The 72,089-nt window shown below is 45.9% G+C and overlaps 3 protein-coding genes and 1 long non-coding RNA gene across 7 annotated transcripts in view; 2 read left to right on the forward strand and 2 right to left on the reverse strand.

Annotated features, from left to right (window-relative positions):
• The window catches only part of LOC135822627 (uncharacterized), a 55,325-nt gene extending 51,440 nt beyond the window's left edge, over positions 1–3,885 (reverse strand). The window contains exons 1-2 of one of the 4 annotated variants that reach the window (XM_065335436.1): positions 3,748–3,885; positions 3,448–3,599 (exon numbers count right to left, since the gene is read on the reverse strand). The gene's annotated coding sequence lies outside the window, so the exon portion shown is untranslated. Of the gene's footprint in view, positions 1–3,161; positions 3,423–3,447; positions 3,600–3,694; positions 3,713–3,747 lie in introns of those variants that run through there. The other 3 variants (XM_065335437.1, XM_065335438.1, XM_065335435.1) reach the window with 3 other exon arrangements.
• Positions 3,886–8,671: 4,786 nt separating this feature from the next.
• LOC135822628 (uncharacterized) lies at positions 8,672–14,752 on the forward strand. Its single transcript, XM_065335439.1, has 6 exons — positions 8,672–8,775; positions 9,149–9,246; positions 10,834–10,858; positions 12,923–13,002; positions 13,683–13,915; positions 14,136–14,752. Exons 2-6 carry the CDS (start codon positions 9,219–9,221, stop codon positions 14,232–14,234), a joined length of 465 nt encoding a protein of 154 aa, XP_065191511.1. The 5' UTR covers positions 8,672–8,775; positions 9,149–9,218; the 3' UTR covers positions 14,235–14,752.
• A 195-nt stretch (positions 14,753–14,947) lies between these two features.
• Positions 14,948–20,794, forward strand: LOC135822629 (uncharacterized). Its single transcript, XR_010554522.1, has 4 exons — positions 14,948–14,959; positions 15,618–15,639; positions 19,331–19,481; positions 19,870–20,794. It is a non-coding gene; the product is annotated as an uncharacterized LOC135822629 (long non-coding RNA).
• A 1,609-nt stretch (positions 20,795–22,403) lies between these two features.
• On the reverse strand, positions 22,404–58,736 carry LOC135822632 (uncharacterized). The gene is made up of 14 exons (XM_065335440.1): positions 58,368–58,736; positions 55,092–55,290; positions 53,743–53,848; positions 52,536–52,581; positions 52,125–52,365; positions 51,406–51,670; positions 48,060–48,093; positions 47,505–47,622; positions 45,755–45,986; positions 45,246–45,288; positions 44,105–44,150; positions 36,312–36,585; positions 26,711–33,577; positions 22,404–23,679 (listed from the first exon to the last, which is right to left on the reverse strand). Exons 2-13 carry the CDS (start codon positions 55,146–55,148, stop codon positions 27,453–27,455), a joined length of 7,587 nt encoding a protein of 2,528 aa, XP_065191512.1. The 5' UTR covers positions 55,149–55,290; positions 58,368–58,736; the 3' UTR covers positions 22,404–23,679; positions 26,711–27,452.
• Between the last annotated feature and the right edge of the window lie 13,353 nt (positions 58,737–72,089).

Below are 72,089 nucleotides of genomic sequence, written 5' to 3' on the forward strand. Positions count from 1 at the left end.
CAGTGGACCGGAGAGCTACAATAATGGAAGCAGAAGAAAGCGCTTGCGGAATCTTCTCTGTCTTCGTGGAAACAGGACTTTAGTTTGCGAGAGACTTTCGTCCTGTCGTCGCGGACGAAATTCTTGTTGCTGCTACCAGAAAACTCGGGGAACGAAACGATCGTAAGTCGTTATAATATAGGTGAAGCGGGTCGTGTCGGTGAACAGCTGCAGAATATTCTGCCGCCGTGGAGCAGCAGTCCAAACACTTTTCCGCTTCGGAGAATGAAGCGCTTCCCTTTTCCGTTGACAAGCGCTGCGTTCGCGGGTGTAATGCATTTTCGAATCCGCTTGCAGTAGATCGTCAGGAGCCAGAGGTACTAGGTAGGTGTCGTTGTGGAAAGAATATAATTATTATGTTGTAGCTGACAAGTGACATACATGCAGTGTCTCTTGACGTGCTGATCGCCATTGTAACATGGTAGATCTTGGAAAATTTTAGTTCTGGACCCAGTGATCGCCGCCAGCTCAGCTCTGTTTCCGTCAAGTTTGCAGTGAATGCGTCCGTGAGGAATCCATCGTTTGGTTGTCTCTAACCGTGACTCCAACCGCCTATCGTAATGGATAGCCGCCTGGAGTCTTGGGCAATAGCTAGCTGCTAGTGCTAGGCATCAAGTCTGTATGCTCCTTGCAATGAAAGTAACAGTTGCGATGTTTTGTACAAGTCCGAAGATCCTTGAATTTTTTATTACTTTTTCGGATGAATTGGGTGGACCATCCTGGACGAAAAGTGGTACGAGCATGGTCGTAGTGGTCGTACCGTGTGTGACGCCCCTGTAGTATAGCTATGATTAGCAGGCCCGTAGCAGCCCCATTTGGGTTGGTCCGGCAAGATACGACTTCGATGCTTCCCCCCCCCCCGAGCCCATACTCATACATGTACATGTACATAGTACATACACGTACAATCATCATGATCATGTACAAAATGTACATGATTGTACGTGTATGTACTATGTACATGTACATGCATGTAATCGTGACCATGCAGAGTGACAAAGGACGAGAAAAGGAAGAAGGACGTTCGGCATGAGTCAGGAAAAAGGGCATCAGCATGTTGTATCCGTCCAAACAGAACTTGTTGAAGATTATGAAGGCAGAGCTACCGTATCTAAATGCATGTGATAAAAGAATCAAAATGGACCTTTGGAGGAGGAGAAAGGATATTGCAATGGAATATCTTTGGTACAAACCCTATCTAGAAAGAATTGGAGGAAGAAAGAATCAATACATTTCAGGAAGTACAGTGTAGAAACATTCACGGGCATGACTGTCCTCATGACCTTCAGCAGGGTCATACTCCTGATGACATGTAGGTCTACTACCGGCACTACTATTTCTACTCTAGCTACTACCTCTATACAACTTATTGCACACATCCCCTTCAATGGTACAGGGTGGACATCCTGAGCTGTACTGCATGCTCACATCTGTGAGCTCCTTTTTTTTTTCTTTTTTTTTTTTTTGGCCGAATATTGGTCCGGCAGCTGCCGGACCTGCCGGACCGCCTGCTACGGCCCTGAATAGGATGAAGGCCGCACACGTCGCGCAACTACGTTACTTGTTCGACATGTATGACTGTGTATTTTAATTTAAGAAGATCTAGTCTCAGCTATGGAGAAGGAACCAGGATACGGCAATAGGCACTGCAACATCATTACAAGCATAATCATGTACAGAAATAATAGAATGCTGAGTGTTCATTGTAAGCGTATCACACAAGTACTGCTGATGTACATAGAGTTGTTTACCTCTCTTTCTTTCTTATCTTTTCTTTTCCTTCTCTCTCTTTGTTTGCCACGGCGACCCCGTGTGCTGTCTGTGACTTTGAGCCTCATTTCACTTTGCTACTTTTTTTCTCTTTAACGTTACGTAATACTTTATACCAGGCGTGGGTCATCCACTGTACATACATGGTAACATGTAGGTGCTACCATTTTTCCTAGTTTCAATAAATAATAATAGAATAGAATCAGAGTCATTGCAGTGACTTATGCATGACACTGCATTGACAACATGACTTCAGATATGCATTTGGGAGAATAATGTGCAAGAAATTTGAAAACAATAACAGAAATACCAGCCGAACAGTGGCAGCTTTGGCTGCTGGAGAGACCACATCCTACAAAGGCTACATGCATGTACTGATCACTAATTCAAAAGCCAGAGGATTCCCCTGCCTTTGTAACAAACAACGAACTCTGGACGGTGAACGTTTGACCTTTGACGGCCTAAACATTACTTATCTGTTACATTTGCAGTCACTGAGTGTAGATCAGGCCCTTTCACGGAGCCGTGCCAGATATATACCGTGGTATGGTACGACTCCCTGCCGAGTCCCGGGTGTAGATCTATTTACATTGTATGAGGATTCCCTTGCCTTTGTAACAAACAACTGACTCTGGACGGTGAACTTTTGACCTTTGAGGCCCTAGGGGTTTCATGCAGCAGTTATGATGAAGGATCAACTAAATTATGCTCGGCAATGCTATTTTTCAGAAAGCCGTGATTATGCTCAAAATTATGCCGGCGCTATCCGCCGATGACTACCCACAGGATGTGGAACATATTCTTGGCACACATATGCACTGCATTAGTGAAAGTTAGTGACCATCATCATCGGGAATCGAACCCGCAACCTCCCAAGTGAAAATCACTGTACATACCACTGCACCATATGGGACACACACGTGGGTTCAAACAGGGACATGGACAAGGGTTCGCTATATCACGAAATTCGCTACATGCAAGTTCGTTATAAGTGGAGGCGACTGCAATCTGGACTGCAACCACCCACCCACCTGCTGACCAAGCAACAGGGTGCACTGCCCACTAGTAGACCTACTGACACTAGGCCGCGTAGATCTACAACCAGTACTGGCAGTAGGTGTTGATAGTAGTACAGTCAGATCTTGCTTATCCGCTCCTCTTTTATCCGGATCCCTCGCCATCCGGTAGATAATAGCTGGTTACATATTTACAGCACACGGGATGCATCTAACATAAACAGTGTTCAGTTAACCGGTTCCCTCGCCTATCCGGATATGTTTTGTGGAAAACGGACGTGTGCGGTTAAACGAGGTCTGACTGTAGTGTTACTGCGAAGTACATGCTGTGCTCACATCGGTCGCTTCCACTGACTTGTGTCGACTGGGCCGTGCTTCTTGCTTGCTTCTTACATTTGTCGGAAGTAACTATTACTTAGTTATGGTTGCACAAACGGAAGGTGACTGAGTCTGTGAAAACCTACATCACTTGCTTCCTCTCAGTCTCAGCGTCGCTGCGTGCGTTCCGTACTGCCTCAACTGCTAGTACATGTAACATGTATGACAAACATAATTGATTGTAGCACAAACGCCAGCTACATACTTCAGCACGACCCTGGGTCCCTGGCCTGGAGGTACTCACTTCGGTGATCCACGAAGGGCAAGGCACTACAAAAGCCTGGATCCACCCTGCACACGATTCCAGCGCACGTGTAGACTTCAGAGTTCAGACTGACTGTATACGCACACGGCACTTCAGAGTTCAGTCTTCGCTGCAGAGCTAGGATGTAGCTGCTAAACAAAAATAATAGAGATAGGAAGAACAAGTCCCGGAAGAAAATCTTGGCAAAGAACAACCTTGACGAAATGCAAGTTACTTTCCGCCTCACCGGATTCACACAGCCTCTGGCGCAACTGCAATAGAGTACGTGGACCTTCTTACCTTGGGAGTTGGGTTCAGCTGCGTTCCCTTTTATCGTGTTCGGACACGGAGGCACTGCGTTGAGGAGTCATCAGCGAACCTTGGCTTTGAGTCAGAGCTACGTTTCTTGGGCGCTTCTTTATACTAGTGCTAGTAGTGGGCGTGTAATCCGTTAGCTGTAGTAGTGCTGGCGTAGGCTGTTCACGCTCTAGCTCTCCTGAAGTTTTAGTTTGTCGAGTGCAAACCGTTTGCTAAACGGCTTGCTTTGCACTTTTTCCTACACAGGGGAATTTTCCCTGCCATTCCCTCATGAATACTTCATCAGCTGGCTGCTGAGGACTACTGTACTGTGGAATAATACAATCATGTACAAATGTAGTCTGCACAGGTCGCGTAAGGTGCACAGTCGTGTCAGTCTTGCATGTTCGCTGCAGCGTACTTTGACCTTTGCGACTGGGCCAGGGTAGGATCTCCTTCAGTCCTTGTCTTGGCGGCACTCATAATCATGAGATGTGCATGACTTGTACTCTAATAGTTACGGTAGTTTGGAGTCCAGTGAAGACTGAAGTGAAGAGTGAAGTGCGCGAAGACATGAAGTGAGGGTACTTCTGGCGGGGACTTCCCCTGAGTGGTACTAGTTCATGTAAAATACTACTTAGTGGCTGAAATGGAGTCTGCGAGAGCTTAGAAAAAACTTAGTACATGTATTATTGTTACTTATAAGTGGTATCCATGAGGCATGACGCGACGTGACATGATGGACTGGAGATAGGATCTATAGGAGTACTGAAACGCAACCTGATCTGAGCAAGACTGTGTCTAGTCTCCGACTCACTCAGCTCCTCTTCACACACCCAACGCGAAACACACGACTCGACTGTGCTACGATTATAATATTATTATTATAATAATTATGTATGTACATGCAGCTGTACAGTACTAGCACATGGTATTATAACCCAATCACGTGCCTAGTTCAAAACTAGTAATAATAGTAGTATTAGATAAACCTTGTTATAGTTCACGCATTATTGTTAGATTGACCGCATGAATTGAAACAAGGTGGAGCATAATGAGGGTCAGAACCGGGTTCAACACACACATGGTTCAAATGGTACGCAGGGACCGGGGCTCTGCCAACCGCGGAAGGTTGTAGTAAGGTCACTGACACTGTTTCCGAACACAATGTCCTCCACCTTGTTTCAATCTAACAGTACCGTATTTCCCCGTAAGTTAGTTCTCCCCAATGACTAGTACCCCCTATAAAAAATACACTCTCCACTGCCGAGTTTATCACCCCAAAAGACAGTTCCCCCGAAAGATAGTAAGTTCGTACCCGTCCTACATGTACAGACACCGTACAGTACATACATCATACGTACATCGTACACATCGTATGTACGGACACTAGAGTTGCGAAGGCTTCCCACTGCGTGTCATTTACCCCACAGCCCCCCCCCCCCCCCCCCCATAGAAAAGTACTCTCCGAAAGATAGTAGAGTCTACCACCCCCGAAAGTTCGTACTCATGTGGCTGCTAAGTTCGAAAGTACTTACTAACAGTTTTAATACAATGTATACGGGGAAATAGGGTACTACTACTTCTAGCACATGTATGAGAGGGTTTTCCCCTGCTCGACACGCTACATCCCCATGACGTATGCTTGAGTCATGACTACAGTCAGTAAAGACATGGGTCACATGGCATGGCAATGATGGCATGGCATGATCTGATGCATCGAGGGCACTGCCGCGCACGCGCGCTAGGCGCTAGGCCGCTACGCCTACGGCGCTAGTGCCAGTACGGCAGTAGTGGCAGTACTAGTATAGTAGTGCAGTAACCATGGTAACTGAGTAAGCGCTGTAAGCGCGCTTAGCGCAGTAAGCACACACTCGCAGTTCGGCACTCGACGCGTCCGTCCTATGGCCACTAGTACTACTACTACTAGTACTACTACTAGTAGTACCAAGAGTACATAAACTTTTTTTTTTTTTTTTTTTTCATGTCATGAAAATAAATCCGAGAAGAAAGAAAAGGCCCAACCCTGCCCTGCCAGTTATTTGGACTTACGGGGGTCGCCATGGCAAATAATAAACATAAAACTGCACACGTTCGGGCTCTCCGCCTTCTCCGTGAAATTATAATACCGTAAAAGAAAACTAGAGGGGAAAAAAGAAGCAACAATGGGGAATAGGAACTGATTTAGGAACCACTTGCAGTCAGTTACACAGGGCAGCGGGCCTCGGCAACGGCCAAGGTAGCAGATGCATCCGCCACATCGCTGACGCGCATGGGGCGTCGCCGAGCACCACGCAAACAAACCATGCTGGAGCGAACCAGAGCAAAGCCAAGTCGGCAGCGAATCCACGCCATTACACGGTTGTACGGCTCCTTCGTCTTGTCGGACAGGAGCCCGGCAATCCGCTTATAGCAGGCTGTTGCCGACTTGCCCATGCCGCCTGTTGAGGAGAGAACGAGAGGTGAAAAAGTTGCATGTTCGATCTCTCGAACACGCTCCTCATAGCAGCGGCGTTTCTCCCGTTCGTGGCGCTGGTAGCAGGAGGGTACTGAGGTGGAGCGATTTGAAGCCGCGAAAGGGTTAAAAACCCGTACGTCGAAGAAAGTGCGGTCAAAACGCCCACCCCAGACACCACTCGCTGCTATATCCAGCCTAGCCTGGGGGTCCGTTATGGCAGAGCGGTAGCGGAATGCTTCCCCAGTTACCGGCTGCAGGTGTGGTTCAGTGGTGACGTTGTTGGCGACCCGTTTGAGGAGACCAGCCGTAACATCTCGTACCTCGTTGTGCCTCAGTGAGGGAAACCCACCCAGAGAGCACGACAAGGCGTGGGCGACGGTGAACGATGCACCACACGGGCAGATCGATGGAAGGTGGGCTGGCGGCCAGCCATAGCGGAGCGCAAGGCCATCCCGGAACTCACCCTTCGAGAGGGCAAAGCCATGGGCCTTCAGGGGTCTACAGGTCAGCCAAGCCGACGCACCCTTCTCCGCCGCCAGACCGACACAGAGCTGGATATCAGTGTTCTGCGTCAGGATGAACTCTTTGGCTGCTTGGGCCGTTGAAGTGCGGGTACGACTTGCCACCTCCCTCTTAGTGGACCGTACCAGGTCCAGCACATGGCCAATCTGGGTGTCCTGGTCCAGAATCTTGCGGACGAGCGCCGAGGTTATCGCTGCCGATGCCCGGAACTGGTCGCCCAAGGTGGTGGGGTCGACTAAGCCGAGGCCTCCTTCACGGCATGGGAAAGCAAGGACCCTTCGCTCACGTGAGTTTACTGGCTTACCGCACAGGGCAGGAATAAGGACATTGGTGATGGTGTCTTCCAGAGGGCCAAGATTTTCAGCAGCACACTCCATGACTCTGCACAGGAAGGACCAGCGATGCTTCAGGCCTTGTGTGAATGCTGCATAGGCAGCCTGTGGCTGGGTTTCGGCAATCTTGGCCAAGGACACGATCTCGTCTTTCCACCCGTTTGCCTTCTGGGAAACATAGCTCTGGACGAACTCCGTCGATCCGAGTGCAGCACCTAGAAACCGGTGGCCGTCGGTGGTAATGTGCACACCGGTCCCTGCAAAGGCGTCCTCAGCTTCCGTCAGGTGACCGGCCTTGACAACCAGGACTGATTTCTCAGCATTTGCTGCGTACCCATATGCCGGTCCTTTCTGTCGCAGAATATCCCACCAAGCGCGTAGTCGTTGGACTCTGCCGCCCGCGGAGGAGTCGTCTGCAAACCACATCTGGATCGTTCCCTCAGCCGAGAGAGCACGAATGAGGGGTAGAATGCCCAGCGCATACATCAGCATCGCGATGGGATCGCCTTGGGTGGTGCCCTCTGCCGACATGATGACGCTGCCCCCAACAAACAGCTTTGCGGGTTGTCGGTAGCTGTTAATAACGACTGTCGCCAGGGATGGGCATAGGTGACGCATGTTGCGCAGGCATGCTTCCCTGTTCAGCGTGTTAAACGCATTCGTGGCATCTGCCATTAAGACCGCTTCGGTATCCTCCTGGTCGAACGCCTGCTGCATGGCATGTATCGCCGCCTCGATCCCGCAGTCCTGGCCTGCACAGAGTTGAAGGGTGCCAGCTGCCTCTTGAATATCCTCACCAATTACGTACAGGATGGCCTTGCCCACCACTCTCCGCATCACCTCGCCAATCCCAACGGGTCTAACCCCCGGGTTCTTGTTGAGGGGGATGAGTCGGGATGCCAGGTACGCTTCCAGCGATCGGGGGTCGACAAATTCATAAACCAGAGTGTGCAACTCGGGATGGTTCCTGTGGGAGCGTAATTCGTGCACTACGTCATTTCTGACGGCATGGTAAGCCACAGGTACGGTGAAAAGTTGCGTAACCAGTCGCGGTGGTGCAGGTCACTGAGTTTGTCCTGATTTCGGTTTTTTGAGACGGATAGCCTGGTGACTTTACTTGTCGGTGGATGTATGCAGCGTACACAGTCACACAAAACACCGAAATCCTGGAACAGGACGTCTAAAATCAAGCAAACTAACTTGGCTGATTTCCGGGCTATGAAACATGAAAATTTGAGCTGTACGCAAGTCGCGGCTTGGCTGACCTCATCAGGGTGACGTAGTGCACGAACTGCGCTGTTTCAGATCTGATATGCACAGTTGCACACTCTGGTTTATGTACTCTTGGTAGTACAAGTACATGTTTTTTGTCTAGTGTAGATCTACTACTAAGTACTAGTAGATCTACTAGCCCTGGCTCTAATACTTGTACTAGTAATAGTGCCATAACCAGGGAGTCGCCCCCGACTCCCTGCCATTACCATGATTACTTACTAGTGGCTAGGCTAAAAAAGTAAAAGTAGGCCTAGATCTACAACCTGCATGCATGCGCGCGCGCAGTCTAATAATATTAATATTCGCGGGATCCGCGTTATTAGCATCACTTGAATGTTCAGAAACACACAAGCTATAGCCTTCGCTTCCGCAGGCCACCACTATGCCTTTACACCTTAGTGGCGAATGCAGACCTCACGACACAAGTGAGTCAGGGGAGAGGAGGTGAGTCTCTGCAAGGTAAAAAATGAAAAATTCAATTATTATTATTTTCAAATCGAGGCGCGTTACTAGTAGTAGTACTGCACAGACAGTCAGTGCAAGTAAGTAATACTACTAATAGTATTACTTACTATTACTTATTAGTATTACTTAGTATTACTAATACTGTAGTGACTAGTGTAATACTAGTTACAGGGGTAAGTAGCCCATGTAGTCATGTAGAGAGATACACTTGACTGACGTGACGTGAAGGAGATCTGAGATCTCAGTACAGTACTAATACTAGTAGCTGGTTGTTTCGGGAGCGCTCTGGATCATAGGATAGGAGCGTTGAGCTTCATTCGTGGAAATTTTCTTCCGCTTACTGTGATGTTAGGCGTCATTTAGGGTGAGTGCATCGGAGTACAAGAGATGAAAGGAAAGTCTGCACTTTCGAGATTTCAGCAATGGATATCACGCCACAAAGTCCGAAAGGTTAGCCCAATGAGTGGATAGTCCTTTGGCTGTTTGAAGATTTGTTTTTCATGTCGATTTAAATCACCGCTGTCATTTTGCACGCAGCAGAATCTTACGCGCTTGCACCGCGGTGCCGGTGATGAGCTGTTTATCAATGACTATGTCTGAGGGGAGACAGTAGTATCTTTGCTGAGTTCATTTTAAAATTGTTTTGGGTTTTAGTTGCATTTCTATTATTGATCAAGGTGGTATTTTTGCCTGTACAAGATGCTTGAGTAAGACTTGTGAGTATCTTTGCTGCACCGCTCTTTTCGATAGACTATCGAAAAGAGCGGTGCAGCAAAGGCTATAGCAAAGCCTATAGCCGTATAGGCTAAAGGCTATATGCAATACTGACTGTGTGATACAGTCCCTTCGGGAACGGATACGATAAATTTATTTATTTATTTTTTTAATTGCATATTAGGCTTATAGCGTTGGTCTTTGATTTTGATCGTTTTATCACTATAAGGGGCCGTCCGTAAATACATGCATTTACTTAGAGACCTCTAACAGGCGTTTCTGGTGGGTGGGTTCGCCTGCAAGGCGTTTCTAAAAAATACATTTTGGAGTGCATGCATACCATGCCGTGCGTGCATGTACATGATGTAGCTCTGCTACAGCTAGTACAGGTAGGCGTTGAGACGCACTACACTGCACTGCACGCGTCACGGCAGATTAGACAGGGAGACAGGGACACATACAATGTAACTGTTCGCTATAAAGGGTCAATTTTGTATAGGTTCACACAGGGGCATGGAAAAGGGTTCGCTATAATTATCACGAAATTCGCTATAAGCGAGTTTGTTATAATTGAAGTCAACTGTACTGTATACAATAGTCGTGTACATGTACATGTGCATAGTGTGGTGTTCATTATGACTATGAGTGGTATTATCTGCATTTTGGGGGGGGGGGCGTTTCTGGGGGTGGGTGGGTCAAGAAAGAAACGCCTGTTATATGTCTCTAAGTAAATACATGTATTTAGGGACGGGCCCTGAGCGATACATTACTATGACCGATACTGCGTGTACTGTATGCACGTGGAGTATCAAAAGACTCAGCGTGCCGTACTTATGCACGCTGCATAGTTGGTTGCAGCATACGTCCTGTGTACTCATGCTTTGAGAAATGCACCCTATCATGCCTATGCAGCCAAGGCTCCTGACACACAACGTCAGCATATCCTCACAATGGAGGCATTTTGGACAACTCATACTACAAGAAGAAGTCACGAAAAAATACCTTGGGCCAAATAATGAATTGTTCAGAAAGAAGTAACTTCCTGTGCGCCTCTGACACCACTTGATTTCACATCAATTACTTTCACCGATGCAAAAATAATGTAGTAGAGGTCTTTTGAAAATTGAATTTGATCACTATAGGCGATATAATTATTACTATAGACGATTATTACTATACGCGTTAACTGTGTATACTTAGTTTTGGCAAATTAAAATGAATTTGAGAAGATAATCACTATAGCCGCCAACCTTATAGGCGATATGTACTGTATTAGTTAAATTACGCATGTTCTTTCATTGCATTTAACTTTGTACTTTACAGGTGGAGCAGCCAGATTTCGCAACAGGTAAGGGCTCTCTCACCTGATCTTTATCAGTGGTTACGATGACTTGTTTACACAGTATTTTGGCTGAATAGCTGTGGTGGTCATTGGTAACATGCTTGCAGGGTACAACTTACAGCCTGTTTGGGCGCGTTCCTGTCATTCGAGTTGAACCCGAGTTGAGCCATGGCGTGAAAGTTGTAGCCTGCAGGCACGGTGACCATGTGACTTGTGCCCGCATGAGCACGCGACCGCTTATTCAACTACAGTGCGTATCGGTTATAGCGTGGTCGTGTAAAAGAATATACTGCCTACAAGAATGAACCCTCATGTTTTCATAATCATAACATGGATTTCAAGTGCACATTTATTCTTCCAAGCAATTTTATCCCATAGTAGAATATATCGGTCCTAAGCTTGGACTTTGTGTAGCGAAACATGCCAGATTAGTACAACGTGTATCGCCTGTAGTAATAACATCTGTCCAATTCCGTTCTGATGTGACTCTCGTTGCGTCGTAGTGCTGCAGATTCAACTGTTGTGGCCATGTACCTCATTTTGCATAGCCACATGTAAGCTTATGGGACTATGACCACCCACATGGACAGAAGTACTGCGTTGCATTGAACGATGATTTTCCTGCCCCTGCGCACATGCATATGATATGCCACACTTGATTTATCGTGTGTAAGAAATATCGGAAATAAGAATAGAAAGTCGTTTTTCAAACACCCACGCTATAACCGATACCTACTGTATGTTCGATTGGGAATACGGGCCGAACCCTGCATCGCAGCTTTCTCGGACCAAAATCAGTCGTCTCAGCGTCCGAAAGACTACAACATACGGGCCAATCGCGGTTATACGTGCTTTTATGAGAACAGAATGGCGCCTTTAGTGACATTTTGCATACAAATCCCCATCTAGTATGGTGCAGTCAACCAGTTTCGGTGGAAGTACAGTAAATATCGGATATAACGTGCCCCTTTGATTTTCGAAAATTTATCACTATATCCGGTGCATCACTATAGCCGATTTGCATGTTTGACCGACACATGGCACATGACTGCACATGAAATGATGCGTACACGCTGGAAAAAGCATGCTGAAAGTGCATGCATGCTCCGCGGACTGTGTACCGGTGCATGACACAGAGCAGTGCATGGCAGTGCAGTACGAGTACAGACTGTACATGTACTAGAACTTCGATACATCATGTGGCATGGCTGCTTCTTCAGCGTGTTTCTACTCGGTGTCCAACGAGTTGCATAGAGCCAGAAATAGACATGAGTGGCTGTGTACGTGAGTTGGCAACATCATCGTGAGAGGCAACACAGCCAGAAACGGACAAGAGCATGCAGAAAGATACAGAAAAGGACAAGACCATACAAAGGGAGCGAGGGGTAGCGCAGCCAGAAAAGGACATGTGCATACAGAAACGTGTGATCATCACTCTTGATCATTATATGCGATATTTTCCTGTACATTTGATATGGTTTGCTTCCTGAAGTCCATCACAATAAGCGATATATCGGTATAGCCGATAATAGTGTATATAGTGATATTTTAGCTGTATTTTTTTCTGATTTGATTTTGATTTTGACGTGTTCTATCACTATAACCGGTATATCATTATATCCGGTCACTTTATAAACGATACTTACTGTACGCGAATTCGATTGGGTATAAAGGAGGAACGGAGCGTCGCAGCTTCCTCGGACCAAGACCATTCAGCTCTGCACTCCGAAGACTCCAACTTTTGAAAATTTGATTCTAGGCTTAACCTCCCCTTTAACTCTGCCTGAGGTTATGGGTGTGCTGATGCAGAAGAAGCACTCCGCTTGAATATCGAATGTCCTGGTTTCACATTTACACATGCATTTGCAACAATAGACGGAATTCCCAGACTGGTAGAGTGCTCAACGCCACAAGGATACAGCAATACCAGTTATACCACAAAGGTGAATCAGTTGTCAGAGCATTGCCTTAGCTTTGCTATGTGCATGAAACGCAGCGTTCCAACAGTTACAACTATAACTTGGCCGGCTGTCACGTCATTATGTTATTTCTGTGTTTTCGTCTCCGCAGTGGAGTAAGCTTGGTGAATCTGAAGGAATCGTGGCGCTTCTACGAGGAGCTGAAGAAGTATCTGTCTGAGGATGTGGAAGGTAATTTATATAGTATTGTTGTAACCAACCTTTCTCCACCTGCTCCCAGTCCCGTGTCATCTCCACACTCAGACAATTGGACGACGATAACTACATTTAGAAAGACTGTTCATTACAAGACGACGGCGGAAACACAACTAGACATGACGAACTCAAGACGAAGACTGCTTTTCACACCACAGCAACACGCGCATGCACCAACATCATGTACACACCATGTACACACCATGTACACACGATGTACACACAACGTACACAAAATAACGTACTACAAAAGTGTTAGTGACGTGGAAGTCGGAAATATAACCAATTATGTACGAGACTGAATGCTAGTAGGCCGTTGGTCAGCACTTGACAGTTGCAGACATTTTAAAGATTATCAAGCATTGAGTTTTCTCACTTTTCTGGTCTCTTCACGATCACTAATACTCTGGAGACCAGCTCTAGATCACTGAGTATCTATAGATTACTGACCAGCCATAGATCCTTAAAACATGTGTAGCTCAGTAAGGCGTGGCATATTCGAGTAGGGCATAGAGTACAGGAACCCAAGACACGGTGGATAGCATGTGGTGCAACGCATTCTCTGCTGGCCGTATGCAGTGTTCTCCCCCAGCATAGAGCATGCAATGCTACGAATCAATGTATTGCACTATTTGTTCTACTGTGCTTGGTCGTAGAGAAGCTAGCCAGGTCCATTTGCGCCGAAGTGCTCGGCACGGACACGAACTTTCAGTCAAACATCGAGGATTACATGTCCACGGCGTCCATTAAGCGCCATCACTTCCTCGAAGGCACCCTGTGTTTCTGGATGTCCAAGGTGGATGCAGCGCAAGCAACTGGCTACAGTTTGTTTGCAATGCTGGAGAGTATCGATAAACGTGTTGCTAAGAGCTGCGAGCACTTTCTAAAGGTAGGCACTTCGTAGCGGAATGCTATTTTAATACTTGTGTACTGTGATATTTTGTACTTCTGTAGTTGTAAAGCGAATGCATCAAAATTCATGGGGTTTGATATGAGCAAAAGAACATCCGTCAGCTGCAGGCTGTGTACTTGGCATATTTTTAGTGTTGATCTTTGTGCTCTGTCCTGTGCGTTGTCAATTTCCACGCTACACTGCGGCAATCTCACAGGACTCGCACAGGTGCTTGTATGATACTACCAGCACTGAAGTCTTCACAGAGCTGTGTAGTTTGAGCCGTACGGGGTTTGCAGCCAATATGCAGAGGTGAAATTTTCTATCACAATGTCACCTACATTATCGTTGTATCACTTGTGCCAGTGTGGGTGCTGAGTCTGGTGCCAGTGTTGGTGCTGAGTCTGGTGCATGTCAGTGAGAGTAATGCTTTGGTGCCAGTATTGGTGATGAGTTTTATACCAGACACTCTTTGTCTGTTTCAGTCTACAGGGATTTGGCTAGTGGTCAGTGATAGTGAGTTAGGAAAGTAGTTGTTTGATTACTACAGTTGTCATGTCTCTCTCTATGAATAGTATTCCTTTAATAGGTACTTTGTGAACAGACTCGTTCTGCCATGTCTACTTTGTAGTGAGATGTACTGACAATTGCTGATTGCATTGCTCCTCATCACAGTGTGGCTGTCCATTTCGGTCAGTATCTTAATGCTACTCTGGTGTTCCGTGTGTGCACATGCATACGCATGTACATGTGTGTGTGTATGTAATGTGTGTGTGTTTGTTTGTGTGTTTGCATGTGGATATGCGTATGTGTGTGTTCTTGTGTGTGCACGTGTGTTTTTGTGTGTGTGTGTGTGTGTGTGTGTTTGTGTGTGCAAATGTGTATGTGTTGGTTGTGTGTTGGTTGTGTGTGTGTGTTTGCGTGTGTACATGTGTATGTGTTGGTTGTGTGTCTGTGTGTGTGTGCGTGTGTGTGTGCGTGTGTGTACACGTGCGCACCCAACGGTGATGAACGTCTGGGCACTTATGCAGCTTGAAAGAGGTAAGCGATCAAATGTCCTGTGTTGGATCAATATAGATGAACGCACTCACAACTCCACTAAGTCTCCTGGCAAGAGTCCCTTGCTCTGACCTTGTACAACTCCGATAGTGCCACATAATTTTTGCAATGTTTGGGCTTGAATCCATTTTGTATAACTATTATGATGGAGGATTTTTCTGGGATAGTTTTGCTTGTGGCACAATAAGTGGTAGTATCAGCACTAAATGTTGAGCCAGATCAAAACTCTGTTCTTCTTTCTCTGTGGATTGAAACTGTGTTTTCAAGTTTACACGGCCACCTTGATCAAGTCCGAACTAGATTCAAATAGACTCGGATGGAGAGCCAAGGGTTAATTTATAAGAAAGAACATGCCAGTTAGTTGTAGAACGTCAGTACCGTCGGTCAGTGTCGTGCAATGTTACCGCATGAGCTGATTGTTTAGTAACTGGTGGTGTTAGTGGACATTATAGCGTAGCTTGTAGTTCCTTGGTCCTTTTTCATTCTTATAGATTCAAATAAATCAGTGTACAGCTTGTGTGAGAGTCAGTCAGGTTGACTATCCTTGTAAATAAGCATATTCTTGTGTAATGTTTTCCCCTTTTTGTTCATTTTCTGATTCTGACTCCTGCTGCACATACAACCGGGTGCCTGGTATCAGTGAGTGACCCTGCGACAGTGAGGTAAGTTACTCTCCTATGTCTTGAGAGGGTTTGCTGAGTTAACCATTCTGATTTTAGTCTTAGAAATGTGTTTGCTGTTAGAATCTGCTTGGTTGGTGTTCACTGGGGTAAAAAATTATACCGGTATGCATTTAAAAAATGTGACGTGTTCGCATACAGGGCTGGTCGAGAACCGCCTTTCCGCTTCCGTGGGACAACACCACCCCATGATCAAGCGTCAGATGCCACTCCTAAATAATGGAGAGGATAGATTGTTGTGATCTCGAACTCGTCAGTCACTGAACTGATTTTATTGTAAAGAAGACACGAACTTATAGAGTGTGAAGAAGAGTATAGCGAGATAGAGAGCGGTAGAAGGAGAGCCACTGGACAGCTGGATAGTGTATCAATAAGCGCACGAGGGGAAGGCTAGACAGTATGTCTCTAGACATCAATAGGTATTGTACGAAAGGCCAGTCAATAGCACTAAGGAGTGAAGTCAACCACAACACAGACAATAGCTTCGAAGAGACAATCATGACAGGCATGATACGGATGATATAACATCTCCCCTTTCAAGCAAAGAGTGAAAACAGAGGGCAAAGAGGCCAAATAGAACTGGAGCATTTGAGCCAGCAGAGAAAGAGCGCAACCATGCGTTATGTGGAAGGAGTGTGAGCACAAAGAGCAAGACGCAGAGATCACAGTGCGACTCTACGAGTACACAATTATAAGTCATGTAGAAAGTACATGGAGTTGTATGTATGTCAGCATCGCACTCACGGACAGCATGACTGTTTGGTGCTGTGGTGGAACTTACAGTAACACCACCCACGGATTTCTGACTTGTGTCACGGTGGCGCTGCGAGTCTTTGTCTGTAGCTGAGCAATCACGCCAAGGGTGAGCTGCACCACCACAGACTCGATGGATCGTTACTACACTGAGGCAACGGTGTCGGAGGTCGAGCAGTACGACGTGTTGTCTGAGGTTTCCGCCGCGTTTGCGAGGGGCGGTGAACCCGGGAGAGACTTTCGGAGCGCCATCTCTGTCCTCTCCGTTCGCAGGTAAGTTTCGGCCTGCTCGACAGTTGTGGTAGCAGTCTGAGGCGCTTGACGGAGGAGGAAGACTTGGGCATCGGCCGGGAGGGCCACGATCAGTTGTTCTCGAACGAGGAGGTCGTTGACGTCGGCCGAGAACTATGCAGGAGCTGCAATGAGACTTACACGAGGAGCTGCGACCGGTAGGAACGCGGAGGCAAGGAGGCTGCTTAGAGGCAGACGGACGGATTCTGCGTAGAGGTAGACGGACGGATTCTGTTTAGAGGCAGACGGGCGGATTCTGCTTAGAGGCAGACGGACGGTTTCTGCTTAGAGACAGACGGACGGTATCTGCAGTGAGGCAGACGAACGGTTTCTGCAATGAGGCAGAATTGCTAGAGAGAGCCTGAGTGAGAGGGCTAAAACGGGTACAAAGGAGTACAGTTTGAGGACTACATTGCAAGCAACTCGGCTGGATTCGTAATCAAGCCGCTTCTGACACCATGTTGTGATCTCGAACTCGTCAGTCACTGAACTGATTTTATTGTAAAGAAGACACGAACTTATAGAGTGTGAAGAAGAGTATAGCGAGATAGAGAGCGGTAGAAGGAGAGCCACTGGACAGCTGGATAGTGTATCAATAAGCGCACGAGGGGAAGGCTAGACAGTATGTCTCTAGACATCAATAGGTATTGTACGAAAGGCCAGTCAATAGCACTAAGGAGTGAAGTCAACCACAACACAGACAATAGCTTCAGACAATCATGACAGGCATGATACGGATGATATAACATAGATCAGATCCACCAACCAGAGGCTAAAGGCCGAAATCCCATTTGCCACATCCATGTTTTCCTCCCAGTAAAAGTGTTTCGTGGACAGTGTACTCAATGACTGGACAGTATCAGAGAGAGACAGACAGATAGACTGACAGACAGACAGACAGGGAGAGAGAGAGAGAGAGAGAGAGACGGAGAGAGAGAGAGAGAGAAAGACGGAGACAGACTGACTTTGATGCTTTGAGCCGGATTAAAATTGCTTTGTTGTTCATTATACTTCACTATGGTCTGTTCGGCCAGTAACTGGGCTACGCTGAGGAGACCTAACAAAACAGTTAGCTGTCCATAGATAGCTACTTACAAGTATAACTCTGAGGAAGGCAGTGAGCTTTGCACGAGGGTGGATAACTTTGACTCTTATCAGAAAGAGGGGTCAACCGAGCTGAAAGAGCGTACTTATATTTATTGCATGCGCTGTTACCTGACGCCGCGTATAGGATCATATTGTTACAATCAAATATTTGCAGATTTTGCCCCTTGTCTCAGGTGCCTTTTCTCTAGGTAATACATAATCCAAAATTTGATAATAATATAAATATTTTATTATTATGCTCTTAAAGAGGTTTTGCATGATATCACTGCAGAGGCTTTGTGTAAAATGTGAAACAGTACTGGTTTGTAGTGAGATTGACTGGGAAACGTGCTGGTTTGTAGTGAGATTGACTGGGAAACGTGCTGGTTTGTAGTGAGATTGACTGGGAAACGTGCTGGTTTGTAGTGAGATTGACTGGGAAACGTGCTGGTTTGTAGTGAGATTGCCTGGGAAACGTACTGGTTTGTAGTGAGATTGACTGGAAAACGTGCTGGTTTGTAGTGAGATTGACTGGGAAACGTGCTGGTTTGTAGTGAGATTGACTGGGAAACGTGCTGGTTTGTAGTGAGATTGACTGGGAAACGTGCTGGTTTGTAGTGAGATTGACTGGGAAACGTGCTGGTTTGTAGTGAGATTGACTGGGAAACGTGCGGGTTTGTAGTGAGATTGACTGGGAAACGTGCGGGTTTTTAGTGAGGTTGACTGGGAAACGTGCTGGTTTGTAATGAGATTGACTGGGAAACGTGCTGGTTTGTAGTGAGATTGACTGGGAAACGTGCTGGTTTGTAGTGAGATTGACTGGGAAACGTGCTGGTTTGTAGTGAGATTGACTGGGAAACGTGCTGGTTTGTAATGAGATTGACTGGGAAACGTGCTGGTTTGTAGTGAGATTGACTGGGAAATGTGCTGGTTGGTAATGAGATTGACTGGGAAACGTGCTAGTTTGTAATGAGACTGACTGGGAAAGGTGCTGGTTTGTAATGAGATTGACTGGGAAACGTGCTGGTTTTTGGTGAGATTGACTGGAAAACGTGCTGGTTTGTAGTGAGATTGACAGGGAAACGTGCTGGTTTGTAATGAGATTGACTGGGAAACGTGCTGGTTTGTGGTGAGATTGACTGGGAAACGTGCTTTTTTTTAATGAGATTGACACGGAAACGTGCTGGTTTGTAGTGAGATTGACTGGGAAACGTGCTAGTGTGTGGTGAGATTGACTGGGAATCCAGTTCCACGACGGTGTACCGCTGGTTTATCAATGCCACTCCATGTGAAATGTTGCAATTGAGAGCATGATCGCAAAACTTCTTTGTCCTTCAAAGCTGGTGTGGCTTCATAAGTACTAGTCGTTCATAAAATATCCATATTAAATATGGATATTTTATTTTAAAGGTGGTGGGGATAGCATTATTTTTTATTTTTTATTTTTTTTAGATCCGAACTTTGTATTGTGGTTGTGGGTGTTCTCGGTCAACAAACATTGCGTATGCCAATACTCGTATGTGATTTCTTGGCACTCTTTCAGATGGGGTGCCGACGGAATTGTCTTCTCCGAACTCACGCTGGAGCATCGCAAGATACTGTGCAAGCGTCTGCAGCCGAACATCGACCAAGGGCAACTGAACGACTTGGCGGATTTCTTGATGGAGAGCTCGTATCCACAGGGATGCTCCAAAGTAAGTATCACTGTTGCCTAGAACAATCAGTCCAATCTGAAGATTTGCATTTGCAAAAGTCACATCTACTAACGCAATGTTCTGCGTTGTAGGTGAGAACAATCGACGGGCTCCGTTTTCTGTGAATACTCCTACTGGTAACCATCCTACGCTTTTCCTGAGCGCTGGAAAGAACCTTGTTTCATGAATATGAACAGGATTATGGAATGCCCACCCCACGGAATATCCGTTATTATTCAACCAACTACCGTGGCAAAGTCTGTGATAGAGCACGTCATTTTGTTGTTTTCTTTGCCTATTTGAAATGTTTGCCACTGCCGAATAGGGATGTTGTTTTCTCGCGGCACAGTTTTGCTGGTTTGTTTCTTGTTCCTCTCTGCTCGGGTAGATTGTGGCCGGTCGTGCCCGTGAGCACGGTCTGATGTTCTTCGAGGCCCTGCTGGATTTGTGGCTGGACAGTAACGGCTCTGCCAGTGCACGGCAGTACCTGAATGCGCTTGAGATGGTCAGCGCAAGTGCAACTGCTTATGCTAAGCGTGTGCTTCAGCCGGACCAGTGGTGACTGCTACACAACGCACCTGAGACCCCTGTGGCGAACACACAATAAGTGCTTTTATGCTGACTATTTCTGAGTGGTGAATGTCATTCACGCCTGGAGAATACTGCTCTAAGTTATGAATTGTAAGTCTGAATTCTCCCTTTGTTCATGCCATTTACACTGGGCATTGCAGCAGAATAGCACACAGCCATTCAGACGAATTGCCTTGTTTGCTAATTCGAAAAGCATAACTTTGAGGTGTAGATATTTCTCCATAAATACCTGGAAAGTCTATTTGTTCAGAGAGTTGATACTAATCTCCACGTAGAATGCAAGATAAAGTCGTGCGCTTGATGCAGATTTGATAGAATTGCAAAGTAGTTCTATTCAATCAACCAAGTCTTCAGTTACCGTTGACATTTTTGGTCAGTGACCATCACCAAGAGACTGAATTGCGAACTAATTTTTGTATACTTGCTGCTGATATTGTTGATTCTTCATTTCCCATGGGACGGTTCGAGGTTCATATTATCCCCGGCGTTTGGATACTTGGTTTAGCTGATCAGACGTGTTGACAAGTGCAGTGTCAGCATTTGCAATATTATAATCAGAAGTGTCTAATTTTGACAAAATATTTTTCTTTTATTGATTTTATAATTCTGAACCTGTTGTCAGGCCTAGGGTTCCTTCTGTCAAAATCTACTTCAAAGTATTTTAGGTTTTTTTCAAATTGAAAATTTTGTTGATGATATTTGATAATAATTCTCAAAAAATATTCACTGGTTTGAGGGAAAGACGCAAACGGGAAAAGTCTGAAGAAAGGAATTGACCGTCACCACCAGGACTCGAACCACGGACCCGCAGGGACTCTCATAATCTTCCCAATTATTTGTCCCTTCCGTGATAACTCAGCATTTACTTTACTTTTTTGTACTTGTAAGATGACTCAGTTGTGAAGCAGAAACTTGACCATACCACGGGGCCCGGGGTCACCATTCTCTTTATGTTGTTACTTGTGGCTGTAAGAACAGTCCGTGGGAAGTCCTGATTTCCACACACTGCACCTGCCAGCTTGGTGCTGTATTCGCGCTAATGAATTGCACCATGTAGGCACGAACTAGGTACAATGACCGCCTTCAGGCTGAGACCCACTATAAAAGAAAGACAGCAAGAAGGAGGTAGGGTGGGGTTGGATGGCATCCAGCGTATAGAAACAAATTATGCTGCTCTAGTTCATGATTTTACAAAGAAGAAGGCGAAAAGTCATGTTGTCCCTTGCTCAATTCTATCATCTGCTAAGTTCCCCTCGATGGCTGGCAAGCTGGATATTAGTAGAAGTATCACTTACAGCAGAAGTATAATCTAGCAATATTAGTAGAAGTATCACTTACAGCAGAAGTATAATCTAGCAATATTAGTAGAAGTATCACTTACAGCAGAAGTATAATCTAGCAATATTAGTAGAAGTATCACTTACAGCAGAAGTATAATCTAGCAATATTAGTAGAAGTATCACTTACAGCAGAAGTATAATCTAGCAATATTAGTAGAAGTATCACTTACAGCAGAAGTATAATCTAGCAATATTAGTAGAAATATCACTTACAGCAGAAGTATAATCTAGCAATATTAGTAGAAGTATCACTTACAGCAGAAGTATAATCTAGCAATATTAGTAGAAGTATCACTTACAGCAGAAGTATAATCTAGCAATATTAGTAGAAGTATCACTTACAGCAGAAGTATAATCTAGCAATCTAGATGGACTGAGTACACCATAATATGTATGTACATGAATTGGACACTGTCCTCAAGCCTAGATGATTCCCTGTATTCAGTCATCTTTCTATTCCTAAAGCCACATACATCCGTACAGACTACTTCAAGTAAGCAAATAGCAAAATGTATTTTTTCTCCGTTCCATCTTTCACTGGATTCGAACCCACACCCACAAGCATCCTTGGTCAGAAACTTAAGCCATTGTTCCATTTTGCCCAAACTGACTGCTGATGTGTACTTGAAGTACTTCAATTATAACTTGGATGGTACAAGCGTGTGCACAACACCACTCTTCAGCCGACCTCGACACGCTGGCACAGCACATCATCAGCAGAGGAATACATGCGCTCGTACAATGTACATGTACATGTACTCAGTTCCTTCATACAGCTGTTTCGATCGAACATGAATACAGTCAACTTCGCCAATAACGACTACGGATATAACGACAATTCGCAAATAACGACAGAATTTCCATGCCGAGAGCAAAGTCCCATCCCACTGTAATACATAAAATGAGACTTCGGGCATAACGACACTTCGCGAATAATGACACCTTTTTGATGCCCGCCGAGTGTCGTTATAAGCGAAGTTGACTGTACTAGTAACCTGTTCAAGGCCTAATGCTGCTGTTTGCCCTTGCATGGTTAAAACCTAATGAACATGTGACCAATACAAACATAATATGCAGACTATTATAGCAGGTATACATCTGTATGTGTACAGCTGTAGCTCAGTAGTAGTGATGCCAGTCACGGACGGACATTGCAAAGAAAATCACACTTGCTAAAGAAGCTCCAAGCAAAGACTCTGAGCTGGCTGACGCAAGATACAAGCAGATATTGAAAAGTCAACAAATCAATCAACTACGAGAAATGATTTCTTCTAATAAGAATATTCAAAAAACGATCTCAAGCCGCATGGCATACACCCTAAACTAGCCATATCATCTTAGTCATTGGTTCATTCAAGCCAAACCATGGGTATGGAATAATTGGAAAGAGATACATACAAAATACACACCCAGTTACTTCAACCTATACCGGAGCAGATTTCTCTGTTATCCGTGTACTAGTATTTAGAAAGAAAATCAGTGACCCAAAACACCTAGTAGGGCACAGCTGGAAGAATTCCAGGTGTAAATGTTGCACACGAATTCCTGGTCCGAAAAGGTTCCGATGCTTGCACAATCTGAGAATACATGCACATGAACTAGTGGTCTAGCTGCACTGATAAGGCCTAGATAGTCGAAAAAACTAGCTGACTGTACAGCATTGAATTGGATCTACTAGTACGCGGTTGAGTGAGGAAATAAATAAAATCAATACTGACAGGATCAAGGCCGGTGGCAAATAGAAACAGCCTAACATATTGAAAAGCAATCTGGGACGATAGAGCGGAGATGCTTTCTACTAGTGAGTACAGCTGGTCGGAATGTCCAAACCAAACTAGGGCATCAGCACATGCTAACATGGTCCCCTATTCTCTTCAGGACTTGATCTTCCTTGCAACCAAAAGTAAAAGTATGATACGAGAGAGGAAATATAGAGCTGGGTGCCTGATAGTAGTGAATAGACATAAAACTTGGAGTCAAAACATATGTCCTCCTCTCCAAACTGCAGAGGTGCTTTGCACAAACAAGTCAATAGTTTCGTGTAGAAGCAAACCTCTGGCATATGCAGCAGCACTCACCTACGACAAAGCGAATAAACATTCATACATTGTCATCGACACACTGTCTTGTGAAGCCGAACAGGACTAACAACTTCAATACCGGAGACTACGGGTGACGGAGCTTCTCCACGACGCACGTGATCCAGGGTGGGAGTGTGTCTGTCAGCTCAACCATGGGGCTATCCAGCACGACGTAATGAAGGCATTCTGGGGAAGCACACAGGGTAAAAAAAATTCAACCTTTACAGTGACGTAATTGATAATTGATACAGTTTTAGACCGCAGTTCAATAACACCACTGCAGGCAATCTCTTTCTTAGCATGATACAAGTAGAATTATGTACATGAATTCTGGGCATACATATTTGGTGCCCAATTCATGTACATAACAAGAGAGCTTGAAAGCTCAGAGCCCTAAGCTTATCTATTTTGCCTAGCGAGAGTCAACTTTCTCCTTGCATTCGATGGTAATGCGACACTGTCTACCGCCTTGATAACCTTGGCAAAAAAAAGCATAGGGATGTTATCAATTTGTCATTTCTCCTTTTTTTATTTAAAGACAGCCTTGGATTCGAACCTGCAGTATCGCCCTGCATGCATTCCCCCAATACACTTCGCATACATACTCATTCTTCCAAGTTGCATCACGTTATGGTCTTGCATTTGAAAGCCCTATTTGAATATTGTGGCCAGCTGTCTTTGATGGTACGGTACGGGACAGGTACGGGATAGCGCCAGGCATGCCGATCGCACAAACAACAAACAAACAAAGAATTAAAGCTGTGTGGACACTGGCTAGCATGCAGAAGACGTTACTGAAGTAACGTCTTTTGCAAAGCTACGGGAATAATACTTCAATGGATGCCAACAGAAATTACTTCCGAAAGAAATATGAAAGGATGTTGAAAATTATGGGATTTGTAACCGCAACAGATTACCAAAGTGATTTTTGGAGTTTTCCCTCAAAGGCTGTCCATGCGTGATTTTACATGATTGTATCTCTTGATGGCATTGGAGACACGAGACATACATGTAGTACAAACTGAAGAGGTACAAAAACACACCACCATTGCCAATACCGCATCTACAACTAGCAGAGTGGGAACATGAGACACAGTGGTGCTGTTCTTTATCTTTGCCTCAGACGAGGAGCACAGCACTAGTGTGGGCATGTAGCGTATTTCCGGAGTATAAGCCGCACTTCAAACACTCGTAATTCTACCAAAAATATCTCAGTGCGGTTTAGACCACGCTGGTCAAATGAACTGTGAAATACAGGGTAGATGTCTGCATTCGTGAACAAATAATTATCTGGGTGCGGCTTATACTGCAGTGTGGTATATAGACCGGAAAATACAAATAGAAATTTCACTTAGGATGCTCTTCAACTGTCGTGAACATGCATCATAGCCACTCATGCCACAGTACTGTTGGATGGCGAAGAAATGGGGATCGGCCTCTTAGCCTAGGCCGTTCATATTATTTTGTTATGTACAGCAGTCTATGCGCATTGTAGTCATCGTGTATATATCGGTATGCTGTGCTTAGTGAAATTCTAGCCTGCTCATTCTTCAGCGCTACATCCGTTGGCCCCCAAAAGTGCTATACTCATACACCATTTAAGTATCACAGAGATGATGGATCTTTTTGAGGAGTATGAGGAATTTTCGATTTTCCAAGTTCGAGTTAGTCTTGACTTTCATGGATGTAACAAATAGGATTTCGGCCTTTGGTCTCTGGTTGGTGGATCTAATCCAGCCTCCCCCACCATCTGACGCCTGATCATGAGGTGGTGGCGTCCCACGGGAGTGGAAAGGAGACTCTTGACCCCGCCCTGTACGCGTGCAATTGTTTTAACTTTTATGAATCTCGATTATCATAGATTTTGCTTCAAATCGATAACAAATTGAGTGGTTGGCGTTTGATTTCATTTGTAATGGCAGACGAACCGAGTGATGTCAACCAACATTCGGTGTATACAAGCAGTAGATTTTTCAATCTGCAGTGCGCTGTTGCACGATTGTTGTTTGTCCACCTGGAACCTCTAGTCACCTAGTCAGTTGGCCTGTGTGTGCCCCAACTGACCATCAAGCGAGAATGGTAAGGTGGAGGAAGCATGCAGCAATAGCCACCGATCAAACAAAAAACGATGCTCAACAAAACGTAGAAAGAGGACACACTTCGGGACACTCAACATTATGAACTTTTCACGAGCATACTATCATGCCTTCTCATTGCCTTAGCTATCTCATCCCCCACCAATATCTTCTCAATCCATGCTCCATGAATAATACAAAACAGCACCGAGGCTTGCATTCCGATTCTAACCCTCCACCGACCCTGCTTGCTTCCACCCTTTCTTCATGTGTAGTGGAAATAGATTATTAGCCATTTCACGTAAACAAGCCAGGTTCAAGGATTGTGAAGCCACCCCTCCCAACAACGGGATCCGTATACAAGTTGTGAAACTATTGTGTTTAGACGTGTCGTTCACATTGAAATGGTGAGAATAGTGTGAAACGTTTCGAAAATACGTCAGAAGCTGCGACAAACTCGGCCATTTTTGAAAATATTTTTGAAACTTTCCACCTCTACACACTGCGCTCTTGGCCCACTTTCACCACACCAAGGGAAGTTCGTTCTTGGATAGATGCTCCATATCCTCCAGACAGCTGTTTCGCTCATTAAGAGCTCTTCAGAGAAGGTAGACAACGAATGAATAGCAGATAAATGAACAGGCATGTTCACGAGCGCAGTGTGCGGAGGTGGAAAGTTTCGCTTTGAAGATGATGCCGAAAACAAGCGCAATCACTTCAAAGCGTTTTCAAATTTCGATTGCTCATCGCCTTGGTGTTAATGAGTGACCATGGTTACCGTTCAGAAACATATCACACCATACAGCCTGCCTTTCAGTGAGTTAGAGCCCAGTTTTTTAGCTCAAGCGTCGTCTTTGAGTTGTTCAATCCTTGTTCACATCCCTTGCCATAGCAATGCGTACACATCCTGAAAGCTGGTGCCCACATGTCTATCTCAATACAAGGTATAAACACTTGAATTGCCTCTTTGTATGCAGGCAGACACTCAAAAACAGATTGAAACTTGAACTTGTTCGCACCACTTTGCATTGTCTCCATACAAAACAGAGTGCCCGGCCGGGAGAATGTTTGGATTTCTCCATAACTGCATATTAATTTTCAATGCTTTTGCAGCAAGACATCAAGCAACAAGTAATACTCACATCAATCTTTCTCTTGCATTGACTTAGCGAGGTAGATAACATCCCATGAAAGCCAAGAACTGTTCATGGTTCGCAACATCTTTGTTGATACGACCGCCATGGGCAACGTGTTCTGCTTGCTACACGTTTGGAGATCTCCGTTTGCGGTCATAGTAGATGTGGCTGCGGTCGGGTCCTGGCAACTTGGAAAGCGTGGCATACGTCTTGTAGCCTGTCGGCACACTATACTAATATTTGTGCGCGTGGTCAGGATCGTCTCAACCATGATTGTAGTCAGCTGGCAATCACCATGAACTGGGTACCATGAACTGGCAAACTGTAGGGCTGCACGCCAGCACTCTGCATAGAGCACATAGCTTCCTGCAGGCATTAGTTCAACCTGGCATGTTCATGTCATGCGCTGTTTGCGGTGTTTCTCCGCTTAGGCACATTCCACACACGTGTTATTGGTACACGCTGGCTGCGTTGTGTTCGCTGGGCTTCACGCATTTCCCCATGGCACCATTTGCACTGTGGAAAAGGCAGCATTTTGCGGAGATTCTAACAGTCCCTCATGGCATCTCTCATTGCACAGGTTGAAGTCCGGTGGATGAGCAGATGCGGCTAAGCTCAAAGCAGGATCAATGAAGCCCAGCTACTTCCAGAACTCCCGGTGAGTCACGTAGTGACTACCAGTAACGGTGTAGTATAGGATCGGCCTGCCTCGGTAAATGGCTCGTACTTACAGGAATCTGGCCATACCTTATCCTAGAAAATGCTGCGGCTTGGTGCACTCACATCGCATTATTCCATGTGCTTGGTGACCAGCTTGATGTCTGCATTGTCCTTTGCACTGTTCTCCGTTGTCCTTCTTGTCACATCGGTATAGGCACTGGTGTTCACACTGAAAGTAATGCATGGCCTTGACAGGGTTCTTCTCGTATTCAATGTGACCCATCTTGTCCTTGTACACCGTAATGTCCACCGGCGGATGGTATAGCTCTAAATAGCACTTGGACGCCTCAGCTTTGCCATCTTTATCAACATCTAGCTGATGGTTACACTGAGCACTGCACCTGGAGAAGTCTTCACCGATGTCTGCTCTTGTACAATACGGATCTTCGAATCCAATCTTTCTCCAGAAGACGTGATGCGATGTCAAGTCGTACCCGGCGACTTGTCTAATCCCCATATGCTTGTGGAAAGGCTGGAGCTGATAGGAAAACGGTGTTCTCTTCTTGCAGCTGCAATCCACATGGTGTGAGTGTGAGGGACCGGCAGCATTGCAAAACTCACTACAGGTTTGTTGTTCAGAGAGTCTTACTGTATTGCCATCCTGCTTGGTAATAACTGCCTTCTCGGGGTCGATCACAACACTATGGTCTGTTTCGCAGGGCCCTGCGTGAGCGTATCGCAATCTGCAGTAGCGCTCACACAGAGGGCAGAACTTCTCACAGGTGTGCTCTCTACCGCAGCTGTGAGACTCTTGTCGCTTTCCATGATTGGACTGGCCCACAGGATATGCCACACTGCACTTCACTTTGTAGGCGTTGCTGTTCTGACGTATACGTCGGCTTCCGATTGGAGCAGGGTTGTCAGCTGATCCAAGAAAGCAAACACCGGGGTGAGAGCTGTCACAAAACTCTCTGCAGTCATGTTCTTCGAAGCAATGATGCTGTGGAACACCTGCAAAGTGTTTGGGGTCACCAGTTCCTGGGCAATCTGCCTCACACCGAGGGGAGCAGTTATGCTGGATCTGATTCTGGCATCCACGATTGCAAAGATTTCCTGCGTTGCGAATTGTGCAGCGCTGGGTGCACTTGTGCTGGTCCTTCTCAAAGAAATGAAAGACAGTGGACCGCTGGAGTGATAGCTGATCTATGACACCCATGACATAGCCTGTCCTTTGCATACGGTATGATGCGTGCCACATCTCTCCAGCACAGTGAGGTCTGTCCTCTTCACCATGGCTTCCAGGGCATTGCACATGGCAGGACTGGAAGAAAGAAACTTCCTTGTCAGAGTAGGGATCTTTGTATGATATTGACTGCCAGAATGTGGCGTGAGACGCAATATGCAGACACTGCCCTTGCCACTGGTAATGCCGTATTTGACCGGGGTCCACTGTGCAATGTGCCTTGTTTTCACACTTTCCAAGCGCATGAAAATGACCAGCACCAGCAGTCTTGCAAGAGGTAGCACAGGTCATCTGTTGCGTGCTCCGAACTTCCCGCTTGTCGCCGTAAAATATCTGCAACCTCCTTCTGCTTGTGAAGGGCCTGTGGTCTGCCTCGTGCACAGGCGTTGTGTGATTGATTTGAAGAAGACATGGCGCTGCACAATGCCGGCATGCATCCATACACAGATGAATACCTTTGCAAGAGTGAGATCCTGTATGACTGCGAACTCCACGTTTCAGCGAAATGTTGCACGTGAGCTTCTGCCAGCTATCTGCCTGCCCTGCATTTTCTGCCCTTGGAACGCTCTGTCCATCAACCTCTTCTACTGGCTGCTGCTCACAACGACCACCATCTTCACATTGTGAAGCACAAGTATGCTCCTGTTCACAGTCATGCAGATCGCCTTCATGCTGATGATGAAGATTGCATTGATTTCTGCACTCTTGGATGTTACATACCGCATGGCACTTTGTGTCGTCGCAGTAGCATTTGTGATCAAATCTCTCAGAAGACTCGTGACATTGCTTGGGGCACTGGGTTGTTTCATCTCGCGAAGTCTTCTTGACGCTGCACATGTTGCCACATGGATGGAACAGCTCACATGAACACGTGCCGTCGTGAGAGATCTCTTTTCGGCATCGCTCACAGCACTGCTCATTTCGGTCAATGCATTCACATCTACCATGGCATATGTGCTGCTTTTGGCACAGAAAGTGATGACCAGGCAGTGTTCCTGACTGCTGGTAGTCTCTCTCAATACTGGTGTAGCCACCGGAGTTGTTTGTCGGACCCGTTAATCTGCCATGTAGCACTGCTTCAGTGCAGTAGTTGAGTCCAACAGGGTGGTCGTCATGCTGAATGCCACTGCTTGAATCCTCACAGTCTGCAGGTAAGCAGTCGTGGCAGTATGCTGAGCATTGACCGAAGATCTCTCGATCAGTATCACTGCTGCACGGGTCTTCAAAGTCGAAATGAGACCAAAAGCGACGGTGATCGATTTCCCCAGCATTCTTCCCCTGGACAGCACTGTCTCTGGTTGTCATTAAGTGAATGTGTCCTCGTCCTGCTGAGATGCAGAGCTGTTTGCAAGTGAGATCCGATCCATGTCTGACTAGATCTCTCGTTTCCTTCTTCAGAACCGCTGCGGTATTGACGATATTTCCGTGATCTTCAATGGAGTGCAGGCCGTCATGGCATATCTCTTTGTCACAGTAACAGCTGCACATAGGACACATGACTCCACATCTGTGAACCTTTCCACAGTGGTGTTTGGGAGCTGCAGTGTGATTAGTCAGGTTGGCTGGTATAACGATTGAGCATGGAAGTCGATAGCCATCACGGCCAGCTTTAAGCTTCCATGCATCTCCATCCAGGGGCTCTCGGCTTATTTCACATACACCACTTTGGTCGTCACACACATCTAAACATTGGTGCTCATAGCCACAGAGATGAGTGTGGTCAGCAATGATTGGTGACGCGCATGGAAGATGAACATCTCCGCTTTCAGTGCTAGGACTGATCGGGTGGGAGCTGAGAAGGCATGGTGCATTACAGAGATGTTCCTCAGTTGGTAGAGTACAGAGATGCTGATTAGGGTGATCGATGAATAGAACACACTCCTTGTGACACGTCCTTGATGATGCTAGGTGACATTGCAATCGGCACATGTGTCTGTCAGGCTCTTCGTATGCCTCACAAAGGTGTTGATAACCATAAGCAACCTCTTCAAAGTCCTCGTGTCCAGCTTTCTTACTGCACAACTGCTGACATCTGTGCCGTTGTTCAGCATTGTGAACTGGACCCTGGCAAATATGTTTACATCTGTGACTCGGGCTAAGACAATCACAATCCGAAGACTTGTCATGACCTCTTAACTTCAAGCAGCGGAAGAAGCAATAGCGGCAAGTTTTCGGACTTCGATCTCCACACAGGACCCAGCTCAATCGGAAGATATCGATGGCATCTTCGAAGAGCGATTTGTCAATGAACGAACAGTCTTCAATCTCCAAATAGTTTGTCACTAGCTGCTTCGCGTGTTCACATCTTCGAGCCACGATGTCTTTTACGCACCATTGCACAGCAGCTACAAGATTTAAACGCTTGTTAATGGTGGATTCTTCACCAAACGCTTGCTGCAAGCCATCTTTGATCTGTGAGACAACCTCCGTTACTGTATCCTCATTTGCAGACAGGTGTAATGCTGGGAGACGTAGTTCTTTCTTTACCCTTTCGTGTGTATATGACAAGTTCTCTGTGTCAATCATTACACTGGGATCGTCATCAACTCCAGTCTCACAGAACTTGGCCAGCTTGACACGAAGTTGGGATATATGGAAAATATCCATCTCGTGCAAGCCTTGAAAGCTATGAAAGCTGGTAATGGCCAGGGCTAGGAGGAGGTTTTGACAAGCCAGAAACGAACCTCCATCCGCAAACAACTTGATGGGATTTCGAGGATTTTTCAGAATGGCGTACGCTGTATCAGCCAAGATGTCACCACGAACGCGTGAGTCCGAGAGCCTCCTGTCGCAATCTTGCACAGAGGATGGACATGACATAGTGCTGAGATCATAGGTAGTTGTAGACACTGTTGGGAACATGGATCCTATCACAGATCCAATTGCAGTCAGCTTTGAGTTAACTGTGACCGGCGTGGACAGGCATTCAAGCTGAAGCTGATTGCTGGACAGAATAGCCAGATGACACTGGAAGAGGCTTTTGTCCACATACAATCGGTCGAGGCCATTGCATAGATCATTGCCTTTGAAGGGCAGTTTATCTGACAGCGCAGATATTGCCTTTCCAAACGCAACCAAAGAATCCTGACTTTGACCGACGTCCAACAGGAAGAGGCGGCTGAGTGCAATAGCTGAAAGCAGCAGATCCCTTTGGCCCGGCTCCAGTCCATGTTTTGTAATGGAGTCCATTGTAATGCCTGTGAATGCTAGCAATACAAATAGACGGCTGGGAGTAAACCGAGTGCAGGCCAACAAGCAACTCACAGGATGCCCATTGCCACCAGCAGCATTTCCGCTGCTGCTGGTGGTGTCGCTGCTGCTGCTGCTGGTGCTGCCGCTGCTGGTGTTGCTGCTGCTGTTGCTGCTGCTGCTGCTGCTGGTGGTATTGCTGCTGGTGGTATTGCTGCTGCTGGTGCTGTTGCTGCTGGTGGTATTGCTGCTGCTGCTGCTGGTGTTGCTGCTCCTGCTGCTGTTCCTGCTGCTGGTGCTGCCGCTGCTGGTGTTGCTGCTGCTGTTGCTGCTGCTGCTGGTGGTATTGCTGCTGCTGGTGTTGTTGCTGCTGGTGGTATTGCTGCTGCTGGTGGTATTGCTGCTGCTGCTGCTGTGGGAGAAGGAGCCACTACTAGAGAATGAAGCACCAGCCAGGGTGTTGAGGCAGTGGAATGCTGCTTCTTCAGTCTGGGACAGACAAGTAACAACCGTCACCGGATGTGGCCACTTGCGCAGGCTCTCTAGCGGATTAACGCTGTCAATGCGATGGTAACAGTTCCCTACTTCCGAACTCAGCTGGTCACAGATCTGCTCAGCTACACACGGAAAGGCAGTGCAGGCCAATAGGGAATCAGCGTGCCGGGACTTTCCCTGGCCATGAGCTGATGTGCTCTTCTCGGCTGGCTTGTTGAGTGAAGCAAGGAGAGTGATTGGTGATGGTACAGTCATGTCATGAAGCCAGAGGTGCGTGGGACTCTGCACAGGTCGACACAAGTGAGACGGATGGCACAATGACATGTCCTGTGATGAGACTGACACCACTGGCAGTCGTACTCTGACACTGTCCTTGTGGCTTGTGTCACCAGACACATCATCACCTTGATCTAAAGTAGACTCCATAACGAATTCTCTGCAAACAAGTTCAGCCAGTCGTTTATCACCCATTCCAGATGGTCCGTCATCGAGCATGGAAGGCCAGATATGAAGGAGTGGTAGGCCAGCATATTGATAAAGTGGATAAATTGGGTACTCTCGGTACACAGATCGGAGTAACCTAGCAGTAGCATGCTGCACAGTTGGTTGCTGGGTAGCCTCAGTAGCAATTTTGAACTCGCCGCCTTCGAATATAACCGGGAACGTGGTGGATGATGACTTGGTTTTGTTGAACTCACCCACTTCTATATTCTGATACAGGAGGTGCAGCGACTGGCTGCCATGGGTTGCCTTGTGAAGGAGCTGCTGGTGAATGGTTTCGTCATCAGAGTCATGAAGCTCAACGACAAGGTAACACTGGCAGAGGTGCTTGTCACGACGGTTAATGATCATGCGTATGGTACTACCGTCATTGCTGTTTGCTGGCCATAGCGCTGCATACTGAACTGGAGTTAAACTAGAAGCGAGGTGATGACAACAGTATGATTCTGTCGCGTCACGGGCGCCGATCAAGGCCACAGTTTCCAGCCAAATGTCACTGCTTTGAGTTGAATAAGCAGGCTTTTCAAGTGCAGAGAGGTCACGGTCCATGACATTCGCCTGCAGGACAGACGATAAGCTTGGCTGATTGGCTGGTTTTGGCGGCAATACCGTATTAGCTGCGCCAGGATTCAATGTGTAGTCCTGTAGTATTGTCGAAGCATCCGTGTGGTACTGGATGGACGGTCGTTCGTGCAAGTAGAAGTCACCGTTGCTGGATTGTAGTAATGACAGACCAGCTTCCTTGTGGCAAGAGAACAGTGGAATGACATGCCATGGGATCAGATCTACAAAAACACAAACACGACAAGGAAAAAAGAGAATGCAGGGAGTCAAAGATTGCAAGAAGATGTCCATGGTAGTCAACACTATCAATGCACTAGACTAGTGTCTTCACAAGATCAGTGTGAGAGTAACAGTGGCGTGTGCTTGTGTCTGCCGTTACTGCTGTAAAACAGGTAATGTTTGCGACAAGAAAATGCGGATTAGTAGGGATACAGACTGGTCTGTGCTGTATAATATTTGTGATGGAATAAATCACGATCTATTACTTCACATTTTATGGCACGAGGGTGCCAAGTTCAATGTTTGTGATAACGCAAAATTGTGAACTTTCTGACATCGCAAACATTTCCCTTTTTACAGTATCTGGTCGTCACTATTCCTTGGAGGACGATAGGCAGGAACATGGTACGCTATTATGTGAACGTCATGAGTACATGGGGCATGCGTGTGTTGCTATTGTGTGAAAATCTAGTCTTCGAGTCTTTCTTATCCTCATGCGTTTCTGTCATATCTTTGCGAAAAGGTCTTTTATCAATTTTCGTTCTTCAACAGCTTTGATCGTGGGGATGGTAGAAGAAGGTTTGAAGCATGATCATTCTGCATACTACCTAGTACCGTATTTTACCGGTTGTAAGTCGACCCCCGTATCCGGAGGTCTCAATTCTGCGTTTTAAAGTTTTCACCCAAAGAAGCACAACTAACCACTCCCTTCTACTAACACAACAACAAATCATGTAAACATTCATAAGTGGAGGGTATAACGTCCCAATCCTTGAAAAAGGCCAATAAACTGGCAAAAAATGTGTGCATGGTGCACTCGTGCATGCAGTGCAGGTCGTTTTTGTAAGATACTGATAGTTCCCGGTTATACCGTATTTCCGCAAAATTGCCGGTCTACTATTTTTTCAAACTCGTCCTAACCCGGCCCGTCAGGCGAAATAGCACGTCATAGTACATTCGAGATCAGCGGGAAGAAGATGACGACGTCCACTAATTTAGTATCTGTGCACAGGATTCTGCTGTGTGTGTTACTCTGTGTGTCAGCTATGGCATCATCGCCTGTGGTTCCATGCCTAGCATGTACGTCTGAACCATCCTACAAAGTTTGAATGACGTAGGTTGAGCGATCGCTCCGCGAAACATACTTTTTGAAATTCTCTTCATAGTATATCTTCCACCATTGAAATTTTCGAATTTCTTCAAAAAAAGTGCTGAGAGGGGTGGCTTGCAACCTCGATATGGCTTGTTCCCGGCATGCTTTGGAGCCATCGCCTGTTGAAACAGTGGCGGGAAGCTGCCCTGCAACTGTTCCAGCAGGAAATTAATCGATCCGAGAAAGCGCGAGTCCGCGAATCTCGGTTGAATATTGAGTATTTCAAGCCTTTTCACGACGAAGATGGAGTTCTTTTTGGAGATGGACGTCGCGACAAAGGACATGGTGTCCGACTTCTGGCGTCTGGTGAAGCCAGGGATCATTTGTCCAGTCAGGTCGGCAGCCTAACCGTCGGTAAGCTTGTGTTTGGATCCCGTTCTGCTCGATGTGGTAGATCACAAACAATTTGATATCGCACAAATTGATCTCAGCATCGTGCGTACGGTATTCTATATTCAGAAAATCCCAAAGTGTCTCTGTGTGGCCGTCCTATGCCACGAGAAACTCCAATCAGGCTCCTATGTCCTCTGCCTTCATGATTGAATGTCCACTTCGTTTGAACAACGAACACAACAATCGAGGACGGCTTTGCAATGAAAAATACAGCTATACTAGAGCTGAAAAAAAGAATAAAAAAACGGGCTCAGGATGAGACTCGAGTACACGCATACTCTCCCAGCAGGTGAAACGCAAATTTTTGTGAAAAATGCGTGACGCCGACTGACCAGTAATTTCGCCTGACGTTATACTTGAGGACGGTCTTGTATTCGAGGACGGTCTTTTATTCTTTCAACCCAGTTTGACCCCGGTCTTCTATTTTTCGCCACACAGTTTTACCCCCGTTCTTCCATTTTCTTCTACACAGTTAGAGCACGGTCTTCTATTTTTTCTCACAGTTTGAGCACGGTCGTAAGACTCATTTAGTAGGCCCGGTCTTCTAATCGGAGACGGTCTGGTATTTTTTCAATCGCCCCCTGCCCCGGCCTTGTATTCGAGGAAGGCGGTGTATACGAGGACGGTCTTTAATTTGCGGAAATACAGCAAGTCGAATCCCGGTTGTAAGTCGATCCCCACCCTTTCTCCTTCTATTTTTAGTCGTAAAATGTCGACTTACAACCGAAAATATACGGTATCTTCTTTCTAGATAAGGAATTCTCGGACACTGTGTATACTCTGAATTACTGTTTATGCTCCCCGTGTCGATTTCCCCTATGCTTAGCAAAATGCAGTGACAATACAATACAATACAATACAATGCAATGCAATGCAATGCAATACAATACAATACAATACAATACAATACAATACAATACAATACAATACAATGGTGAACCGATGTAGGCACTGCTACATGTAAACATGACCGGGGAGGTGTCCCGTTGGATGGAACTTGGCACAACCCGTGCTTGATTGCTATGTACACCGTGCTACATTTTAAAGCCATTAGTCATTTCCATTCCAGGTTGCAAAACCTACTGGGGAGGGACACAGCATGGGGAAGGGAGAAGGGGTCAACAGCACTTTACACAGAAAATTGGGGAAATCGTTTTGCGCAAAATTGTCTGTATTTGATGAATGCTTACTGTTGCGGCGGAACTGCTGCAATGCGTCAGTAATCTTCTTAGCCAAGTTGCGATTTCCTTGTTCAGAGATGAGTCTTATCACTTCCTCCACATTCACCTTTTTGTCAGAGAGTAACTCATTCAGCAGTAGTCGACGCTTGCTCTCCAGGCTTTTCCCGCTGTTGCGTATGATGTCTGCAACCCTGGCACGTGTTAAGCCTGAGCTGAACTGATAGGCCGTGCACAATTGCTTGAGATCCACTTCAAGAAGCTGCTCGTAAAAATCGTATAGGACCTGCATGCAAACACCATACAAATGGAATGAATGCTCCTGCTCATATTTTCACAATGAATAGTACCCTTACACCTCGGTTATCCGGAGCCCGAAGTACTTCGGTCCACTGGACACCCTTCGGCCAAACTGCAGTGGAAATAATAATGCTACTTTGCCACTTTTTTTGTGGAAACAGTGACGTCACATGCCATATCTATGGCCTTTCCAAATCAAAATGTATGTTATTCGGAGTTAACAACCACACAAGCCGACCTGTTTGGGAGCTATTACGCGTTGTATTATCAGGGCATAGGCAACAATTGCCGCATGCAGTATGCAATACTATGGACCAATGCCGTAGTATCGCAGGCAACAATTGCCGCATGCAGTATGCAATACTATGGACCAATGCCGTAGTATCGCAAGCACCAATGTGCGTTAGACTGGCCAATGCCAGGGCTAATGGGGGCAACAATTGCCCGGCGTGTCAATACACGCATACGGTAGGGATGCACTTGTGAGCACATGTAGGCGCACTTGGCTCAATGCCGGCCTGACCCACGATCCCTACCGTTCTCCCAAAATACAAAATGACCCAAACAGGAATTATCGGCATTACTATAGTTATAGTAGCGTTACTATAGTTATAGTATAATAGGTATATCATATGTACACTACAGCTGTTGCTAGGGCCGTCCAATGCGGCTACCCATTAGCATAACGGGCAGAGACTAGAACAATGCCGCTGGCAATGCTCTGTCTGCGACAGGAGTGCGGACATAGCGGAGGTAGGCAGAGCTTTGCCACCTGCCGGCGGTCTTCAGCACGTACTCAGGCACGCCAGCTTTGCCTGCCAGCGTTGCAGCGCCTCGTCTGAGGCTGTGGCTGCGCACGTCTTTGTTAGGCAAGGCTGTTTGTAGTAGCCTGTTGATGTTATGCGGCTTCAGGGGCGTGCCGTCATCATAGCGATAGAGCGGGCCAGGTGCCGAGCCACGGGCTGCTAGGTAGCTGGTGGCTGCCGTGTGCGGGCATGTCGGCGAGCCTGTCCTCCTGACGCTAATGTCCTGGCCGCTGCCGTATTGGCTCGTCTTTGTCACACGCAGGCGCAGCTCCACGCGGTCTGGGTACATGGTCGCATCGCTGTACTCAAGGCCGGCGCCCCGTGCCGTGAAGGTGTACTCGTTGACTCTGAGCAGCCCGTGGAAGGCCAGAGTCACGGCGCTCCAGAGCATGGCGCGGTTGTGCGGGCTAGGCACGGTGGACTGCAGGTAGTGCTGTACGCCAGCCAGATCGTCCAAAGTTGCGGCCCGCGTCGTCAACTGCTGAAGGGTGGACTGCGCTGGTTGTGTCGGCACTGCGTCGGCAGTTGGGCTGCGAGTCCAGAAGCGTCGACAACCTGACCCAAACAGGATTTATCTACATTACTATTACACTACAATTGATGTGAGTGCCGTCCAATGCGGCTGCCCATTAGCATAGTGGGCAATGCGCTCAACGTACCAGATATGGAACAATGCTGCTGGCACTGATCAGTCACTGGGTATGGCTTGCCCTAGTGCGGGTGACAAGCGTTCGGAGCGCTGCAGCGAAGCGTATGTTGTGATGGAGCTGCCCGCCAGGCCCTGGCGGATGAGGTCCATGGTTGCGTCATCAACTGCTGAAGGGTGGACTGCGCTGGTTGTGCCGGCACCGCTTCGGCAGTTGGGCTGCAAGTCCAGACGCGCTGACAACCGGACCCAGACAGGATTTATCTGCATTACTATTACACTGCAATTTATGTGAGTGCCGTCCAATGCGGCTGCCCATTAGCATAGTGGGCGATGTGCTCGAAGTACAGGATCTGGAACAATGCTGCCGGCACTGATCAGTCCCTGAGGTTGGCTTGCCCTGGCGCAGGGCGACAAGCGTTCGGAGTGCTGCGGCGAAGCGCATGCCATGCTCGAGCTGTCCGCCAGGCCCTGGCGGATGAGGTCCATGGTTGCGTCGTCAACTGCTGGAGGGTGGACTGCGCTGGTTGTGTCGGCACCACTTCGGCAGTTGGGATGTGAGTCCGGCAGCGCTGACAACCTGACCCAAACAGGATTTATCTGCATTACTATTACGCTGCATTTGATGTGAGTGCCGTCCAATGCGGCTAGCCATTAGCACAGTGGGCAATGCACTCAAAGTACAGGATCTGGAACAATGCTGCCGGCACTGATCAGTCCCTGAGTGTGGCTTGCCCTGGCGCAGGGCGACAAGTGTTCGGAGCGCGGCAGCGAAGCGCATGTTATGCTGGAACTGGCCGCCAGGCCCTGGCGGATGAGGTCCATGGTTGCGTCGTCAACTGCTGGAGGGTGGACTGTGCAGGGTGTGTCAGCACTGCGTCGGTAGATGGGCTGAGAGTCCGGAAGCGCTGTACTCGAAGACGAGTAAGAGACTTAGCAGGATCATTGCAGAGTCGCCGTTGGGCTGAGAGTCCACATCAGCCGGTCTGTTGAACGGAAGGGGGAGGATCTAAGGCCAAATGGTGGTGCCTTATCTACATGGTACGAACCTTCCCAAAAATGCCAAGCCGGGGCCAGACATGAGGGGAAACAGGCCAAAGCCGCCAGGCATACTTCGTGTCAGCTTTAGAGAGGAGAGCTCAGCATCAGGGACCTAAATTTCCGAGCCATCTTCAAGATTATGGGCTGGTGCGAAAACAGCTCCGGGGGCCCTGGAGGGGTGTGCTGCTGCGTCAGTCGCACAATACGTGCTCCAAGTGTCGCGAACCTCCTCCCGACTAAAGTCTCCCAGGCCAGGGATGGGGCTGCAGTTGCCTCGGCTAGGTTCTGCTCCGCTGCCGGAGCGGCCAAGTCCTCGCGTACAGTAGTCTGGAGCCAACTTCAACTCGAGCAGGCGAGTCCGCGGAGTAGGTTTTGTTCCTGTCGGGTCTAAATAATTGCGGGATGCCAGTGCGTTTCGCAGCTCAGCAGAGGGCATTTTGGCTGGACATCGCTCACTGACAGAGACATGGTTGATCGGATATTGATCAGAAACTGGCCGCGATTGTCAAACAATTTGACCGTCAAGGCAGCAAAGCAAAGAGCGTTATGGCTGGACATCGCTCACTGACAGAGACATGGTTGATCGGATATTGATCAGAAACTGGCCGCGATTGTCAAACAATTTGACCGTCAAGGCAGCAAAGCAAAGAGCGTTATGGCTGGACATCGCTCACTGACAGAGACATGGTTGATCGGATATTGATCAGAAACTGGCCGCGATTGTCAAACAATTTGACCGTCACTGCGTCAGCGCAGCAAAGCAAACGGAGCGTTTTGGCTGGACATCGCTCACTGACAGAGACCTGGTTGATCGGATATTGATCAGAAACTGGCCGCGATAGTCAAACAATTTGACCGTCAGCACAGCAAAGCGAAGAGCAAGCTCAAAAACTGGCCAAGGTTGTCAAGCGATCTGACTGTTGGCGCAGCAAGGATGAAGAAGAAACAGCATCGAGAGCCGGAGTAATGCGCATGCTCCGCGTGGTCCCGTGCCGGGGCGCGGGAGTTCGGAGTGCGTGTTCTGCACGGGCACGTGATGCGCTATGGCAAGTACGTGCAAATTATGTTAGGAATGTAATTGTTGGTGGGTTGCTAACTTCACTTACCGTGCCATGCACGGAAACTTATATTTACGGACATTTCGAAGTTTACAAACTGTGACCGGTCCCGGACCGCCCGAATAAATGGGGCACGAGTGCATGAGAAACACAAACTCAGGTATAATAAGGTGATCATGTGTGTACAAAACTTGTATTGGTAATAACTTTGGCATACATTAATATTTTTCAGCCAAATTTTCTGTGGTGATACATTGGGTTAGTTATCATCGATTTCCAATATCAAATTTAAATTATGAGCTGAATGACGTCATCAGTGCTACTTTTTATGTTCAGATTTCAACCCAAAACGAGGAGAAAACGAAAAATAGTAAGGCCACAAATCCTGGTGAATTGGATAGCCTTTGGGCCCTAGATAAAGGATATTGGTGGATATTGTACATAGATAACAACATTTCGCTGGAAACCAGTATCGACTTGTTTCACCATACGCACTGTACACATTTAGTATACGAAGCTGTCGTACCTCGGGGTCTATTCAGACTCACCACCGCGATGAACGGGTGTTTAGTATCGATATCCAGCACATTCCCGCTTGCTGGGATGTACAGCTAGCCAATGCAACAGCTCTCATTCGCCAAAGACATTCCCCACGCTCCGCGTTTATGGATGAAGCTGTCATCGCCGTTTCAAAATAGCCGACATTGTCTCTTACACATAAATGACTGCGCTGTACATGTAGTGCATCACACGCATGCATCAGCAATCTGCTGTAGATCTACAGACATGTCGACAGTGCATGCAGCGAGCCGAGCATGCGCACTTGACTAGGGTACTTGACTCCCACGCGCGATCGCTGGTCACAACTGTGAACTGAGTCTGTACACGCGACTGTGCTCGTGTCGTTGTGACTTGCAAGTGCACTCTGTACTGCACTGATGTACTGTATGACTAGTCGACTGGACAGGAACAATGCAAGTGCAGTTTTCAGTGCGTGGACTCGGCTACTAAAACATTTTGTGGAAGCAAACATGCCTTCTTTATGATCTTGGTCATTTTTCTCAATCGACTCTGCGCATCCAGCTAGATGTGTCCGTGGGGTATTGCCCAACTAGAACTGTAGTCCTCACATGCCCCAGGTCGTGAGGAGCTAATCACTTTTGTCAGCAGAACTGATGCTCGGGACTCGACACATTTATTCCGTCCGATGTCATCCCGGCTGCAAGTGGGGAGCTTCATGCCCACGATAAAAGAGAACGTCATGACATTTTTCTCAATCGACTCTGCGCTTCCAGCTAGATGTGTCCGTGGGGTATTGCCCAACTAGAACTGTAGTCCTCACATGCCCCAGGTCGCGAGGAGCTAATCACTTTTGTCAGCAGAACTCCTGCTCGGGACTCGACACATTTATTCCGTCCGATGTCATCTCCGCTGCGAGTGGGGAGCTTCATGCCCACGATAAAAGAGAACGTCATGATATATTTTGAATCCTTCATCAGAGAAAGCTATTCGAGCTCAAAACGACACAAGACAATGGCCATGATAAAGATACTCGTACAGATCGCGATGTGACTGGCCTCCAAAAGTGCTGCAAAAGACTTGAAGTATTTTTCAAAACAAGATTGTGAAAAAAAAGGTGAGCGCTCGAGTGCGGCGAACACGGCCAAACGCCATGTTTCCTTGGTAACATGACGTCAGCCACATTATCACCATCGCGAGTTGCAGCGCTGATCTTGAAGTACAGCGGCACCAGAAAAGTGTCCTTATTCTACCTGAGAACAAGAGAGTACCGTATTTCCGGAATATAAGCCGCACAGGAGTGTAAGCCGCACCAAGATTTTGTCACGAAATACAGACATCCACCCTGTTTATCACCGATTATTTGACCATCGTAGTCTAAGCTGCACCGACTGTTTTTGGGTGAGTTAATGGTGTTTAAAGGGCGGCTTATACTCCAGAAAATACGGTAGATGTGATGATGTCATTTTCATCACATCTATCAGTTATGATGTGTATGTTGTGAAGGATACAAGAGTGTGAAACTCCGCAGCTCATCCGGTTCATGGCGGAATTTTTGGTGGAGGCCGTCTTTTCAGGACACATCACATGGCAAAAGCCATGGAAAGACATACAAAACACGCACAAAGTATGAACTGATGCCAACCTTCATCGTGAGTTAGTGTTCTCGCTACGTTAAAGGGGAAGTTAAGGCAAAAATCAAAATTTCACCAGTTATAGTCTTCAGGGTGCTGAGTCGAATGGTCTTGGTTCGAGAAAGCTGAGACGCTCCCTTCCTCCTTTATTCCCAATCAAACTCGTGCACTTCCACCGAAACTGGGTGACTGCGCCCTACTAGATGGGGATTTGTATGCAAAATGTCACTAAAAGCGCCATTTCGTTCTTATAAAAGCACGGATGACCGCGATTGGCCCATATGTTGTAGTCTTTTGGACGCTGAGTAACCCAGTTTTGGTGGAAGTACGCGAGTTCGATTGGGATTCAAGTAGGAAGGGAGCGTCTCAGCTTTCTCGGACCAAGACCATTCGACTCAGCACCCCGAAGACTACAACTGGTGAAATTTTAATTTTTGCCTTAACTTCCCCTTTAAAGGGGAAGTATACCCTAAAATCAAATTTTCACCAGTTGTAGTCTTCGGGGTGCTGAGTCGAATGGTCTTGGTCCGAGGAAGCTGCGACGCTCCCTTCCTACTTGAATCCCAATCGAACTCGCGCACTTCCACCGAAACTGGGTGACTGCGCCCTACTAGATGGGGATTTGTATGCAAAATGTCACTAAAAGCGCCATTTCGTTCTTATAAAAGCACGGATGACCGCGATTGGCCCATATGTTGTACTCATTTGGACGCTGAGTTGACTGGTTTTGGTCTGAAAAGGCTGCGATGCAGCGTTCCTCCTTTATTCCCAATCGAACATGGTTGAACAAGCGGTCACGTGCTCCTGGGTGCCCAAATCACCTGGTCACCGCGCCAGCAGGCGACAACTTTCACACCAAGGTTCAACTCGAGTTCAACTCGAGTGACAGAACTGCACCCAAAAAAGGTCAAACAGGCTAATAAGTTGTACCCTGCAGGCACGGTGACCAGGTGACTGGTGTACGCAGGAGCACGTGATCGCTTGATCAACCATGTTCGATTGGGAATAAAGGAGGAACGCTGCATCGCAGCCTTTTCGGACCAAAACCAGTCGACTCAGCGTCCAAAAGACTACAACATATGGGCCAATCGCGGTCATCCGTGCTTTTATAAGAACGAAATGGCGCTTTTAGTGACATTTTGCATACAAATCCCCATCTAGTAGGGCGCAGTCACCCAGTTTCGGTGGAAGTGCGCGAGTTTGATTGGGAATAAAGGAGGAAGGGAGCGTCTCAGCTTCCTCAGACCAAGACAATTCGACTCCGCACCCCGAAGACTACAACTGGTGAAAATTTGATTTTAGGGTATACTTCCCCTTTAACAATTTTTTATAACTTTTATTCCGCCACTTTAACCTTTGAACTCGTAGTGCAGATGAAGTGAAACTTGACCCGGTCCACATGGCCACAAACTCTTTCTTAGTCCATTTCTTGTACAGTAGGACTCACAATCTCCTGAAAAGTCGATGTCAACTAAAATTCTGCTGTGGGCCAAACCTCGCAGAGTTACACATTCTCTTTTCTGTATCCTTGTAACAATTCCCATACCTGTAGTGAAGAGACTGTCAAACTAACGTCTTCGCATCTGTAGGAACAGTCTGACCCTTTGTCTGGTTTTCTTTCGGCATTTGGCGGCTATAGCAAAATTAGAAGTGAAGGAGTGGAAATACGTGAAACATCTCTTCTGACGTAACGTGCCTACTTATTTTCAAGTAGATACATCATGCCATGATCGCCTCCCCGCGGGGTTTTCCTGCTGTGCAGCTGTATCGAGGCCATCAGTAGTTTGTGCAAGTTACTCACCGTCGCTGGTGAGGTTTTTCTTGGTACAACAACATCCACAGTTACTCTGTACATGCACAAACCACAGATGAACACACACACAAAGCTGTGACTGGTCTGGAGCAGGAGGCAGATTTAAAAGTAGAAAAGGGAACAGGCAATGAGAGAATATACATTGACAACTAAATACAGGGGCAAAGGGAGAGAAAGAGAGAGAGAGAGAGAGGGGGGGGGGGGAGAAAGACTTGAGTGATTGATATTGAAAACATTGACGTTTCCAGGAGTGCCTTCTTCAGAGTGATAATGACCATTTCTGGTGTGTCGTCGTGTGGATAATCAAGCTCTTGTTTATCCCATTCATTGCTCATCACATACTATTAGGTGATTTCAGATGACGCCGAGGCTCTGAGCCCGTATTATTACGTGATGAGTGTACATCACGCATTGATGAGAATTTACATGACGCGTGTACGTTCAAATGTTCGTAACTTCGTCATTCCTTTCTTGATTCTCAAAATCGAAATACTTAGGAGGAGAAAACTCTCAGCTTGTGATTGCAACAATTGCCGAAGTAGTATGATCAACAATCGTTAGATTATGGCACTCAACGGACACACATATGGGCACGCGCTCAAAGACGTTTTCTACGCAATTGCGGGCACTTGACTTCCTTTTTTCTGAGCATTTTTCCGCTTGGTGCCACGACAATTTCAGTGTAATTATAGTGAACAGGGGTCTCGCAGGCGTGTTCAAAATAATTTGAGTTCCATACAGGCAAGGAGAGCTGAATAGCGGCTTAAAGAACTTTTCTTTGACTTCCACAACTGCCCTACGTCTTTGGACGAAATAAACATGGATCTAAAGCGGTCTCCAATCTCACGAAGGCTGGTGCTTCAGGACCTTTATGTGCGGCGTGTTTTCAGAAAAAACCAATAGTCCGTTTTCGCTGGTTCTTAGGGTGCCCTGCCGGTAGTACCCCGCAGCAGTCAAAGGGTCAGGCTAACTGACAGACAGACAGACAACAGACAAATGGACAATGGGACGGATGAGAAAGCCAGACAGATGAACCCCAGGCAAGTTGCATTTCATTGAGTGGATTTCTTTACACAGAAAACGGCTACGAGAATATTATCAAAACATGTTTCCATACGCTACAACTTACTCTTGCCCCTGATCAAGATTCAGTGGAAACTCTCGAGCACGTGCTAAAGGTCCAGAAGCACGATCATACACAAACATACGCAACCATTCACACGCATACACCCAAACCCACCACACAAACACACACACACGAGCGCACACACATGCACACACACACACACACACACACACACACGCACACACACGCGCACACACACAAACACACACAAACAAACATAATTCATAGTCACAAAAATAATAATGGAGTAGACTGCTAGCTGTGTGGAGATTGAGTATTTTGAAGTCACCAGGAACATAGAGTCGTCAGTAACAAGAAGCAGTACACTGTCAGGGATCACCACTACCGTTCAAAATTCAATTTACGTGGACTACCATTTTTGAGAAAGGGCGATGCCCACTGGAAAGCTCTGAGCCATTCATATCAATATTCTACACCAAGGTAAACAGAAGCTGAAGTGTTGCTTTCCAAGTCTTACTTTAAAAAATACAAGGAAAGAGTTATGAACAAACCTGGAATGGCATTGTTAGCCAAAACATTCAACTGGTATGCCAATGGACGTAGCTGAGGTATTTCTGACATCCCGCTGAGAACGGTATCAAAAGAGTCATTTCCATATATCCTCAGTTGTTCCAGCAGGTCAGCAGATGAAGCCTGAAGATCGGATCGGTTGAGAATGCCAGCTCGCAGAGCTATGTTGCGCAATGAATCCAGAGGAAGCTGTGTTTCCAACGTGTCTGTGGCCTAGAAACCAGCATTTCGAATGCAACACATGTACAGAACATAACAAACGTTAGGACCAGTGATAACGGCACCTAATAAATTGATTTGATTCCCGGTACATTTCGCAGTTTCATGCATGGTTCATACTGTTGTATCATCTGTGTCATGCCTGTCATGATTGTCTGAAGCTATTGTCTGTGTTGTGGTTGACTTCACTCTTTAGTACTATTGACTGGCCTTTCGCACAATACCTATTGACGTCTAGAGACATACTGTCTAGCCTTCCCCTCGTGCGCTTATTGATACACTATCCAGCTGTCCAGTGGCTCTCCTTCTACCGCTCTCTATCTCGCTATACTCTTCTTCACACTCTATAAGTTCGTGTCTTCTTTACAATAAAGTCAGTTCAGTGACTGACGAGTTCGAGATCACAACACATACTCCAAAAGTCGCGATTAGGGCCCTCTCTTGAATAGTGCTCTACCTCGAATAGTGCCCCAGTCTCTAAGAGCCAGGGGAAACAGCCCTCTCTTGAATAGCGACCCCCCCCCCAGGCTTGTAACCAAGTGCATGTGCAAGTTCGGTGTTCTGTTGCTAATGTCCTTGTCCATGTCATTGCACTAGTGGTTTCTGGATCAAAATCGCAGTTCTTGTTGCCATCTCCGTCGAGTTTTGATAGTTTCCAGTACATTTTAGGCTCTGTTTTTCTTTCAAGCGGCCCTCTTTGTTTTTATGCTGGATGATGTAAATGCACCAGCATTGTAACAAATGGTGCCTTCTCTTGAATAGTGCCCCATCTGTGATGAACATGGAAGAAATAGTGCCCCAGGGGCACTAATCGCGCAAGTACGGTATGCTATTCCGGGTTTGTGCAAAGCTATGAGTCACATATTCCAGCATTTCAAAAGGATCTTAGCCCGTACCATGACGTGTTTTAAGTCCTGAGTACATTGGTGAGTATTTAAAGGATGAGCGTAATGATGATCTTAGCTTCACAAATTCGTGCACGGGCTGAACACGAGACAGGTACTTCTCGCTTCACATATACTGGCATGCACAGAGATATAGACAGCAATAGCGACAACACACAAAGTGAAGGGTAGTTGGCCGCAGCCAGATGTGAATCGGATAACGAGTGAGGTATGGAAGCAAGGACTGAGAACAGAGTGTCTCAGACAGAATAGGCGTGCCAGTGGATAGCATAAATAGGCCATGATGCAGAACCACTTGGGACCGTCAGATTAATTTTCCTGGACCGAGCCAGCCGGGAAAAAACCCTCGCACCGACGGACGCATTTGTGAGGGAAAAAACCGGGGGTATATCCCAATGGCGATTAGGCATCATGTAGGCATGGCAGGCACATCACGGCAAACAGTGATAAAAAGCAATGATAATATGCACAGAAATGAAGGGTGGGAGGGCAGGGACACTGGTGAGACTCAAAACTGACTGAAGAAGTCAGGAAAAGAAGCGACAATAAAGAACACACCAGATGCCATATTTCCAACTGAAAATATTTCGCGAGAAACACAACTTACTAGTCGCCAAAGCTGAACTTCGCTTTCTGCATATGGTCTCTCATCACGGGCGATCAAACTGCTGGAAGTAGATGGTACAGCTCGACCAGCACACGAATCAGGATCCCTCAGAAGCTTCCTGATGCACGGAAGAACAGCAGACAAATATACTTTGTTGGGAGAGAGCTTCACAAACACACAGGGCCCGTGCCACACCACTAAATTACAACTGTGGAAGTGCGACTGTATCGGAAGATCTCCACACTTGAGATACGTTTACTGCAGGCGGCGAAAGGATTCAACAGAGTTCACAGTTGCATGTTCATGTGCTTCAATTTTCATCAGCAGTTACACCACTGGAAAATGCTGAAAATGTTTGAAAACCATTTTGTCCTACATATTTCAATATTTCGTTTTCTCCAGAAGACTGGGAAATAGTCAGGTTAACATCGTTGAGAGTATACATTGATCAACACTGATCGATCAATGTATGGTCAGTCCATAAAAGGATACTTTTGGTGAAAGCACTGCATCTCATTCTCACCCCCCTCCTCAAAACTGCTGACTGTCCCTTACCGTTCTTTTTCATGGAATACTTCTTTAAATCGATCTGGACGTGAAGAAGAATCAAGAAAAGACCAACAGGAATCTACACAACACACTTCCTCCACAATTTTGACAGATGCATGGGCACTACATTGCCTCGATTCGACAAAATATTTTTCACATACTACTCTATGAACACTTCCAGGCAAGCAGTGAAGCACACATCGATGCTGCAAAAAACAAGTTCACTAAATGTCCACCACACAGCGTCATCTTCAACAATGTGAAAAACTATTCATGAGAATGGAGCATCAAATAATGCAGCTGTGACACTGGCAGTTGCTGTCTCATTTGCGACGCAGTACGAGCAAAAATATCTTTTAAAAAGTCTTGGCAAAGAAATAGAAAATGTACTTCCTCAGCATCATCAAAATTGTCGCACTTTGACTAGTGACTTGTTGCTGACAACTCCATAAGCTAAGCCATTCAAAACATATTACACAGTATGATAGTCTTAAGACAAGAGTAACGTTCCAGGACAGTTGGACTGAGAGTTTTCATGCAGAGATGAAGTCCTCGTCGTCGCTGATGTCAATGGACGCAAAAATATCGTTCCGAAATATTTCAAGGAAGGTTGAAAGTTGGTCGCGCCTCATGTCACACGCTTTGACTTTCTCCACAGGACAAGAGCTGCTATGCTTGTCATCTGCTAGCTCTGGATGATTTCTACTTCACCACCAACGAAGCCTACAGTACGTTTTTTTATAATAGACTCTGAAATCCTTGAGAACGTACTCAAGGCCACTTTTGAGAAAATGTCATGCGAGTTGCGTCACGAAAATCTGCGCGCGAAATTCGAAAACCAGGTGTGACTCGTGGCATTTCGCCATTTTGTTCAGAGTGTCCTTCGAGCTAGCTCCTCGTGGCTGGAGGAATCATTTTGTTGCTGACTGCTCTGTGGCCCTATTTTGCTTTTTCTCGAGTGTCTTTTCGTTCGTGGCAACTTGTTCTCTCGACATGCCACATATAACAAAGCGCGAACGGGCCATGGTAGAATCTACATGGTGGTGTCTGTTTTACAATTTTTGCGAAGACGAGGAGAACAATGGCTGGGCATCGAATTGGTCCCGAGTATTCCATTCGTCATGCTGCTGTTGCGTGTGGCGTCAGCATTTCCACCATGAACAGATGTACCAGGGATGCTGACGGCGAAAATCAGCGTGCTGCGTTGGCCTTGTCTGTCTCCAGTGATGAAGGTAACGAGAGTGACAATCCCCAATGTGAGACTCGTGCCATAAACATGATAAAACCACTCAACCCTGACGGATTTGCTTTGGACTGTATAAGAAGTAATTTACGGATTCTATGCTGCGAAGGAGCACCCAACACTGGACAAAGTTCCTGCTCGCTGCATAGAAAGGTTCGACGATTTTCCAGACATGAGCAAAACTAGCTCTTGGAAAATGTTGCGTTCCATGGGATTCCAGTGTGGCAAGACCAGAGGTATCACACACATGATGATGGAACGGCTCGGGATTGTGTCATGGCGGCATCCCTACCTGTGAGACATACGTGGATGCCTGGATGACACGTGGGTCAATGCGCGTCACACAGTTACTAGGAGGTGGTCCGACAATGGTGACAGGAGTGTATAGGCAAGCAACCAAATGAAGCTCCATCAGGTAAAGGCAAGCGCTTTATTGTTCTGCATATACTGGTGGACGGGACGGATTCGTGAAAAACTGCGCCGATGTGTTCGTGACTGGAGACCAACGAGGCCGACGCCAACAATGATATACGTCGTCGGCTGTCCTAGCACATCTGTTCACTGTGTAATACTGTCGTCACAAGTGCAACACAAAACACGGAATTATTGGGGCCGTTTCGACGCTCGCTGGTCTTCTACTATTCGCAGATGTTGAACCAGACACAACTGTGACCTATTTGCATTGTGTGTGTGTGTGTGTGTGTGTGTTTGTGTGTTTGTAAAACCGCTCATGTATTGCTTCCTTTTAGTCTCTTTATGGGTGCTGTGTGAATTGCCCTTGTGATTTGTTGTGGTGTTTGAATTTTCACTGCATTCTTTCAGGGATCGAGGGAAGTTTCCTACATGCATGCTGGAATGTTTTGATTTATTGAGCTAATTGCAATACAGCATTTGAATTAATTCAATTATTCAGTACAGTTTGCCACAGTAAGTCGTGAAAAGCCACGACTCACTGGTTTTCTACAAAGGTTAGGTCTTAGGAGAACTGCAGACAGCAGTGCACAACTGCACAGTCATGTACATGTACATAATATGCATGCGTTGTACCGAAAAAGAAGAGAAAAAAAGAATCAAGATGAACTGTACTGGATTCGAACTCTGGCGAACACCATGCACGTGATGAGCTTTCCTGGCTAAAACTTTCGTTTTAAAATCAAAATCCACTGAAAACCGTTTAAAACCGGATTTTCAGCCAAAACCCGTCCGAATATCTAACTTTGACAATTATTATTATTCCGATTTCCAAACTTAATTTTCTTCGATCCAACACCCACACAAACGCGGCTGTGAAGAAAAAATTTCAAATTTGGAATGAGAACAAACTAAAAAATCAAAATCGACAAATGTCTGTTTTAAAAAAACGCACTGTAGTAAGAATACACGATCGTTGCGAGGTCGGTTGATTACCGTCGGCGGAATCACCTCGATCTTGAAATGAACTCTTTTTAGCCGTGGCATGCCCATATATTTTAGCTGTGTGGTCACAGCTCATGCAGGTAAGTGTACTATCACGTCCAGCGCGCCCTCCTTTTCAGCATCACTGGTATACCATGGTATGGCACCTGCGCGTGCATCACTAGCACTACGTGTAGAATCTACACAGCTCTCGCAGGTACAATCATGTACTGAGTGTCTCAGCTAGAGCGACAAATTGTATCGTTGTTGCAGGCATTTAGTTTGCTGACCCCTCGATGTTTCTCCAAGCGCTGCCACTTTCTCCATGAAGTCATTCTCACTCCAGCTAAGGTAAAAAAGTGATGAGGCTTGAGTGAATGGCCATAAGCATGAGAAATGTGCAGTTTGCAACGCCTGACTGATCTCAACGAGTCGAAATTACCATCGCAGCGACATCAGCGAAGAAATTGCGTCTAGTTCAAAAATTCCAGCTTCCAATAACAGAAAATAGAACTTTGCCGTCACCCTATACTGATGACTATCGCCTATGTCCGATTCCTTGCCTGTGGTACGAGTGCTGGTGAGTAAATACCCCGTTCTATATCAAAAGTCAAACTGCGACAATTTCGATGACGCGGAGGAAGTAGTAAACTTAGCACCACCAAAAGCAAATGTTTCAGTTACACAATCATATTGACAAATCCTTCTACGTACCAATGATGTCTTTGGCGAGGGTACGATAGGCACCACGTTCATCATACAAGGCCTGCAGTAAGCAAATGCAGGTCAGGTTACCATGTGGTCTGAGATGAGAGAGTAGTTTGTCAGCCTGATCAGGTCTCTCTCGAACCATTGACCGTGTGCTGAGCGATTCGTACTCCAACTGAGAGAACAGACCACCATTCATCTCTTGAAGGCGACGTGTAAGGACAGTGGGGTCAACAAAACTGCAGAACTGCACAGTGAACGACCTCATTACCTGTTATGAAGAAGACAGGAAAAACATGACAAGAAAAGCACAAAGTGTGTAAGAAACGAGACAACTTACTAAATCCAAATGAGGAACATGTTATTCAACATATTGAGATCGAGTGTTAATCGAGAAAGGTTTGAAGAGTCTAGTCTAATACAGCATGAGCACATGAATTACACGTGATCTAGTAGAACTCTACACAGAATATACTGTCGCGGACATGGAAATCCAGTCGATTGACCGGGGCCTGCGTCCTCAGCGCGTAGAGAACGTAAATCGTTGCATGCAATGCTAGTGCACAATCATGTTGATCGGATACGATGCGACCAGCAGCATGCAGCACATAACACGTGCTACGGCTGCATGGCCAGCGCCCTGGGGCCGCTAGACGTGCGACCGGATTTCCATGTCCACAACAGTAGCATGATTAGCTCTTTCTTAAACAGACATGCACACATACCTCCTTCCACAGATCAATCTCTATCCCCGTGCTGGCGCACTGCTCAGTGACAATCTCCCGCACGTTGATGTCAGATGGGCTGCGGGTGATGTCGCTGCTAGTAGTAGCCAAAGTGTATGGCCGGGACGCGGACGCACTTTGCGCTGTGCTTATCAGTGCCCGCTCAAGATTATCCAGCTCCACGCTAGACTCCGCTGCTTCTGCATACGTCCCGTGAACAATAGTCACCTGTGTGCTTGTTCTGAATGGAGCAACATGTTTTGAAAAATCATACAACCGAGATGCTGAGCATTAAATTGAGTATTTCCAAACGAGAGATGAGCAATACATTCTGGAGGATCCTGTAGAACAAAGGTTTGTTTTAGATGACACACACACACACACATACAAACAGAAATACAGAATACTTACTCGGCCATGCTGCCTTTGAAGAGAGATAGGTTGTCAGCAGTCATGTCTGTACGGATCAAAAGATTGAGAAAATATAGGTTTGATACAATGATACAGCCACAGGGAAAACTGAGGGCCACATCTAACACAGGGCATGCGGAAGCAGCTTTTGACTAGTCCAGCCATACCAACAAAAGTCTTTCATACTTTGTGTGTAAATAATGACATCACATGCCATATCTACGGCCATTCCCAACAAAATGTATGTGATTCGGAGTTAGGGACATTTCAAAGTTACGGGCAGTACCCGGTCCCGAACCGCCCGGATAAACGAGGCGGGAGAGTATTTACCGGATTGCACGTCACACTGGATTAGGTTGCACTCACAGTTTCAGGTCTGAGCCATAAGTAGGAAATCATGCTCGATTGAAAGTCACAGCCCTTCTTTGACCTTAGAGGTTACCGTATTATCTCTAATATAAGCACGGTCCTTTATTTTTTCAATGTACCTCCGCCCCGTGCTATTAATGGAGACGGTCCTTTATTGGAGACTGTTCCATTATTATTTCAACCTCATTTCAGAGGCATGTTGCCATGCCAAATTCATGTCAGAGACACATATTTCAGGTTTTTTTTCGCCGGTACAGATAATGAATTTACACAGTGTGCTTATAATGGAGACTGAGCACTTTATTTTTTGAATGCCGCCCCAAGGTGTTCTATTATTGGAGACGTGCTATTATTGGAGACTGTGCTTATTATATATATTAGAGATAATACGGTAAATGGAAAAAGTTGTGACTCATACTCAGGGAAATACAATAGTATGGAGAAGCTAAGAATGAGTGGGAGTTTCCCAGCACAATACACATACATCTCTATTAGTCTTATCCGGAACTCGAAATAACGGTCACCTCGATCTACTGTGCACCCAGAGTTTTAGTTGAAATATTACTACTCTTTTGCCAACTTTGTGGAAATAGAGACGTCATATGCCATATGTCTGGTCCTTCCTCATTGAAACGTATGTGATTCAGAACAATTGGCACAATTTGATGCCAGGGGCAGTGCCCAGTCCCGAACCACCCGGATAAGCGTGATAATTATGAGTGCATTCCATACTATTCACCAATAAGAAAATCCATAACCTGTCGATGGAGACATTAAGCCGGTGAGCCGGAAGATGAATGCATGCACGTTTGAAAATTACGGATGACGGCTTGCTCACCAGACACAGGGCAAGTAGCAGCTGAGGCTTCAGGGTCTTGGTCGGGCAATGACGTCATACGAAAACTATCGTCATGTACTCTTCCTTCAGAGGTTTGATGTGGGGACTGTGAACAATGGAGAAAAATCAAACGCAAACAAGTCCAACGGGTCGATGAGTACCTTCATTCTTAAAAGGTATTACAGCAACATGAAGTTGGCGGTGAATCAAGTACTCTTTTAAAATGACTTCAGCAGTATGGGAGTGCAGGTTCACGCAACGTGGTGCTTTAATTAGTTAGCACTGAGTACAAAAGCGCTTTCAGGGCTAATCATGGTTTGTTTGGTTGCTTTAGGTTGTTGCCTCAACAGCACAATGTACAACTTGAAAGAGGTTCGAACAGCACACAAACTAACATGAGGAATGCTGCATGTTCTCTTTCATAGCATTCCCTTCGAAACGCAATAGTTCATCCAATAGCAGTCAGGCTTACGAGACTGACGTACTGATGTGCTCCCTCGCTGCACTGAGGACGCAGCAGGCTTTCTAAAAAAAACTCAGGATCGACTCGTTTCACCGCCAATGATTCTTGAGGAACTCAATGTGATGCCAGCTGTATTCTCCGAAATCCTTTTGTGTCGCGAAAACGCCGGCTGCAGTGAGCTAGCAATCGAGCCAATCAGCTGATACCATTGAGTGTGATCACACTCTGGCTACGGAATTAGCACAAGACAGGTCTGTATTTTCAACACCTATTTAATGCTCTCTGCTGATACAGTATATACGTTGAAGAACTGCAAAGAGAAATTTCAAGATTACGTTACCATTGATGGTCTGTGCTGTACTGGCATCACCATCACTGAGTTGCTACTCACAATACGGTGATGCTGGTCACATGACTACTAGTACATGTATTATACTTCCGCAAATGCATATTCTGTCACTCACGTTCCCATGCATTTCCTGTACCAGTCGATGTGCATGCCTGCATGTGGTACTTGTGGTTCTCTGGTTCACTTTCTTCAACGATTACTACCTGTACAGCCATGGTTACACTATTTCCTTGGAGTATACGAGCTGGATATGCAAACAAGCAAAGTTTCTGTGTGTGCGTGTGTAAGGGGGGGGGGGGGGCGTGATCCGCGAACGAGCTTAGTTTCTCTGTATGTGCGTGTGTTGGGGGGGGGGGGGGGGCTGGGGTGGATGTGTGACAGAGACGAATTTCTTTGTGCGTGTGTTTGTTTGTGCAAACGAGATGAGTTTCCGTGTCCGTGCTGTCTGAGGGGTGGGGGTTGATGAGTAAACAAGGTGAGTTTCTGCCGACCGAGCTAAACGAGTTGCTCGGTCATTTTTTCAACATCATTGCTTACCTCCTCTTCTTTCCTCCTCCGCTTTCTGTGATTGCCTCCGTAACTTGGAGTCGCCATGCTTTCCTCGCATCCGTTGGACCGTTCGTAAGGTGAGACGCAGCTTCTGCCGTCTCAATCTAATGACACTGCGATACTTTCCTGTGCCAAGGGAATTCGAATTTTGCTGAAAAGGAGATTGAGAGTGCCAAGTTTTATCCACCTATAAGATCACATCAAAAGTGGTAAGTACATATTAGTGACAGCTACAGTCTGACCTCGCATAACCGCACACCTTCGTTTTCCAAAAAATACCCGTATTGGCGAGGGAACCGGATATCGTATTTCCTCGATTAATAGACCCGGTCTTTTGATTTTTGAAGAGGGTTGGACCCCCGGTCTCTTATTTTGGGCATGGTCTATTATTTGAGCACGGCCCACTATTCTCATCGGCACATCGCTGGAAATGGTGGATTTTCAACACGTCATAATAGAAGTTCTATATTATGACGTGTTAAAAATCCACCATTTCCAGCGATGTGCCGATGAAAATATAGTGGACCGTGCTCATATAATGAAAGAAAGCACTAGCCACTACAAAAATTGTAGTTGCGCAACCTAAAATCACGTCCTTTTTTGATCCACCACGTGTTTTCTTAGTGCGCATGCGCAAAACGATGAACTCAAATAAGAGACCGGGTCTCTTATTCGGGCATGGTCTAATATTTTTCCGTGAGGCCTCTCGGAGGGTCTACTATTGGAGCATGGTCTATTATTCGAGCATGGTCCATTAATCGAGGAAATACGGTAATCGAACAACCATACCGTATGTATGGCATATGCTGTAAATCGGTTACCAACGATTTTCTTCCGGATGGCGAGGGATCCGGATAAAAGAGGACCGGATAAGTGAGGTCTGACTGCACTTCAAAGTACATAAATGTTGAAAGTTGGGAACATAATCATACTCATTATTCATTTACAATAACACTGGGATCACTTTTCTACAGTGCTGATCAATGAAATCTGATGAGGCGAGTCAATGTCACGCTGCGGGCTGAGCAGACCCAGACATGCGAACACTGGGGTGTGAAGTGGTGCAGGGTGAAAACTTGATTCAGGTGATTGGATTTCATTCAGCAGCAATGTACAAGCACAATCATCAAAGTAGTAAGATTTCTGTTGAGATTTTCTCTGCGCTGAACAAGGAAGTATTTTTTCAACGTGGTCACCTAGAATTGATCATGGTATTATTTTTATATTGAACCAAAAAAATGGAAGAAGACGGTCAACAATTTGACAATTTCCCATTGCCGAAATGCAATTTGAAAAATCAATTTGTGGTTGGCAATCACCCACTTGGCAGGTGTTTCCACCGAGTCTTGAGATGTTGTAATAAATATATATAAATATATATAAATTTGTGTCGTACCAAATCATCACCTCCTGCCAGAGGTAATAATTCGTCCTCTTCCAATACCGCAACTGTGGCCACAGTCAGAATGTATCGACCATCAAAGCAACAACAAGGCATTGTTAACGATAACTGAGTGTGCCATGGAACGAGCACCTCAGACCCTGGAATTTAATGGTAGATGATCTCTACTCAAAATTGTTACCGTCAACTATCATGCTTCTATAAGGGATCTCAAATAATTGCCCAGGCATTGCTCTAACTACTTACTAGACACAACACTGCAAAAATACCTCTGTCAAAAATCGTTATCCATGACAGAGTAATGCCTGGTTAATAACTGTATTACCACATTTGCCAGGGTGCTTAGACTCCGAATGCTGGACGCGTATCTACCAGCGCTACAACGCTACAGCTCTTCATGAATATATTCTACGTGTGATGTCATTCAACTCCTTTCCACGCAGTTCAACCCATCATTGCGCTAGCGCAAAGCTCTTAACTTATAAGTTCAGAGTGAACGACAAACTACTAGGCTTTTGTAACACGGAAAAAATGTGGACACAAGTTATGCGGTCGAGTCCGTCAACTTAACCATATTGTGCACGTCTGACTGTTCAAATCTGGTCTATTTGGTGGACTTGAGTCACTTGATCGCATAACTTGTGCCCACATTTTTTCCATGTTACAATGTTTTCCTTGGCTCACCATCTGAGTTCTTAATACTAGGCTTTTGTTAGAAATTCAGTCGTGCTTCTCGAAAACTTTTAACCAATGGTAACGTCTAGTATGTGCCGGTACCCATCGGTTGCCAAGAAATTCAACGTCTGACTTGCGGCTTATACTTCGAATGTCAACAAAAATCCGAATTTTGGGTCCGGAAATGGGAGTGCAGCTTAGACCGTGGTGCGGCTAACACACAGGAAAGTATGATACATCTCTCAATGCAATACATTCAACTTCCAAAGATGCTTTCCTCAACATTGCGTGCTGCCCTACATAAACTGCCTTTTTGGGACGTGCAGCGTGAAGGTTCAAATAATTTTTTGATATAAACTGCTTTGCACGATATGAAAATTCGAGTCTCTCAAACATTATGATGCTTGTAACCTTTCTCCCACGACTATTTTTATGTCCATATTCGGGTAATCGTGTAGTTTAAGGTCCCAAATTATTTCGCACTTTCCCAGTGTTCTATGTACTTTCTGTGTACGTGAGAGCGTGTCAACCCCAGAAATTTGCAAATCGAGATCAAAAACCCAGTAGCTGTTGATATGGATTTTTTTCATCAGAACCGATCAGACAGGGTACTACTGCTGATGAATGCTGCGGAGCAGGGAGGCGAACTTTGAAGGTGTTTCGTTCCTCTCGAACTCTTTGCCTCCACACGAACTCGCAGAGGTACTGAGGTTGGAAACAACTCGCGAGACGTGCCGAAGTTGCGTTTGAGCTGGCGCTTCACACGCATCCACATATTCTCGACATTGTTGGTATGGACGACACACACACAGTGGTCGTCATGTACGATTACATCGTGGAGGTATAATTATACCGTCGCCAATGTTTCCAAGTTGGCCGTACGCGGCCCAGCCATTACCACAAAGTCAAAGGAAACAACTCTAAGGACACACAACTTCGAAACACACTCAAGCACGCTCTCAAGTACACAGAACACTGGGAAAGTGCGAAATAATTAATATTTTAGGTCCCTAAACTACACACAGATTACCCATATTCGTCTCTTCTCCTTTCCTTATCTCTCTTTCCTGCCGTGTTCGGCTAAGTATCAGCCTTTTTTCTGATCATCCTGGCATTGGCAGTCTCTTCCATGTAGATCTACCATGCAAACAACCTAAAAACGACAGAAATCGAGGCTACTTCCTTACCGTAAGCTCGGCCCAGCAGATTTGGAGCGTGGTTGAGTTTTCAGTCGACTGCTAGTAGCGGCGGTAGTTCTCACCAGAGTCACTCGCTGTTGTTTGCTGCTCCAGAGCCAAGTACAAGCCCATAAAGTGCTTGCGCCGATCCGAAATGCAATGGACCACACTGGGCTTTTTCCGGCCCCTAAGGTTCGTGCTAGATATTGTAGAGGCAGGAACAACAAATACTTCGCTTTCCTACGACACAATTAAACTAGTGGATAGCAGTAAACCATCACATAGCTAGCCTACATTGAAACACGAACACCAAAGAAATCGAAATGTTGCTAACGACGGAGGATAGGCGCAGTACGTCGGAGCAGTACTGCATCGTAGTCCACAGACACAGGCACAGGCACAGCCACAGGCACAGGCTCAGTCTGAGCTCCATGATTTTGGACTCCATGTACCAGATGTACCATTGTGTACTACCGTACTGGCAATATATGTTGCCGCGTAACGCGTAACGCAGGGGGGTGCGGCGTAACGCGCGACCAGGCTAGTGCGACAAATTTTCGTTGAGTTCGTAACGCGCGTCCGGCGGGGTGCGGCGATCTTTTCATTGCAGTTTGCACTGCAAAAAAAAGGCTGAAAACTGTGAAAGCACGTGTACCGCGTGGTGAAAAGTAGTTTTGGAGGAAGCGCTCTTCCCCTATGTCACTTTCCTTTTGATGATCTTTTTGTGAACAGATCACTCTGATAGTTAAAATATACAGTCTTCTATTAATATCGTTGTCGCCCTTTGCCGTCGGGTTTGTAACAGTTTGATAGTAACTGAATTTCTGTGCCTTCAATGTGGATGAAAAGAAAAAATGATGCGGCAAAAGCAAAAAAATGAGGCGGCAATAGCAAAAAGTGATACGGCAATAGCAAAAAAAGGACTGCGGCAATATAGAAACCTGTGTAACGGCTCCTGTGCGGCTTTGCATGTAACGCCCTGCGTGCGGCAAACATGTGCCAATGTAACGCTTCATGGCCTCACTGCGGCAACATATATTGCCAGTACGGTAGTAGATCTACATGATCAGATGTAGTAGAATCTACATGACTGCATGCATTGCCGGTCCGGCGTCGGCAGCTAGCGCCAAAAACAAACGGTCGCGCCCTACATGTAGGGCGTGACCGTTTCTTTTTTGGCGCTACACTACCGACTACACTACCTAGCTACACTACCATGACTACCGGTACCGACTGCACTCCTAGCTAGCGCACGCTAGCCGGAGTTCTACGTGTCCATGTACATGTACATGTACATGTACATAATACACACATGACTTGTACATGTACATGACATTGTACGAAAAGGGTCATGTACTGTACTACTACTGAGTACTAGTATAGTACAGTCAGGATCGCTGGCTTATTATTATTATTATTATTATTTTTTCTTATTTTGTTAGGGATTTCCCAACAGGCAATGTTGCCTTTTTACTGGGAACCCTAAATGAGACTTTGTGTGAGCGCGAAACAAAGCAGGCGACTCGGCCAGGCGACAAGATGGAGGCAGCGCATTCCATCTGTCGGCACCAAGATACGCAATGGAATGGAAACCATACCGGGAGTAGCAGGCTTGAAAGTGCTAGTCACAGCATAGCAACAATTTCAAAAATTCAAAAACTGGATCCGCTTGGATCCAGTTTTTGTATGGATCCAAGCACATTTCAAGCGGTCTTACCCACAGCATGGTGATGTAACCAGTGAAACTGACTGATTTGGCTTTTGTTGGCGGGGTTACCATGGTTACAACTGGTGGCGAAATAAAAGTCACACCTGCATGCGACATGAGTGGGTTGCTATGCACCCACATACTTAGGCAATAGCAAAGTCACACCTTAGTGGATCCAAAAATAGAAATCTGATGTCAACTTACTACTCCCTGGCCGTTTTGACGTCATCACTTTCAAGCCCTTATGCGTTGGTGTTTGATTTTGAGCATTTTATCACTATAGTATAAGCGATATTATTACTATGACCGATACTAGACTGCATGCAATGTATGCGAGTGGGGTGTCAAACGACTCAGCGCGCCGTACACAATCTGCACATACGCACTACATACATGTACAATGTCATGTAGCTGGCTGTAGCTCCTGATACAGAAAATCAGCATTTCCTCATGATGGAGGCATATTTTGGCAACTTGTACGAGCAAAACTCACCAAACAACACTCACTGGACAAGTTCTTCACGAAGAAGTAACACCCTGTTGAACTGTTCTCCTCTGACATCGCTTGATTTTACATCAATCATTATAACCGATGCGAAAATAATGTAATAAAGGTCATTTGAAATATGAATTTGATCACTATAGGCGATATATTACTATAGACGATTATTACTATACGCGATAACTGTGTATACTTAGTTATGGCAAATGAAAATGAATTTGAGAAATTGATCACTATATCCGGTATTATATTACTATACCCGCCAACCTTATAGGCGATACGGACTGTACTAGTGATGTAGATCTACCGACTGTAAAAACAGTCTATGGCAGTATGGATAATCTATGGTCCATGACCCATGAGTATGGCCTAGGCTATGGTATGGGCCTCTCGAATGATACTTTGTCAGTTTGTGAGCATGTGTTTGTCACTTCATTGCCAAGCTACGGCATTATCATGGCAACTGAAGAATGGCTGTGACGTGAGGTGCTGTGTTGACTGTTGTGTGGTGAGTGAGTGGACGGAGTGAATGCCTCAGGCCAGGGGCCTCTCGCGTAACTACTTCAAGTACTTGCCGTGCTACAGTAGAGTAGGGTCTAGCGGATAATGCCGGCATTATTATTGTATATTCGGCATTATACGACTATCCGAGCATGAGAGCATTATGAAGCATTAGAAAAGGAACAAAACGAGCATTATGTGAGGTTTGAGCGGCATAACGGGTTTCATAGTGGATAATATCGGGAAATCTCAGGTTTTGGCAACAATCGGCTACAATTATGATCATGAGATGTTGTCTGATGATTGGTTTTTGCCATGAAACTCTGAGTAACAACGAAACAGCCCTATTTTACTCCATTTGTGTACCTCTTGCGTACTACGCTCCGCCCATTCCGGGCATTTGAGCACTATGCATTGTACCGTACCGGTGCACGACTTTGTGATTGTGTAGACACGTAACACCTTTAGCACTAACAGCGCTACGTAACTATAATATTTCCGTCCTGATGGTTCGTGGGAGTCGCCGTGCATTCCGTGCACCTGGTCTGGCGGCGGATGTGGATGCTGTTTCTGTGGAGGCCCGCATTCCCGCCACTACGTGACGCTAAGTCCTCCTGGGGTTTGCCGCTCTCCGGTCCTCTTTCATCCCGTTCTCCCCTCTTTTTTGGGGATTCTTTGTACTTCGTCTTTCTTGTTTTTTTTGTTCCTTTGTTTTTTGTAGGACAGATTTTTGGTGTACTGATTTCGGTCGTTGTTGTGTCTGACTCTATTCCCAATATCTAATTCTGTGGTTGGTTTTCCAACTCATTGGGTTTTGTAGTTTCCATCATGAGTTTGATTCCATCGTGAGTTTGATTCCATCGTGAGTTTTGATTCTATTAATTTTGCTATTTTTCGTTCCATTTTTGAGCTCATATTTTATTTTCCTGATTTCTTCTCCAGTGTACATGTATGTTGTATTGCATTTTAATACATTGTGTTAATTTTTGCCCGTAAAAGAGGCTTGCACTCCATAAAAAAATAAAAATAAATAATAATAATAATTTGAAACTCGGATGTTGAGCCATAAATAAATGTAAAAGAGAAAAGGACATATGGATACGAGTTTAGAGTAACTCTCCATCACTGTAACATGATACTATATACAGTCAGAAAGTGCAATAACTAGGCACAAAACTGACAGAGTACTGAGACATTCGACGTCCTGACACCTAACTTTAACACATCTCCGTAGCGCTAACCGACAGCCTTCCAACTTGGAAGGTTCAAGGTTATGGAAAGACCAAAGAGGGGAAGGCAAGCGCAACGAAAACGAGCAAAAGCTACAGTCCGAACGGAACAAAGAATGTCGATTTTATTTATGGCTCAACATCCGAGTTTCAAATTGCACACCTGATGAGCCGTCACGAACCATACGGCGAAACGTACGTCGTGTGAAACAACTTGTTTTGTAGTTAACTAGTCCATCACAATGTCATGCATGAGGAGTACTGTAGGAGTTTGGCTTTCGGCTTGTACAATTCGTTTTCGCAAAGCTTCCCTTTCTTTACATACATGTATCTTTGATATTTATGACCCACCCAAGTTGGGTGGTGTGCTGCTTTGCTGCTTCGAATTGTAGTTAGACCGCTTTGTCAAATATCGTACTGGTCTCGTCATCGTCCAGTAACAATCGACATTCTTTGTTCCGTTCGGACTGTAGCTTTTGCTCGTTTTCGTTGCGCTTGCCTTCCCCTCTTTGGTCTTTCCATAACCTTGAACCTTCCAAGTTGGAAGGCTGTCGGTTAGCGCTACGGAGATGTGTTAAAGTTAGGTGTCAGGACGTCGAATGTCTCAGTACTCTGTCAGTTTTGTGCCTAGTTATTGCACTTTCTGACTGTATATAGTATCATGTTACAGTGATGGAGAGTTACTCTAAACTCGTATCCATATGTCCTTTTCTCTTTTACATAAAAATAATAATAATAATATTATTATGTATTGCTACATAAAAACGTTATGATTGTAGCGAGGTGGTCAGGTAAATATACAAGCCATTAATTTTGTGAAGCATGCCCAACCGAGGCCGAGGCAGTTCAAGTGACACAAATCCGGAGAAATTATTTACGTGGTTTCTTTTAATTTTAGAATAATGGAGAGCTACGGAGGAGACATACGCGAAGTGAATATCAAACAGATAGAAGAGATTTCTAGTTGTGCCAGAGGCTCTGGCGATAGCATCTCTAGCGATACTGAAGTAGACACTGATGCATTGCTAAATTTGGACGAGAATGAAGGAGCGGCTATAAACAGAAATACATGTAGCTCCTTTCAAAAGAACTGCCTTTGCCGAGTCCAGCTCAGGAGGCTCGAAAAGAACTAGAATTTCTCATGGACTCAGTACCAAGTCGATTGCTCAGCAGCGCCTGTCTTACTTTCCTGATGAAGCACGTACAGTTAGTTGTGGACGGTAGTAATGCCAGGCCTACAGTCAAAATGCTATCAGAAAGGAAGAGTATTGTGGCAAGCCAGACGTCTACACACCATCTCAAGGAGAAGATGAGAGCACAAGCAAAGGATGTAGAGTGGCAAAATAACTTCTGACCACGTGTTTTCAGGATTTCCGCAAATGGGAGGGGTCTCCATCTGAGATCGGATCTCAGAAGCTGGCTTCACGGCTGGTGTTTCAGATGAAGACATTATTCACAGAGTGGACGCAGTGACAGCTTGTCTGCAGGCAGGAATACTATTTGCCAAGATTAACTTCATCCCAACAATGAATGACTACCTGCAATAATGGTTCCATCTCTCACTACATGGATAATCAGGGGAAAGACTTGATACACCGACTATTCTGCCACAACCCTGCATCAAAGTTGGAATGGAGAGCAATCAATGGAGAAGCAATCATGTCTTATAGTGCTAAGAAGTGGTGGAGCTCGTGAGAGACAAGGTGGCAGCTTCAGATGCAGATCGACGATATGCATAATTTCCTGGAAGTTTGACAATGTGCAGACTTTCTTCCATTTTTGTCCCAAACCAAGAGCATTACATCCCTTGCTGAAGCATTATAATCAGCATTATAAGGCAATTTTTGGAGCATTATGGTTAGCATTATACGAACATTTTCGGAGCATTATCCGCTGGACCCTACTCATGGCGGGCAATTCCTCGAATTCTGCTCTATTTCTTTATCCACATACCAAACATGCATGAAAATTACCAGAAAAAGTACCGAATTCTCCCAATTTTTCTGCCGGCAGAATCCGCCGGACCCTAATGTAGAGGCATTTGATCAGGGAGTACTGTACTCTACGACTCTCTGGCCATGAGATGCTGAAAATCGCGAATTATGCTAGTTTCTCCAAAATATGCCTCATTATGCCGGGCAATGCCTCCCTCTGCGAACACCCTCATTATGCTAGTTTTAATGCTAGCATTACCCGCTAGGGTCCGGCTGATTCTGCCAGCAGAAAAATTGGCAGAATTCGGTACTTTTTCTGGTAAGTTTCATGCATGTTTGGTATATGGATAAAACATTGGAGCAGAATTCGAGGAATTGCCCGCCATAAGGTTTGTATGGTTCTGCCAATTTCACTGCTTTTCGAGCAGAATCTGCCACCTTTTCGAGCAGAATCCGCCGGTCCCTATAACCCGCTGATGCCTAGTGCGAGGAGATATTAATTGACACGTGCATGACTGTACTATGACGACTCGGAGAGAAAAAATAGGTTAACTATTTTACCGCTACAGCGGTATGCCAAAACATCACACGAAAGACTGGTATAGAGATACACGATATGCGTAGCCTGTACTAGGCTGTAGGCAGTGTAGCTCAGTGATGCCATTCAGTCATCCAAAGCGAGAATCATACCCCTAGACCAACAAGCCATGCTGAATTAATTTATGAGCCAACAACAAACCCACTGATCATTCACCATACGTATAGCAACTGAGCTTTCTGCCTTTCCCAGACTGAAATTTGTCCAACCCTAAACCAGAGCTCAGATGGTGTGCATTATGGAACTATGGTGAGCCAAGGAAAAATTGTAACATTCAAAAATGTGGTCACAAGTTACATGTATGCGATCGAGCCCACGTCCACGTCTGACCGTTCAAAATTTGGTTTTGTTGGTGGATTCGATCGCATACATGTACATGTACATGTAGCTTGTAGCTTGTGCCCACATTCTTCCATGCTGCAATCTAAACCAGAGTATTTCGAATACTTTGCAACTGTCCACGAAGTCAAGACTTGAGATTAGGCACCGGCGGATTATGCCGGCATAATTATTAGCATAATTTGGAGGTTGAAAATTTGGAGCATAATTTGGCATCCTTTCGGAGGTAGGAGCATAACTACATGGTTGTACCACAATTCCAGTATGTAAGCTACACAATTGTGTACAATGCAACTGATCAGTGCTGGTGGTCTGCGTGGTAAAGGGTTCGGAGTATACTAGTAGCCCTTTTCCAAAGATGCTGGCCACTTTTTTCGCAACTTTCCGTTGTTTTGCAAGAAATCGCAACTTTCTTCATTTTCACGAACTACTTCGAAACGTCGTCGCCATGCCAACCCATGCTGCGCATTTCTAAAGCTTCCATATAAGTCAGATAAAGTACATCAAGCAGTGAATAAAGCAATCAGAAAGTATAAAATTCCGGTTAGAGTCGTATATGAGCACACTGGTAGCCTGAGGCGCACATTGTGTCGCTCCGCCCTCGTTCCTCCTCTATGTGTCAAGGCTGCAAATCCGCTACAACCGGAAAAGAGAGGTCGCCCAAAGGGACCGTGTATCTAGTGTATATCCGGGGGACAGGATGTATGTATGCAGAAGAATGTTGTATATCAGCTGAAGTGCAAAGAATGTCCGGAACAATATGTTGGTGAGACTGGCCGCTTTCTGGAAACTCGCCTGGAAGAACATAATGGTGAGGCAAGACGCCAGGAACTCGACAAGCCATGGAGCCAACATTTTCGTACCACTCACCCTGGATGTAAGCTTAACTATGGGCAAAGTGCATTCCCTGCAGTTGAAGTAATAGGAAGAGAGCCTGATCGAGCTCGTCGCAAACTGCGCGAGGCGATTGAGATCCGTGATGCCAAGCCCCATGTGAACATAAGCACCGGATGGGATTTGTTGTGAATTTTCTCAGCTTCTCCTGCTGCTACTTCAATATCACTGAATAATTATAATATGAGGCGGGTCACTCAAATCCATTCTGTTCCTGATGCCTCGTCGCGTCCCTGGTGGTAACAGTTTGGCATGGAAGTTTAACCTCATAGTGCATTGACTCATGGGGCTCCGTGCTCCCCTCCTGTGCTAGAATTAACACCATAATTATTTGGCATGTACCCTCACTTCGTAGAGGACAACGGCGCGCTCTTCTTCTCCGTGATGTGCACAGTTGCACCTTCTCTCCCCCCCCCTCTGTATAGAGATGACATAACTCGCATCATTATATTTTTTGGCGCTACACTCTGCGTAACGCCATTCACAGAGCACAATGCGCGCTACCTTCTGCTGCTTCTCCTCTGTGATGTGCTAGTTGCGCCTTTTCTCTCTCTCTCTGTCCCCCCCCCCCTTCTGCATACTAGGTGGCATAATTCGCATCTTTTTTGGCGCTACACTCTGCGTATATACTGCTCTTGTGTGGCTTCCACGGTATTCATTGTTATTACCTGACGATGGCCAAGTGCCGAAACGTTGTAAAAATAACGGAACTGGTTCGGATGTGATATGCAGCGCTATGGGAATGGGTGTGTCCACCCGAATTCTTTTCACAGATGAAGCTGCAGGAAGCCTCAGCCCTTCTTCATACTTCGAAACGTTTCCGAAAAGGTGTGCAGAGAAACGCGCTGGATCGAGACCATCGACTGTCATAACACAGTCGTAAGTGACAGTACGTCCTCCCAGTCCGCCTTAATTATTTCCACGGCATACAACAACAACTTTAACTGTACATCAATTATAACTTTACTTGCATGTACATGTCCATGGGTTTCAAGGTACCAATGAAGATTTCGAACTCAGTCAGCAACTTGGTCTGTACGGACATGATCCTACTGACTTCCCAAAAGCTTCTTTTACGGGCAACAAAACACAATTTGCCAAGATGAAGGATGTTAACACAAATGAAGAGAATACACGTAATTGTATAGAGAAAAATTGTATTGAGAAAAAAGAACTTCAATAAGCCAACCTCTACAATCAGCACTACGGAACTACCGACACTACCGACTACTCTCCTTGCACTGAGTCATAATTATCATGATTGCTTTGTGCTGTCAATAAAACAGCTACTAGCAGACAGTCGGTAGTAGAACACGTTGTCTTTTTGCTTTGACTCTTACTTCATGGCTTCTCGCGATTGGCCCAATGCAATTGGTGTTGTGAATAAACCCGTTTTTAAAGACTTAGTAGTAGTACATACATCATAGACTTCATAGTACACGTTCGTAGTGCAATCACAGGTCATTGATATAAGCGGAGACTACGTCAGTACAGTGTTTTCTCCACCCCCAGCAACCCAGTCGCATACCAAAATGAGCTATAATGCAAGAAGCGAGCCCTTGCGTGAATCACTCACACACAGCCCACCACTACCAGGTGGGGACTAGGTGGGTTGGAATGACCTTTTCTAGCTGACCATTTCCAAGACGATCGACATGTGGACTGTGGTCAATGTGGGAACCTGTGCATGTGTATGATTAGTTTAGCTGAAGTGGAACGTTTTGGCGTTACGCTGTATTGTGTGAGTGTACATGTAAGTGTTGAACTATTCAGTGTAACAATACAAGAGAAATGGCATTAGTCATTCATTCAATTCACACAGTAAGAAGAGTTACTAGTACATGTACTAAGAATAAAGATCGCAATGATACAATACACGGGTTGTCCTGGCCTGCGAGTGCGAGCGCTATACTAGTAGTATACAATGTACATGTCATAATACATTGTAACGCTGCGTTTCATGCACGTAGCTAAATGCTAACATGTATGTACATAATCATTCACTACTCAGTGTAGGAGTTCGAGTGTGGTACTGTAGTAACCGGCGAAGGGGAAACCCCGAGCAAACGCTGCCAGACCCCGGCCCCCGGGATACACACTGACATAATGTCTGTCATTATGTCATTTTACCTGAAAGTGACATCATTATTCTTATGATCATACCATGCATGGCCTAGCGCCTGGTGACTGGCTGGTAGTGGTAAATGGTGGGCGCGATCGAGGGCTCATGATTGCTACTTGTACATGATTGTATGTCTACACTCAGTGTTGTAAATTGTTACAGGCTTACTGAATTGAGGTGAGGCTGGGGCTTTCACTCCGAGGCTTTGAGCGACTAAGGAAGTATGTAATGTATTCATTCATCACATCGTATAAGTAACGCGCTGCTGAGAGAAGTGTTCCTCACAAAGTAAGTTGTCTACTGGGAGAAGGTAACGAGCTCAAGAAACCTCTCCTAGTGTTCCGATCTGATCGCTGGCGGTTACAAATTCAGAATGAGTGGAAACGCACCGAACTGCGGATGCTGCGGCCAACCGAGGCCAGTCGTCAGGGATGGCTTCTGCCAGCCTTGCTTGGAAGGAATGGCCATGCCGATGAAGTACGAGTGTGATCGTTGCCACAGGGAGCAGCGCATTCCGCACCCGATGTGGCGCTACCAGGGCAAGGCAGACGAGTTCACCGGCGCTACTTGGGCTTGCCACGTAGGCTGCGGTGACTACACGCACTGGAAGATTGTCTCCGCTGACCTTCTCAAGATCCCTGGAAACGGACCTGAGAGTTGGGGTCCACGCGAATCATGGCTGCCGGAGCAGGCGAATGAAGACGGCGAAGACTAGACCGAGGCATTACTTTGCCCGCTGGAGGAATTCTCTATGAAAGTAATGTGCGGTCAAATGTGAAGGGACGACACGAAGGTGTGCAGTCAGAAAGCAGAAGGTTGCTGTCGTTCGATATGCGTATGCTGTCCTGATGTGACTATTGTCAGTATTGCTCACGCCTAGGCATTGTACATGCAGTGCTGGATAAACTTTGAACAGTGTATGCATTGCTGCTGCCTCAAGCAAAAGTCAATATTCCGCTGCTAGATGCACTCATGCGTTAAAACTCAGTGCTCAGCTGACATACATGTACATGTATAATGTACTAATGTTCACCTTTGTAATAGCGTAGAACTCGCAATTCCGATAAGTTACTACAAGTAACTATTTACTTGGTTCATTTTGCTCCCAGTGTGTTGACCCTACGTATACATGTACATGACATGTACGTGTGTTTACTACCTGACATATCTTGAACTCAGATTTCACCTGTCCGTAACTGCATGCATGCACTGGTACTAAAATGCTACCTGTTATCATACAAACAATAAGAGGACGAAAAGGGTGTTTTAACTCTGAGTTTCACGCACTAAGCCATCATCAGAAAACAGTAATGAATAGATCTGGATCAGTACTGGTTTATATGCCCACAAAGCAAAGTGTAAATGACTGCATCATGGCGCAAATCTAAAAGGTGCGAATGACAGCAGTGCACTGACTCAGGTAACACACTTTTTCCGTGCTCTTATTGTTTGACCTACATGTACATGTACATGTACATGTAGCTCTGCCTCTCGGTATTGAGCACTCTCTTGGACAGCCGGGAACCTCTCTGGTGTACCTGTTATCGTATTCAGTAGTCAGCATGGATACACTAGAGCATTGAAGAGTACGACTGATGCAGGCATAGAGATTCGGGACTACATGTACATGTACATCTCTAGAATCTACGTTCAGAAAGTGGTGGACATCACGAAACTGTATTGTAATTAAAAGGGGGTTTGTCAACTGACAACCGCTCTATTTATTCCTTAAACTGGTTCAATGAATCCTCAACAAGCCGGAACTCGCTTCGTTTCCCGATTGCAAGAAACAATTCTATGAGCAAATCGCCTGTATTCCTAGCATACCAATTATGGGATTCTCTTCCTCAGCAATTAAAGTCCAGCAACACCCTCAATGCGTTTTTAAGCTTGATAAATATACACATACGTCGATCTTCATTTACTAATCATTGATTTCAATTCTCTTTGTGTATTACTTCAAGCTCCAAAGTAAATCATATATGCTACCTGTACAATTCATTTGGGTTTTGGATTGATTTTTATAATTGATTTTGGTTTTGGATTGATTTACTTTTATTTCATTCCCGTAGCTATGCAGAAGACGTTACTTCAGTAACGTCTGGCGCTAGCCAGGGTCCACACAGCTTTAATTTGGTGTTTGTTTGTGTGTTTGTTTGTTTATGTCACGCCTGGAGCTATCCCGTATCTGTCCCGTATCTGACCCGTATCTGTGACTACAAAGGCTCTACAGGATTGTACATAACAGCTGTCCACAATATTTGCGGGCTCTTTTTCTCCCATTGTGTTCAGCGCTTCCGGCGGCTACGGCAAGTCCGCCTCCGCTTTTTTCAAGCGTGTCGCCTCTATGCTCGCCGACAAAAGAAAGGAGCCCTTCTCCTCACTTCTTGCCTTTATTAGGTCAAGGGTTTCCTTTTCTCTTGTTCGTGCCTCCAATGCCAGCCTCCGTGGTCACCGCAGGCCACGGTCTCAAGATGCCCGCCAGAGAGTCATTGACTCTGATGCTTCTGTGGTCCTTGCTGCTGCAGAGTGCTTTCGGTAACTATCCGTGGTGTGTTTGGCTACTGTTCTGCTTCAGTACCCCCCCCCCCACTTTTTCATGATATTGCATGTTATCGTTTTCTCGGATTCCGGTTTTCCACTCTGTTATGTTCGAATCCATAGTCTGTTTAGTTTGTACACGATTTGTACGCAACTTCTCATTGTTTTTTTTTGTTTTTGTTTTTTTTACCAGGCGTGGGCCATCCCCTGATCATAGGTGCCAAAGACTACATTTCAGATCTACTTAAAATTATATTTGCGGGCTCCTGTATCTGTCCCGTACCGTACCAATATTCGTCGTATTATGTATACGACTCCCTGATGTAGAGGGAGATGTGGAAAGAAATAGGGAGACGAAGAGGAAATTAAATTAGAATGGACGCCGAAAAGGTGATAGGATGCGTCAGCATAAACATACTTTGGAAGAGAGATCCCGTCGTCTCCAAAATAAGCGTGAACGAGCGATTCAGCGCCGGTCACAGGAAACGTCGGAAGAGAGATCCCGTCGACTCCAGAACGCCCGTGATCGGCAGAGTCCGCGCCGGTCCCAGGCAACGCCAGGACAGACATCCTCTCATTTGACTTAAATCTCAGATTTTGAGTTTTTTGCGCTCCATACATAATTTTATTTTCATTATTTTATTGGTTTGGTGAGACTCCCATGATAGGTATCCATTTACCTCTGGAGAATCCGTAAATAAACAAACAAAACGTCAGGACAGACATCCCGTCGAGTCCAGAACGCCCGTGATCGGCAGAGTCTAAGCCGGTCCCCAGAATCGTCAGGACAGACAACCCGTCGAGTCCAGAATGCCCATGATCGGCAGAGTCAGCGCCGGTCCCAGGAAACGTCAGGACAGACATCCCGTCGACGCGCAGAAAAACTAAATCTGCAGCCTCTTTTGCCGTCGGACAGAATACGTATTTTAGGAGACTAAAGTGTTGTAATGTGCTCCACAGGCAACCATGCATTCGGCGTCGTCATTGGCTCAACAGGTCAATGTACATGTATTACTACAAAAAGGCCAGAAAATCCGATTTATACTGTATTAAAATCAACTAATTTTCGCTGGCGATTTTATTTCGCTGATTTCACCGCTTGGTACCAACCGGCCAAAGTAAATCGCAGGCCAAAGTTTGTCACAGAGGCAAATGATGCATGATTGAGCAATGGATGCATGTGAGAGCAAAAGTACCGATCGATTTCTTTTTGAAAACTCCAATCGGCCAAAGTTTAATGACGGCGAAAAGTTTCGTTTCTCATCGGCCAAAGTTTCTCATCGGCCAAAATTTGTTGATTTACAGTATAAGGAGATGAAAAGAGAAGAAGGAGCAAACCAAAAGTAGATGATATTAAAGAAAT

The sequence above is a fragment of the Sycon ciliatum genome, chromosome 8 (genome assembly GCF_964019385.1).
Source record: "Sycon ciliatum chromosome 8, ocSycCili1.1, whole genome shotgun sequence".
Lineage (NCBI taxonomy): Eukaryota > Metazoa > Porifera > Calcarea > Leucosolenida > Sycettidae > Sycon > Sycon ciliatum.

Bases quoted from the DNA above. Each gene is read 5' to 3' on its own strand.
- LOC135822628 (XM_065335439.1), top strand. From the start codon at position 9,219: ATGGATATCACGCCACAAAGTCCGAAAG. The intron at 9,247-10,833 runs GTTAGCCCAATG...TGTACTTTACAG, and splicing joins CACGCCACAAAGTCCGAAAG to GTGGAGCAGCCAGATTTCGC. The intron at 13,916-14,135 runs GTAGGCACTTCG...GCAATCTCACAG, and splicing joins GCTGCGAGCACTTTCTAAAG to GACTCGCACAGGTGCTTGTA.
- LOC135822632 (XM_065335440.1), bottom strand. From the start codon at position 55,148: ATGGCGACTCCAAGTTACGGAGGCAATCACAGAAAGCGGAGGAGGAAA. The intron at 45,289-45,754 runs GTTTGTTCATAA...CTGGACCTTTAG, and splicing joins GGCTAACAATGCCATTCCAG to CACGTGCTCGAGAGTTTCCA. The intron at 33,578-36,311 runs GTAAGCATTCAT...GTGTTTTTGTAG, and splicing joins GCAGCAGTTCCGCCGCAACA to ATCTGATCCCATGGCATGTC.